This window comes from Lepisma saccharinum, chromosome 26 (assembly GCF_977018435.1).
Source record: "Lepisma saccharinum chromosome 26, izLepSacc3.1, whole genome shotgun sequence".
Lineage (NCBI taxonomy): Eukaryota > Metazoa > Arthropoda > Insecta > Zygentoma > Lepismatidae > Lepisma > Lepisma saccharinum.
Window position 1 is genome coordinate 38799923 of NC_139254.1, and position 72089 is coordinate 38872011.

The window sequence follows — 72089 nt, forward strand, 5'->3', positions numbered from 1 at the left end:
AACATTTCTGGTCATTATTTTTTATATTGACCACGGCTGTTTTGTTTTTGATATTGGCAGGTAATGGCAGATATGTAGATCCTTGTAATGGGCTGAATTCAGAAATATTAACATATAACTTGTGTGGAGATCCGCATAGGCTACATCCAGACTCTTTTGCTGCAAATTCAGAGTGTTTAATATTCAATTGATCTCTCAAACTGCTTATTATTTTGTCTGAATTTGCATTTGAATATACCGGTACAGTTTCTGTTATGTGGGGCTGTGTAAATTTTGTGCCATTTGGCTTCTTAAATTGTGTAAACAATTTGAGAGACAGCTTATAAGAGCCATTTTGTGCATTTAGAATTGCCTGCACATCTGGATTTATACTATTCAAAAAAATCTTAATGTCACATCTTGGCTCTGATACAAAACGGTGATCCCTTAATTGGCCATTAAAACTGCTATGGATGGGTTCATAGCATGGCTGCTTTGCCGGTCTAGCATTAACAGGTGTTTCATGCTTCCTTTTCAGACCAGATGTAGATGGTTGTGGGGGCAATGTTGATGACTGTACAGAACAAGAACCCACATATCTATTGAAATATGCCTTGCTAAATATTTTATTGCATTTAGGACATATTTTAGTGGGAGTTCTGAATTTGCCTGGGTTACAATTCTTTTGGTGTCTGGCCAAATTGGTGCTGGATATATTCTTATTACACTGATTGCAATATTTTTGATTTGGCATTTTTGTTGTTGGTTTATTATATAAGATTTCCTGGGGTTCAATTCCAAATTTTGTATTTAATATATATATATATATATATTGTTCAGCTGTGTGCTTTGTTTATTTCTTGTGTATATTTAATATGTTAATATTATTAAGTTTTATTCTCAGTTTATTATATAAAATATTTTGGGTTTTAAACCAAAACTCTATGCTTATTATGACAGGTTGTAAAGCTAATAGCCTACAAGTGGAAAAAGAGAATAAATATTGATCTACACTGACCTTCCGCAAATGCCAGCACAGACATTCATGTCCTAGAACGGCAATGACCTAGCGCTGAGTGTTATGTATTGATTTTTGTATAACAGGCTGGGACTGATATAAGCCTGACCCTAAATAAGAGTGGATTACAACAAACAAGCTGGATGCAACAAATATCAGATTTTTTATACAAAATATAAGCTCTTTTGTTCAATATACCAGAAATATATTTAATATTAATAATATATTAAACCAAACAGGCCTGTAAGTATGAGAAGCACTGTAACAACACATCTATACTCCTCAGCCATTCTCACAATACTGGCCGAGGAGTAATGCAAAATCACTTTATATACCCTAAGCACGGATTAAAACATCTGAAACAATAAAGCAATCAGAATATAACACATCATCACATTATGTCATAATTAACCAATTAGAAAACAATATTTGCCTAATAATTTGCTTCATAATATTAGATAATAATTTGTTGCACAGCATGATGTAATAGCTCTTGCATCATAATTTGTTGCATAATATTGGATAATAATTTGTTGCACAGCATGATGCAATGGAAATAAACCAGAAGTAACTATGTGTGGGTATGAGTGTGGGTGGGTGAGAGTGGCATTTTGCCTTAGTTTTTAAGTGTATCCAAAACAAAATCAAAAAGGGGCATATTTTTAACAAGCTTATGGACAACAATCTGGCTGATGCAACTTTTGTAAATATGGGCAAATTAATCTGAGGGGGCTCATCATTTGTACACTACAATTCAAGATTCTTGGGATTTTGTCAGAATAACACACTATAAACAATAAAATCATATGGGTACTTGACATAATTTTAAGTGTGGGCAAATCAATCTGAGGGGGCTCATCATTTGTACACTAGGATTCAAAATTCTTGGAATTATGAGCATATCACACTTGAAGAATTGGGGAATAAGGGCATCTTGGCATAATTTTAAGTGTAGGCAAATCGGGCTGTTTAATCAAATGAGCTCATCATTTGTACGCTATAAGTGTGCTGGTTGTATATACTTTTATACTACTCATATTATTATTACAAGTTTATTATAAGCAACGTTTATTACTAGTATTTTTACAATTTTCTTAATTTGTTACTGTAATTGTCAACGCAAGAAACCTATTACTTATGACCATGAGTTTACATACGAATTAGCCTTAATTGAGCTTAAAAATGATCCACCTCCTGTGGAATAGCTTTTTAATGATGTTACATCACTTGTTGAAATGGTACCGTTAAATGTTATTTACCGCCAATACCTCCATCCCTTCCTCAATCCCGTATTATTCAGCAAAGTGTAAAAGAAGAAGTTCAAGATCCGTCCCGAAATATTTTAGCTATCAAAGACGACGATTTAGATTTGCCTAAAAATATTGTATCTGTCAAAGATAAAGTTCAGAATTTTGCCGTAAGCAATGGTCAAAATTTTGTTCAAAACAGCCACAAAGTTGAAAGTGAATGGAGTAATTTGCCCTGTGTACAGCCACTTGCAAGAGTTAAAGATATATATGAAAGTCACCAACTGTAAAAGTTGAAAATGCTTCGAGTTTTACTCAAAAAGCCGAAAGTAAGCCAAATTCTCAGGTTCCCGAACCTGTTGTATCTTTTACTGATCATATTTTTTATGACTACATGTTTGCTTAAGAATGTTATTATATACATACATTACGTATAATTTTTTTTAAGTTAGAATCCATTTTAGGAGTCCTATTGTATTTTATGTAAAGTTCATTACTCCTTAATTTTGCTTGCACCTTCCCAAGTCGTCGTTATTATGCGATCACGGAAGTGTTCTAGTTTTGCAGCCACGCGTTGACAGTGCGACAATTTTCCTTTTCCCCGCCTCCTTACGACCTCATTTCAAAGTCCTTGACTTTCTTTAGACTCATCCAGCTCTTTCTAAACTTTGTTCGTAGTAATTTAAAGTTCTATCAACATTAACGCGTCACGCAGCGCCTCAGCGAATCCTAGCGCTCTATTTCTTTCTTACTTCCCTCCTTCCGTCGTATTTTTAGCGTCCAAGCGGGAGAATTTTCTTTTTACTCGATGCGATATGTAAATGCAATATTTTATTTCATTTTGTTTTTACTTTCACTTTATTTATTTCTTTGCCATCTACAGAGATACAATTTTCAAATTACAGATGTATTGATACAATAAAATCAATGTAAATATGAATATAAATGGAAATAAATATCATACTTACATATTACGAGGATATAACTACAACATAAATATATTTACACAAAGTATTGAAAACTGGACACATGAGGGAACTCGAACACACTAGGGAATCTGGACAAAAAAGAGGACCAGAAGATAGCCATCCTGCTATTCATCGGAAACATCTCCGGAATTACAAGCCGTATTCTTAGTAATCGCAAAATCAAGACCATCCATAAACCACCTTCGAAAATTAGGAATCTACTACGCAATCCCAAGGAGAATTTAGATCTTAAAACACATGAAGGTTACTGAATTGCTGGCACCTGTGGGAAAACATATATTGAATATACATACAAGAGAATTAAACAACGCTGTAGAGAAAATCAGAGTTACATCAAAAATTTCCAGCCGGAGAAGTCAAGACACTAGCTGAACATTCTATCAACAAAGGCGACATAATAGATTTTTAACAACACAGAAAGTATCTCTAAATCATCAAACTATTGGGACAGAATTATCAAACAAGCAATAGACATATGGGTTAAAGCAGAATCTGAATCCAGACACTGCTCAAATTGGATCCACTCTGGCTAGCGATAGTCAGCCGGCGGCAGGAACATAGCAGACACGGCTACGATTGGTCCTCCATCAACACCGGAAACTGGCACATGCACATAATATATACGGGGTTGACGCTTATCTCTACGCAAGACAATAAACCAGTTTGTATGATGTCCTATATCCTGTAGCTAGTTACCTGCTAGTGCATGCCTGCATGAATGGAGGTCGGCTCAATGTGGCCACGTCAAGCTAAACCTTGATTTGAATCTCAGAGGAGGGATAGCCCCTGGCTGCAACCAAACCCGGCCGCCTCAATCACCGTTACGAGGCAAAGATGAGACACTAGGCGAGGTTAAAAGCTAGAGAGGGGTAGTTGCCGGTTGACTCAGGTCGGGCATCACTCACCCACGCGAGCTACTTTGGGGGCGGGGTTTTTCCTTCCTTTCTTTTTTCCGCTGCATACTTAGCCTAATTTACGTATTTCTCAATCTCCCGAACCATGCAGGTATTTGTAATCTAAGAAATCATTCAAAATTGCAACGTAACTCCAGCGTAAAATTCATCCAGCAGTGCTGTGATGATATTCTTCATTTTACCATGATGTTCTCGTAGATTTACCATATTGGATGAAACTAAATATAACTATATTGAAACCATTATAGGAGTACTGTCTTTCTTATTTCCCGTTTAATGAGTACACTTATGTCCGTAACTTCTGCTTTCTGAGGAATTGCGATCGACAAGTAAGTAAGTAATTGCTTGCCTTCTTCTGTGGTATGTTGTTATGGATATAAATAGTACAACTTGCTGGTTAATAATACACAACATTACAAAACCCCTCGAAACTGATTTCATAAATATTGACACCGCTTTCGGTTGCAACCTTATATTATGACATGGTTATACTATTAACATTAATGTATATTAAATATACCGTTTGCGACAGATCTTGTAATACACCTTCCAAAAATTATACGCCTTCTTAACTTTTTAAGGAACTTCCATCTTCGAGATTTTTGAAAAACTCTTAATTTTCCTTTATCAGCAGTCTCATTCTACATCTCATGATTTTCTAAAAAAAATCTATGCTTTAATATGAATCTAGTAAATTCCAGCCATTATATTACTTTAAAAAAAATATTACCAATAAGTATCACTCACCTTGGCCATCTGTCATACGTACTATCTACTATATGTCTGAGACCATGCATTGTTGTGTTTTTGAGAAATTCATGAATTGTTGGGATGACTGTATTACATGAGGTTAAATAAAATATGCGAGCCTGAATAATCTTTCTACGGAATCTGGAAAGAAAACACATGTGTATTTTTGTTGTAAAAGTAAAAATCATAAGTAACTTCCGTTATTTTCTTTAAGACTTATTTTACTATTTATTTCAATTTTATCGATTTCATGATTTTTGTCAACATGAGCTTATTAGAAATTAAAATGAAAGCAAGAATATAGGAAAACAAATTAAATATTTTACAAAGATTTCGAATATTTAAGAAACGTATTTGACAGTATTGTGGTTGGAATTTTCTCATATGGGCAAAATTCACTAAAAAATGTTACATCTCTCTTTTTACATGTCTAGCCACTAGAACAATTCATCTCGAGATAGTAACATACCTTCCTGGGACACATTCACAGCAGCATTTCGATTCTACACAGCAAGGTGAGATAAGTGTTCCTGTATCATCAACGATAATGCTACAATGTTGCAAAGAGTGACGAAGGAACTATGAAGCCGTTAATTACTACTTGAATCACAAAAAATCAACGAAAACCTCCAAATGTACTTAAACCAAGAAAGCGTTCCATGGAAAAATTCAACTTCGTTTAATCATTCGGTGGTGACTAAAAAGGCACTATTATATAATAGATTTTCGTATGGTTGTTAAAATTGCTGTACTGACATACTACTATAAACGCTTCTGTGCTACATTAAAGTTTGCTTAAACTCTCATCATGTTACATCCTTACCAGACTCTCGTGAAGGATATAGCTACCTCAGAACCGTCCAATAACTCACCCAGACTAAACTACTTCCAACGAAAATAGACTTTCCAGATGTAAACGAGTTCAATAGTTTCAAGAAAGGATATGAAGAATAGCTACGCCCTATGAAATAGCGACATTTGTCAACCATGCCACCTACAAGCTGGCATACTTGTGCTCCTGAAGACAACGTACCCTCATCATCCTGGAAAATATGTGTTACGGAATTGTTCATATGAAGATCAATTTAATTCGTGTGGCTGCACTTCGCACCAAGGTGAAATATACCGTAACACTCTCAGCAAAATTGTATCTTCTCCAGAGGGGAAGATTAATTGAACTTTCATCATTTATATGGATTTTGCGCATTCCAACGTGAGGAAGTTGGGAGAGCAATTCTTTAACATTATGTGTGATTCGCATTCACCTCTCCATTTCTTTTTGCTTGAATTACTCTGAGATCTTCTACTTAGTGAGAGCACAGGTGAAATTAGGTGTGCGAAGTGTGCAACGTGAAACTTAATTTGTATTACCATATTTCAAATATTTCACTGGAAAGATATAATATTCAAGTGCTCAATTTATTATAAGGGTAATACTAAAAACACAGAATACTATGCTGTGAATGTGATTTCTTGAGAATCAGGCCTATTCTTCAGGTAATTATGTCCAATAATTAACCAAGAAAAACTACATTGATATTCACTACCCAATCTTCTTGCACGAAAGGTTTATGAGAATATCCCTAAAATATTGGCTGCACTGAATCTTCTCCGGACCTAATGGGAGAACTGAAAATGTAATTTCTTACCTTGTACAGAAGGTTTACTATTGAAAGGTGGGAGTATAGCTTGTTTATTGCTTTCAATATGTCAGTATTCCAATTTAGATATTGCATGAACTGAGAGAGACTGAAGAAAACTTCATTAAAAGTTATTCACAAGGAGAGAAATTACTTGTAGACAATGAAGAAGAATTCTAAAAGTGTCAATACACACACAAACACACAAGCAGCAAACACATGGTAAATCTGCAATCTGCAAAATCTGGAAAGGTATCTCTCATTCGCTGGGACAATTAGTAAATGTATGTGACAGACTGGTTTGGAACTATTACATTTCAAAATCTGATTGACAATTGTGGTAAATAGGCAGAAAGTATTTCCAAGGACTGCATTAGAGACAGCAGAAAATATTTACCAACTCTTTACCCAAACATACAGAAATCGTGTGTAATCTTACCAACACTGCCAGTTTCAACTGAAACGCTCGAGAGAATGTTCTCAAAACTAAACAAGTTGGAATCATGGTTTCTAAATCCAACAGGACATATAAACGACTAGCACGCTGTCAATTGTAGTACGTAGGCACATTAAAATCAATGCCGATATTGTAATTTTTCATTTTGTATCAAGGAGGAAAATGCTAACTACAGATTTGTAAATCTTACTGATAGAGGAGGTAAATATAGCTTTTAAAAAGTACGTTTCTGTTCATTTCATGTTAAGAAGTTATAATTTAATTTTTTTTCCCTTCAGTGGCAGATTGTAGATTGGAATTTGATAGCCTGATCATACCAAAAGATGAACCCTCCTCCGCCTTACATGACATTATTTACTCCCGTGCTTCTGGTTTGTATTCACAGCATTCTTGTTCATAATGTATGTGAGATTATATTTTTCGTATTGCATGCAAGTAGAGGGAAAAAGATATAGCTGAGACGACCAGGCGAGTCGATCCCTATTAGGTTGTGTATTTTTGTATCGTTTTACGGTGTGTGTTAACCTCAGTAGCAGTGTTGCCAACTTGGCAGCCATCGAATCGATCCCCCAGGTCACGTGACCGGAAGTGGACGAGCAAATCGGACGAGTCGTTTCCTTTTACGCTCTTATTTTTTACAGTTTTCTTGCGCATGCGTGTACGCTCGAAGCCTTTCATGAGCCTCTGCATTCCATTCCCCTGCCGGTCCCGGCACTACATTCGTGTTACTGCCTTCATGTTTCTTTCCCCTTTACAGTAAAGGGGGTTGCATACCTTTGTGGCCGTTTCCACAACACAAAAAGTGCGAGAAAAGTAACATTGAAGATTGTCCTCTACCGAGGCTCAGGAGCCCTTTTCACCATCCGGCTCTTTTCTTGCATTATTAATAGTGAAAGTGATAACTGAATGCACACAAAAAAAGGATTTTGATATTGTTTGCTTTGCAGGAAATGCTTTACTGCGTTATCCATAAGCTAAATTTGTGAGGCGAGCTTTGCCCTTCAGGGTTGTGGATTATTGCACTGCAACATGCCGTGGTGATTTAAATGTATTACATCCTCTCGTTCGGCCCATTTTTAGTATCTTAGTATCTTGACCAAAATAAATAAAAAATAATGCTGGTCGAGTGTGTTTACTAACCCTGCTGATTTTTTCACAAAACGACAGTTGGATTTGGTAACTCCTCTGTGTTTGCATATGTTACCACAGAAAGGTGAAAAACTGCAAAAGGATCAATACCATCATCCCGTGACGCCACGCGAGCAAGCGAGGGGCGCCACCAAGTGCGGGAAGATAGAAACACAAAACAGCAGCTGGATCAATAACTCCATCTGTGATTGACTCCATTCTTTGGATTTCGCCATTGACAAAGTAAGCTCGGAGTACTGCTGTTTGTATCTCCAAAAGTACGAAGATGTACGTACATGTGCGAGCTTGTGTAGTATTAGCCAGTTAAACTGCCTGTGAGTCAACTCAATTTGTTGTTGCAATACTTCGGGTAAGTTCATCAGTTATGTTAAACTTTGAACTTTTTTGTTTCATTATACCTAACTTACTAAAAGTGACAACAACAAAATCCCTGATAAGGAGAGAGGATATGTGGGCAAAGAATGGGGAAAAATAAAAGAATGGGGGAAGGATTAGGGGTTAGGAAAACATACTTTTCTTCATATTTTGTTACTTCTTGTTTTAGATGATGCATTGCGAGTTCCTGAAAAAAGGAAGGGAAGGAGGGAAATGCTAAAATAACAGACATTAGTGATAAAACCATATTTTCTGGGGCTTTTAAGATGAATAATTGCATGCTCGATTCCAAGTATGTTCAATTTCATATCCCTTTGAAAGGGGAGGGGTTGGAATGCGGCGAAATGAAAACATAATTTTAAAAAGAAATAATATAAGAAAGCCAAATCCATGACTTTTTTGGTTGTCGACAAAAGTGTTGACATTTGAACTTCTTCGGCGAGAACGAGATGGGGAGAGGTTGAAATATTAAAAATAATCCATAAGTAGTACAAGAAGGCAGATTCTGTATCTTACTTAGTAGTCTGCCGTGCTAGTCGGAGCAAAAGATAAGCGAGATATACCGGTGTGGGTCGAAGGACGTAATGTCTCAGACACTGGCATAGTGCAGCTTTGATTGCCTAGGTGGCAGCATCTTACACAACATCCCCCTTCTTTATTTAAACTAGGTTTGTTTGCATATGCTACATAAATCTTACATCTTATTACAAAACATTTTAAACGAAGTTACTGACACTTAATTCAAATTGAAGATAAGTAATATTTCAACCAAAACATGAAAATTGTACATTTAACACCTTCATCTATAACCACCATACTCATTAACAAATGAAAAAATAATATCTTAACCTACGTAATCTTTCATCCATCCTGGAGGATTTATTTCCCTGTGAGGATGCATATACACCAAACTCTCAGCCTCTAACTTATTTTCTTTATTATTATCTCGTCCTGATGTAGTTGGAGTTACTCTGGGCTGAGCCCTTTCAGGAAATGTAATATCATCTCTGTTCATTACCTGAGGAGCGGGGATGAAAAGCCATCTGTTTCGACGATAAGTACCTGTATTCGTTTGTGTTAAGTATGATTTAGGATATTTCAACTGAGGTTTAACTGTAACATGTTGTTTAATATCCTTCACCCAGATCTTCTCACCTGCCTTTAAGTCTCTTAAATGTCTAACTCTGTGCCTTTTGTTGTAATTGTCAGCTTGTTTGTTTTTTAAATTCTTATTCTTGTACAAAATTTAGCTACGATTCAACATTTTAGATAGTGATTTTACAGGTAACATCTGTAAATCTGATCTTAATTTCCAAATCAGGAATAATTCTGCAGGAGAATAAACATTCGCCAATGAAGTATTTCTATAGGCAATCAAACCTTTATATATGTCATCATTCTTCATTAACAAATGTTTAGCAAGTTTAACAATAGCTTCTACTTGTACTTGAGACTGACTGACTATAATATAGCGAACCTGTCTGGTGAATATAGTTATACTCCTTAGCAAAACAGCAAAATTTGTACTGAAACTGCAGTCCATTATCCGATTTACTTACATTACAAACACCATATCTCGCAAATATTTGCTTCATTTTTGTGATTATCACATCTTCGGTCATTTGTTTCAACGCAAATATCTCAAAAACTTTGAATAGTAATCTGTGACAATAAGGTACAATACACCTTCATATTTAAACAAATCTACTCCCACCTGTTGCCATGATCCATCAGGTAAACTTTCCATTAAAAATTGTTCTTTACAGTTACCTCTCATTTCAATACATTGAGAGCAGTATTTCAATAAAGCATCAAGTTGTGAACTAAGTCCCATCCACCATACTGACATCTGGGCTCGACGTCTACATTTCGCTATACCCTGATGACCTTGATGTATAAATGTTAAAACCTCCTCTTGCAGCAAACCTGGTATTAGAATACGAGATCCTTTTAACAAGATATCAAGTATTATTGAGAAATCTAATTTATAGTGATAGTAAGGTAACAGTTCAACTGCAATTTTACTTTTCTCAGGCCAACCATTCAAATTATAGTACTTAAGTGTCTTGCATATGTTATCATTTACTTGGCACTGTTTAATCTTGTCTAAGTAATAATCTTTCAGAGGACAGTGTTGAATAACAAAATTTACAAAAGCATGCACTTCTTCACCTAATTCCTCTCTCTACCAGCTAACAATAGGATTTCTGGACAGGAAATCTACTAATATAAGTTCACGGCATGGTACATAAGTAACTGTATAGTCATACCTATATTCTGTAGGTGTTAATTTTCTAGAAACATAAGCAACGATTTCTGTTTTTGTACCTTTCATTTGAAATAAAACAGTACCTATGCCATATGAAGATTAATCTGCACTAACAATGCACTGTTTACTAGAAATCAAAATATGCTAATGTTGGGATTGTAGTTAGAGTTTGCTGTAGCATTTTGTAACTACATTCTTGTTCCACATCCCAAGTAAATTCTACCCCATTTTAAGCAAACCAGTTAAAATTACCAAAATATCAGATTTATTTGGAATACATTTTCCTGCATAGTTAACCATACACAATAATGTTTGAAGCTCTGATTTGCAAGTAGGCCTTTTCTTGTTTACAATAGATTTTACCCTCTCCGGATCTATATCTCATACAGGATATGACCCAAATACTTAACTTTAATTACACCAAAAATTCTTTTGCTTTTGTTAATACCTTCTGCTTTCAATTTATTTAAGACTCTTTTAAGACCTTCATCATGTTCTTCTATAGTACTCCCAAAGCAAAATATGTCATCTACATGAAAAATTACATATTTTCACCTTGCAATAACATGGAAATTTATGTTGTGAAACACTCCGGAGCACAGGAAATCCCAAATGGCTTACGCAAAAATTTTAATCTTCAAAATGGACAGACAAAGGTAGTTAACACTAACTTTTTTAATTTAATTTTACTTGATAAGACGAATTATTTAAATTAATTTTACTGAAATACTTTGCTCCTTTTAATTGTGCAAGAGTTTTTCTAATTTTGGCATAGGTAAATGTGGCGTTAACACCCACTCATTTAACTTTGTATAATCACAACATAGAGTAACCTCATTAATTTTAGGCACACACATAATAGGACTAACCCAGTCTCTTATTATTTCTACTGGTTCAATTATTTTCAGTTTTTTTTTGGAACGGTTAATCTCTACTTCTAATTTTGTCAACATTGGTATGGGTAATACTCTTGGTAAAACTTGTATATATGGTTTTGCATTAGGTTTCATAGCAATATAAAATGTTTTCTTAAATTCCCCAAAGATTTGAAACAATTTACAATATTCTGATGAATTAATATCAACTATTGTGAAAGGTCGTTGGTCTTTTTGCAGATTATGTACAACCTTGGTGACAATGAAGTTCGGCCAGAAAGGAATACTTGATTAAATGCACAGAGGCATAGGCGGTGGAATGGGTGACCCGCAGAAGTTACGCATGTGTGTAACAGGAGGCGTGTGAGCAGGCAAGAATCGTGATCCCAGCATGTTGCACCCAAGGTCACGTAAAGAACGAAAACGGGGAACAATACGCGTGACATTGAACTTCGACCAGGCATCAGACCCATACGGGAAATACCAGATAGTGGCGCATTCGACGGAAGCATGACGTCACTGACACGATAAGGGAGTCCACCGTATATAAGCGCGTGTTGTGCACCAAGGAACCGCAGTGCATCATCACCATGGCCAGGGACAAATCTATTGACAAGACCGTGAGGAGAAGAGTGGTGCAGTTACAACGGGATGGACTCAGTGAACGGGAAATAGGGCGCCAACTGAACTTACCCAAGTCAACCGTTCACTGCATCATCAAACACCACCAAAATACGGGTACTTCAGAGCCAGGTAAGGCCCCCCGGTCGAAAACGCCTGCTGAGCGTGCGTGACGTACGGATATTAGGCGCTATATCCAGACCAACAATCATGTTTCTGTGGCCGAATTACGACTGTGGACTCGAGAACTCTTTCACATTGAAGTGTCAACTAGAACCATTCGCCGTTACCTACAGCGATGCGGTTACCGAGTGTAGAAGGCGAAACGTAAACCCTTCCTTTCCATGTTGAACAAAGGCAATCGACTACGGTGGGCACGAATGTACCGGGGATGGATATTTCGGCAGTGGAACAGGGTTTTGTGGACGGACGAATCCATTTTCAATGTTGTGTACGGGAAAATACGGAAAACAGTCATTTGTCGGAAGGAGGTAGAGAATGAAGCAAGATGTTATGCACGTCGGGTACAGAAACCTGCGTCAGTGATGGTATGGGGATGCATGACGGCATCTGGGGTTGGCTCACTACCCGTCTGTGAGGGCATTGTGAATGCACACGCCTATACACTCATACTGGAGCGGCATCTTTCCACAGTGCGAAGGCACCTGTTCCACAGGGACGTCTCATCTTACAACACGACAATTCCAGGCCTCATACAGCACGGCTGACAAGAGAATGGTTGACTTGCCATCACGTGCGAACTCTGATATGGCCACCATCGAGTCCCGACCTCTCGCCCATTGAGAATGTGTGGCGTGTTCTTAAGCGACGTGTGCAACAGAGGTGACCCACGACAGTGGCTGCTCTTATCGCCTGCCTGCAGGAGGAATGGCACCGCATCGATGTGGAATACCTTGAACGACTCGTCCGCAGCATGCCCCGATGCATTGCCACAGTTATTCGCCGACGGGGCGGCGTCACACAATGGTAAACAGGATCCCCTCTAACAGTGGTCGAACTTCAATGTGACGTGTAGATGGACGAAAAAGATTTTTTTGGTGTGGACACCATACATTGCTCCGTTGCAACTGAAATTTATGTTTTTCTTTTTTCCATGTAGCCTGCTGAATAAAATGTGTTCAGCATATGCATGTGTTCTCCTTCTTTCACAACGCACTCCTATATTTGTGAATGGTCGTACTTCATTGTCACTAAGGTTGTACATTTAGCATTTCTAAAGCAGTGACTGCATTTCGACCAAGCAATAGTTTTTGCATCCCTTCTACTACATATACCATTTTACAAAATTCCTTGCATTTAAAGCATAATGTAAAATTCGTAGTACCTAACACCTTTAACTGTGTACCATCGGGTCCTTTCAGGCCCGATTGACTTGAATTTAAATTACTCAACATGTTTGGAAATAACGTTCTATCAGGTACACACACACAATCAGTACCTGTATCTATCAAAAAAATTAACTATATTGCCAAGTTCCTTAATGAAAATTGAACGATACCAAGTAAATTCTTAATTAGAATGAGATGTTTTAATATTTCCTATCAAATTATCTTCCACACTCGATTGTTCGTTAGGGTTTTGTTCACTCACATTACCAAATTCAAAATGATTGATTGTTTTCGTGTTTTTCTTCTTACAAATTCGAACAATATGTCCTAATTTTTTACAGTGCCTGCACGCCACTGTTCTAGCTGAGCAATCCTTAATTTTGGGTGGTATATTCCTCCACAGAAGGGACAATAGTTCGATTTTTCTAAGTTTGTGTTGTCGTTACTCCGAGCTGGTGGTCGAGAATTACTTCCTCTGTTCGTTGCAGTCTGGTCTCGGTTGTACTACATAGTGTAGAACTTCCCGGTCGTCTGTTCGCGTCGTCTGTTTACTTGTTGTACCTGTCCTTGGTAGGCAATTTCACGTGAATTCTTCCGTTGTTGTTCGTATTGCTAAACATAATTAACTGCCTCAGCAAGCCTCAGCAAGCCTCAGCAAGACACGTTTATCAGCTACGCCGACAATGATCCTGTCCCGAATCATATCGTCCCTGAGATTACCAAACTCGCAATGTTCAGCCAGTCTATGCAGATCCGTGATAAACACATCAGCTGGTTCCCTCACATTTTGCACTCTTGTATTAAACTTTTATCGTTCAAAACTTACATTACGATATAGCAGAAACACAGAATCGAACTTGTTTATCAAGTCACTCACTGAACGTGCTTCCGGGAAACGCAACAAGTATTCCTCACTTTGTGAACCCATTACGTATAGAAGTAGGTTGATTTTTTCGTCCTTAGTTTTGTTAACCAAGCTCCAAACACTTAGATATCGTTCGAACCTTTTTCTCAATAATCGCCACAGTTCTAGTCGAAGAAAGTCAAATTGTTCAGGAGAATTCACATTCACTAACGAATGCAAAACGTTGCCGTTACCGACAAATCACCACTATTAGGAATGTTTAAGACTCGCGTACCTTGTTTTTTGTTCTCAAAAAAGCCTAGTGGAGCCACTATATCGGGATCCCATGTTCGCTAGTCAACTCTTCAGTTCGACCAAATGTGGATCCCACCTCTGTCACCATTTAGTGTTTGAAATGCTAGCCGGAGCAAGAGATAAGCGAGGAATACCGATCTGGGTCGGAGGACGTACTATTCCAGGCACTGGCATAGTGCAGCTTGGATTGCCTAGGTGGCAGCACCTTACAAAACACTTATTACGAGCTCAGACTATTTCGTTTCAAAAGGCAAACAAATCATCATTTTCTATACAAACACTCATAGTCTTTCATATATAAATATATATATGCATCCAATATTAATGTCGAATCCATAGTTTGTTTGGTATCTAAGATGAATATTGACACCATTGATGCTGTTTATATTCAATTTTAGTCCTACAGTCAGGAGGATGGGAAAATGTATGAAATGTAAAAATAATATCCTCAATGCACATAGAGACATTTATTTCCAGCTTCTTTGTTTAGATAGCAGAGTAAAAATTTACTGTTATATGATTTATAAAAAAATCTTATTAGTCTGTCTTTCATTACTAGATATTATGCAAGAAAAGAATCACAATGACTATAGGATTTTGTGCCGGGGAGAATGTAGGGTTTTCCATGTACAGTTTGTAGCACATTTCGATGTCTTTGGGTAGCGTTGCATTCTCGGCAAATACAGTTTTTTTGATTTCAGGATGTGTAAAATCGACCAATTCCATACCTCTGACTTTCGGTTGGTTGCCGATGTCGGTTACCGTCATGGTTGGATAGTGTAGAACTCGTGGTAGTAACCAGTACGAAACCTTGAGAGCGATGTTTTCTCGAGTTTGAGCAATTTCCTCTTGGATGTTTTTTATGTGCTTGGATTTGAGTATTCGGTTCACGGTTCGCTTGACATCCTTCAATTCCTCCGATGTTGGTAAATTGGCCGCGGTATATTGCAGTGTGGCTAAGGCATTCTTCACGGCTTCGAACTCTGTGGCGTCGGCCACGGTACTCGGGGCATCCTGGAGTCGCGTCATGTCATCCTGCGTGGACGTCGATTGCTGCAGGATTTGCAACTTGCTCTGTATGTCATCGATCAGATTTGTGGAAGTGGATGTAGTGCTGCCTCCTAGAGGAAGAAGAAACAAGCTACTGTTGCGAGACAAGAGTCTGTGCAAACAGGACCTGGAATGGTGAACGTAGTTTCGTTATAATGTAAAGTATTACTTTGTTTGTGAGTTTGTGTAATAAATGCAGTTAATCTTGTTAACATATGTGTTAGTAGACCCAAATGGAGAGTTCAACGCCCGAAAGTGAGGCTCGGTGAGGCTCGAAAAAACTTCAAAAACTCACTTTCTCTCCCCGTTCCGCGCCTTATTTATTGCGCTGATGATGTTTCACAGCGAAGAAAACAGCACCAAAACCTCAAAAAAAACAAAAACAAAAAAAAACACATCTTCTCTCCACGTTCCGCGCCTCATTTATTACGCTGACACAGCGTGATGAGTAAATGTACTTTTTCATCCTTGAAGGATGAATGCATCTTATCGTAATTTTCCAAGTCCCGGTCAAATGTTTATATATATATCGTGACCTTTGTAAACCTCTCTCTCGGGAACGATGTGCCACACACACACACACGAGCGTGCGTGCCTGTATTGTGTGACGCAAGCAAACAAACAAAATAATATTTTTTTCTTTTTTTAAGGATCCTCTGGCCCCTATATAACCTCGCCAGGGGTGCGTGGTGCCCAACCAAAAAAAAAAAAGTAAAAGGTTCTCTAACGGCTGCGGTTATAGATAACCACACCTCTGTAGAGTTTCACGTGTTTTTTTTTTCTCAAACTTCTCGACAGAAAAGTAACCAGAGAAGCACAAGCTGGGGATTCTTCGAAACGAACGACCCTCCAACGTTTTCCCCTACGGCCTTCGAACGTAGAATTGATTGACGTGAGGGCGAATCTCTTCCGGAATGTTTTTCAATTCGTACATCTGACCGTACATGCTATTCATCATCAATTTAGCCGTGTTCTGTTTGGCGTCCATTTCGAGCAGTTTGCCCGGCGGTAAAGTCTTATTATTTTTATATTCTTTGATTTTTTTACGCAAAGCCATAATCTTGCGTATACACGTGGCGTTGAGCGTGTCCCGTGAGAAATACACGTGAAGATCAGCTTCCGTGCAGCCGGTTGGATTCGTAACGCCGTGATAAACATCAACTTCCGTGCCGGGCGGAACGGACGTTCCGGCGTGGAAAGCGCGCCATTCCAAGTTCACGTTGAAAGGGGAGAGGCCAGCTGCCACCATGACGCTCGGGTAGAGAGACGTAAAATCCAGTACCAAAATAATCTCGTCCTCCGTTCTGTTTTTGAGCGCCACGTTCATGTGAGGGTTACGGTGTACGTAACCCCGGACCAGCTTGTGGTGGTACTCGAGATGCTGCCGTGGGAAACACAAACATCGCTTGTTCTGCAACGCTTCGCTGAAATAGTAATGAGAGAGATGCAAGTTGAGTTGATGTCCTCGAACCTGGTCCGCTCGCAACACGCTCTGGCAGCACGTTGAGACGATCGTTTGCACCAGTCCGTTTTTTAGAAATACGTCCCTCACAAGCATCGAATCCTGTAAGTTGTACTGCAACAGATCGTCTATCTTGTTTTTTCTCGTAGAGCGTCTGCACGGTTTCACCCTCGGGCATCATCTTCTCTCCCAGGTTGAAGTACAACGAAACGTACTTCAGCGTGTACGAGGAGAGGTTCCCGAAAAGGTAACGCACCACTTCGATGCCGTCCAATTCGAGTTGATGGTGGTCGGCCTCGGTGTTCGGCTGCACCCATCGCTCGCACAATTCAGGTCGCCCTAAACTCAAGAGGCCTAGTGAGTTGCCAATACTGACACGACCTAGTTTTGCTTATATTGTCATCGCAACCGGATGCGACGACGGGTGGGGGAGAGATGATTTTCGTTCTGTGGTGTGGATGTAGGTCAGATCAAACACAGTACTGTGAAAGTTTCTGTAGAGAAGAGTAACATTTTTTGCAACTGTACGCGATTATACAACCGTTTTGTGTGTGTTAAATTGCTAGCAGCTTTTTGTAGGTAAGTTTTGTTTCTTGTTATTTCTCTTGCATGTGTGTGTTAATAATAATAATTGCGAGTGGCGTTAGTGAACAGGAAGTGGTGTTTTGATTAAGCATCAAAATTTACGTTAAACAAAAAATATGAGCATGCATAACGTGCGCTTGAAAAAAAAACTATTCTTCATCGCGAATAACATAAAAGCGAGGTAACAATCGGAGGGACGATGATAGTAGGTGGAATGCTTCGTCCTGGACACGTCCTTTGACCTACTTTTGAAATGACTTACGACATTTTCCTGTAAGGCTGTCTCCCCTTACGATGTTTTCCTGTAAGGCGGCGATTCCTTTGACCTACTTTGAAATGACTTACGACATTTTCCTGTAAGGCTGTCTCCCCTTACGATGTTTTCCTGTAAGGCGGCGATTCCTTTGACCTACTTTTGAAATGACTTACGACATTTTCCTATAAGGCTGTCTCCCCTTACGATGTTTTCCTGTAAGGCGGCGATTTTACGATTTACGACGTTTTACGCGCTAAACTAACCTACAATGAGAGAAAAATGGACAGAAAAAGCTCTGGCATCACTTTTTAAGCTATTTTTTTTACCTTGTGCAAATTTTGCTCTTATGCTACCTCCCCCTTTGACCTACTTTTGAAATGACTTACGACATTTTCCTATAAGGGTGTCTCCTTACACTGTAAGGTCCCCCTCAGTGTAATCTACTACGACCTGCTAATAGGCTTCTGCTCTGCTGGACGCATCCTTTGACCTACTTTTGAAATGACTTACGACATTTTCCTATAAGGCTGTCTCCCCTTACGATGTTTTCCTGTAAGGGGGCGATTTTACGATTTACGACGTTTTACACACTAAACTAACCTACAATGAGAGAAAAATGGACAGAAAAAGCTCTGGCATCACTTTTTAAGCTATTTTTTTATCTCCTGCAAATCTTGCTCTTATGCTACCTCCCCTTTTGACCTACTTTTGAAATGACTTACGACATTTTCCTATAAGGCTGCTGTAAGGTCCCCCTCAGTGTAATCTACTACGACCTGCTAATAGGCTTCTGCTCTCAGCGAAATCCGTTTTTTTACGCACTAAACTAACCTACAATGAGAGAAAAATGGACAGAAGAAAAGCTCTGGCATCACTTTTTAAGCTATTTTTTTATCTCCTGCAAATTTTTGCTCTCGCCCTTTGACCTATTTTTGAAATGACTTACGACATTTTCCTATAAGGCTGCTGTCTCCTCTTACTGTAAGATCCCTCAGTGTAATCTAGCACGACCTTGCTCTCAGCGTAATCTGCCAGGATGTTTTTTTTTATTTTTTTAAAACTCTCAGGTGTGATCTTCTACGATGTGTGTGTGTGATAATCAAAATTTATTTTTGTTAAGGAAATCCCTGGCCCCTGCTACGACCTAACAGGGGACCTCTCCTATGATGTTTTGGGCTCCTGTTACGATATTTTTCTGTAAATTGCTCCTCATGATGTAAAAAATTGGTATTGTAGCAGTATTTGAAATCGAGTGTGCTGCGTGAAGGGGGAACAATCTCTTCATGTTCACTGAACAATAGGAGAGCGGAAGAGTAGTTCCGGGCTTTTCATCGAAATCGTGGGGTGCGATGAAAAGCCCGGAAGAGTACTTCCGGGCTTTTCATCGAAAGCGTGGCGCGCGATGATGTTCAGTTCACACAATGGGATTGAGGGACTATTTTGTGATGCGGATTACGCCACTTTACTCAACATATCACTCCTCGAATCCTCTTATAATCCGAAGATGTGCCATGGAAACTTCCATATCATCTAGAGCGACTGTTCTTGCGAGTTGATTCTTGAAACTAACCAAAACAGACGTTAAGGGATTGTGGATGGGATTCCCATGAAACAAGCCAAACAGCCCTTAACGTATTGTTGAAGGAAAATATACTCGCAGAACACAAAGTATAGAAAGTTTTTTTGTTCCTGTTGAGTGTGTGTTCCAGAGAAAAGTAAGTACCTTGCATGATATGTTTTCTTATTGGTGTTCTGTTCTGCGAGTTGATTCTTGAAACGAGCCAAACAGACGTGAAAGGGATTGTGGATGCGACTCGCATGAAAGAAACCAAACAGCCCTTAACGTATTGTGGAAGAAAATACACTCGCAGAACACAAAATATAAAAGTTTTTATTTCTTCTCTCTCTCTTTTTTTTTCTCTCCTCTCTCTCTCTCTTTGTTGCCAGATAAAAAGTTTGTATCTTGCATGTTCCTGCGAGTTGATTCTTGAAACTAACCAAAACAGACGTGAAAGGGATTGTGGATGCGACTCGCATGAAACAAGCCAAACAGCCCTTAACGTATTGTTGAAGAAAATACAGTCGCAGAACTACACATACATTTTAGCATGCATTTTTTTTGTTTGTGTACCGTTTGTTGATAGGAAAAAATGTGTGTGCGGGACACATTATTAGGCCATTTTTTATTGCGTTTGATATCAAGTGGAAAGTGTGGTTCGGATTTTAACTGTTTTAACTTTTTATGCTCAGAAAAAAAAATCAGCTCAAAGGCTATGACTATGATTGCAGGGGCTGTCTGCTGTGTCTTGAGTTGCTATTTTAAGTCCACTTTATGCACAGTGAGGCTAATCGGGAGTGGACCTACAGTTTAAAGTGGGATCCGAACCAATATGTGCCTCCACCGGGTATCGAACCCGGGACCCACCGATTACAAAAATGACGCTATTACTGCGCCATGGGGGAGGCCCTGTCTGCTGTGTTTTTCTTGGCTAATGACCGGTTGCGTGGTGCTAACCACATCACATATGCGAGTTGTTCTGAATCCAAAAGGCGAGAGAGTTAGGGGAGATCCGTGAAGGCACTAGACCAAAAAGTTACATTGTTGTAGGTCCCACAGGAGCCGAGAAAATCAATGTCTTGGAAAACGTCTTAAGACAATTATCTTAATCTTTAAGAAAGTCGACTTCCGGTCTGTCAAGATGTTACTTCCGGTCTATCAAGAAAATTTTCTTAAGATAATTGTCTTAAGACGTTTTCCAAGACATTGATTTTCTCGGCTCCTAATTGAGCTAGGGTGATGATTGTGGGTTTGTTGGATAGGTTTTGATGATAACTACTCAACTACAAGCAAGCGCCCCCTCAAGTTTTTTTTTTTTTTTTTTTACGAAATTCTAGTTTTGTTACTGAATCCTATTGGAGTGCTTTGGACGTTTTTAGATTAAAAATTTTGTAATTTGGATTGTAGAAAAGCCATTCTTGCTCGACGAAGGCGATATTTTGAAACTGCTCTGTGACCCTCTCGTTCTTCACGTCGTACGCGAAAGACTTCTCTGCAATCAGGATGACACTGCATAGGGTATCCTCGGGCAAGGCATCGTGGAACTCGCAGACGACCTTGATGTTGGTGCGATCGTTGACCACGACCTGCTTTCTCTTAGATGTGTTAATGACAGTCATGGGTCTCTGTGCTTTGAATTCGCTGGGCGTGTAGTACATATCCACGCTTCCCTCGGTCACGCGTTTGTAAGCCGAGAACGCTTCGTAAAGTTTGAGATAATCGTCTTTGGTCATGTCGAGGTTGTAATTCTCGCGCGGGAACACTTCGTTCCTCCCGTTCTTGAGATAAACGTTCTTGATCTTGCAGTCGTCGAACTTGCTGGAATCTTTTTCCTGATTCTTATCGCGCCCGGTCTGAAAGAGCACCACGACGAAATCTGGCATGTCGAACTGTATGTTGTTGAACTGCGTCGTCACGTCGAATTCCATGTGACTTCCCGACGCCAATTTCTGCACGCACTGGTAACCGTGAAAGTGAATCGGCACCTGCGGACTTTTCAAGATCTCCGCTTTGTACTTGAGGGCGTAAATCGTTTCGTATTCCACCACCGGCATTCTCAATTCCATGCTCCGGATGACGCATTTCGCTGCTTCGGGTAAAGTGTTGGCTATCGGCGTGGTGCCGTCCGGACCCAAAGTAGCGTATCGCATCAGTGCGTCGTTGTCGTTGGCCGCTCTTCGAAACGTGATCCTCAGTCCTCCCTTCCACATGATCTCCTTGTAGTCCGAGAAGAATCCCGGCAGCAGACGCATGGGAAAGAGCACTGTGTGACTTGTCGTCGATATTTTGGTTCCCGCTTCGAATCCTCCCGCCTGATAGTACGCCGCATCCGTTTTGGATAATTTCAACGTTCCCACTGCCGTCGACGTGATGCCTGGATAATCTATTCTGTCGATGACGGTGTTGTGTTTCCTCACCTCCACCTGCGAGAACAGGTGAGGCACGAAGTTGTCCACGAGTATCAAGTTTGCTGCTGCGGGAAACGTGTCTCCGCTTTCCTTCTTCACCACGTCGAATTGAAGGTAGAGGTCCGCTCTGTGAGGATGAACGAACCCGTCGCCTACGTCCACGTCGTATTCGATCTCCCTGTTCGCTTCGTTCAGATTGGCGAACGTGCGACGGTTGGGGGGGAAAGATTGCAATTCGTAACTTTCGATTTACTCCATTTTACATGTATGGTTATTTATTATACGTTGATCTCCACAATGGCCGTCGTAGTGGCACCTGCGAAATCCACCACGTCTTCTTTCTCGTTCGTCACCACCAACTCTATGTCGTCTATGCGGTTGCGACATACTGGAAAATAAATCGGCGAAGAGGGCGTGTAGATGATTGGTTCCATGAACTCGGAACTTGGTTTGAAATTGACTATGATTCCCGTCTGCTTGTGACTTCCTAATAATCCGTCCGTAGATTTCGTGATCATGCCTTCCGCCACGTTGCAGTGTACGTCCAGAGTCTCTATGGCCAAGAATTTATGAATGTTGGTTGTTACGTGCTTGATGCCAGCTTCGAGTTTTGGGTGGTTGTTCTCGAAACCTAAAAGTTCTCCCATGGTGCCCAGGTCCACGGTCTCCGTCGCGGATAGGATTTCCACTCTGTGCGTGACCGAATTTTGAGAAAGGTATGTGCCTTTGGGTAATTGAGCTTGCAAAGTGGAAAGATTGTATTGTCCTGGCGTGACGACGATGTGTTCGCTTCCGACGCTAATTTTGTTGTTGTGCTGCGTGACGTTAGGTATGAGGTACATGCTGTAGAATGCACGCAGAGCCACGGATTTAGGATAGACGATGTCGTCGTGCAGCGTGAGTTTCAAGATTGAAGATTCGCTCGTGAGATGGAACACGCCCATCCTAGTGATGCTGTTTGAGGTTCCACAATGCTTTCTGGAAATCCTCGATCGTAGGGTTATTTATTTTAGAGAGAAACGCGAGTGCGGAGAGGCAGAGATGACCGCAGTTCACGTCTCCGGAATTTTGAATGCGTTCGTCGTTGTAGTATATAGAGGTTTTGTTTGTTTTCAGATAATGAATTAAATTTGTAGGTGGAACACCTCCGAAAGAATCGAAAACGAATGCTTTATCATTATTTTTGTGGTAACATATCCAATGCGTGCCTGGATTTTCTTGACCGTCCAAGTTGACTACTCCGCATTCTCTTCTTTTAACGCTTGAAGGTAACGAGTCGGACATGAAAACTCCTCTGAAGTGTTTGATTTGTAATGGTTCGATCAGAGATTCAATGTCTCGGTTGGTGAGTGCTGTTGTTTCTTTTTTTTAAACTTCTTCATCACGCCCTTCCCCCCTTTCTTCTCCATGGCCAGGTTGTGACGTTTCTGTTCTTCCAATTCCGCCTTGTTCTTCTTCGAATCGATGACGGTTTTCGCGATGGCGGCACTTCCGCCAGCCAAACTTCCAACGGCCCCCAATGCTGCTAGGATGGCCGGGATGCTGAATATGAAACCTCCGATCTTTTGCTGTTTCCGCGAACGCTGCAAGCGTCTCAATTGAGGTTTGCTGAGAAGTAATTTCATTCCGTGTCCTTTCGACAAGCAAGAACGTTTCTTCTCGCGTTGTTTCTTGGTGAGTAACCCATCGAGGGCACCTAGATTTTTAAGATTGGAGTATGTAATCTGGTACACGACACCCTTGGGCTTCATGTTGATGCTCTATGTGTTATTTTCACGGTATGTTATTTATATATATATTCTGAGATTTTTTCTTGTGTAGTTTTTTTACGGTATGTTATTTATATATAAATGTTCTGAGATTTTTCTTGTGTAGTTTTTTTACGGTATGTTATTTATATATAAATGTTCTGAGATTTTTTTTCACGGCCTCGCAGTCGTTACACAAATTCTATTACGTGCTTCATTTTTTTGCCAAGAAGTTCCTTTGTCCCCTTGTACACGATTCGAGTTTTGTTCTCGATTAAAATAGATAGCTTCTCGTCGGATAACATGTTAGCGTATCGATCTGGTAAAAATAGACTGTACTGTGCGTTGAGCAACAGGCGTACCTTGGGACCATACTGGGTAGAAACGATTGAACCGGAAGTTATCGTGTAAGGTTTGTCGACTTCCAATTCCTGAATTTTTACATACTCGACTGACAAATTTAGCATTTGTTTTAATGCTTGGAGATCACTCATTTTTTCAGTTGTCATATCGAAGAGAAAAATTTCAAAGTGTTAGAGAGAAATTTAATTGTTTTTTTCACGATGTGTGTTATTTATATATACCGAAGATTATTTTTTTTACGATGTGTGTTATTTATATATCAAGTTTTTTTTTGACACGTATATATATTATTATTTTTTTAACAGAGGAAGAAAGTCCGTGCTTCGGAAAACGCGATGATGTGCGTAATGATATCTTCCGTCTCCTGCTTAGACTTGCGCCAATCTACTGTGTACCGTCTTCTTCCCTGCCTTGCCTCGTGCAATTCATCTAACCTATTGTTTAATTTTTCCCCCTGCAGCCGAAAGCAGAATGTTGAGATCACCGCATCTCAGGCCGCTGATCTCCCGAAGATGGTCCTTGAGAACCATTTCACAAGGGATACGAAATTCCGGCGTCGTTCTTGCTATGATTACAAGTTTCCCTACATCCTCACAATCTCCGTTTACTACGTGTTTAAATATTTTACATAGTAGCACGGGCGGCAAATTAGTTATACGAGACATGTTGTTATTATTATTATTTTTTACTCTATGTTATTTATATACCCCACCCCAATTTTTGTTTCGTGTTCATGGCGATGGTGGTACCCAGTGCGGCAACCCGTTCACCCAGAGATGCGTCTCTGCTGACGAACCTTTCGAAAGCTGCGTGCTATAACTTTCTGTCTGCTTCGTGACGTGCATCCAGATCCGTCTGCGTGGTGTTGTAGGCGATGTCGTGATCTTTGCATGCGGCGTCCAACAGATTCACACCCTTGTCTCCTCTCTCCAATCTTTTCTCGAGTTTGGTACCCGGTCCGCAGTACTGGTAGCCAGGTAAATGCATCTCGAAAGGTAACTTGTTGATGATGTCGTTCACGACTCCTTTTCCTTCGGCTACGTTCCAGAATCTCGGAGGCAGCGTGTTGATGATTTTGATCAGGTAACCTATGCCCTTGTCGTCGTTCACGATGAAGTTGGAAAGTTTCGTACTGATCATGTCCACGATGCCAACCTTCTCGTTGTAGAAATTACGGTTGCCTGCATTCTCTTCGCCGGCTATCACCAACAATCGGTCCACGAGCTTCCTAACGTCGTTCACCCAAACGAATTCTTTGGGTAACGTGTTGTAGCGTTTGACGCCGCTGAGTGTTTTGACCTGGTTCCAAATCGGTTTGATGAGATTCCTGTACTTCTCGCCGCTGCTCGATTTCACCCTATTCTGCGAGGCATCGTTGTTTTGGTACAAGGCGTCCGTCATGATCAACTTTTACTTGTAACTCTGGTAATCTTCGTCGGTGTAATCTTTCGGCTGCTTTTTGGCAACGAGTTCCCACAGTCCCACCGTACCCGGATACCTGGTCCAACTATCCTTCTCGCCTAAATTAACTTTAATGTCGTTGCCTTCGAAGGTCACCTTCGATTTCCCAATCTTCCACACCACACCACCGCCTTCATTGGTTTCCATGCTGGGATACAATCCGAACACTTCATCCTTGTCGAATTTCCCCGTGCTCAGGTAGTCTCGTGCCAAAGGTCCCAACTCGATCTTATCCGAAGACGACGACGTGCTACCTATGGCTCGACGTCGTGCCGGTGCTTAATTCAGTTCGAACGGCGTCGAAGGAATGCTCGAAATGGGCGTGGGTACGGCGTAACTTTTAGCTGCGAGCGGTACGAGTTCGTTCATCAAATTTTTATTTTGTTCCGTGACGCTTTTAATTTCTTTACCTAGACCGCTGATGGCGTCGATCACAGGTTGATCTTGACGTTTCTTCTCTTCGTAGAATCCGCGATTCTCGGATTTCCAACCTTTGAAGCGTTTCGCGAGGTAATCGCGAAGCTTGAGATTTTCGTCTTCGATTTTTCGTTTCGTCATAACGTTATTTTATACACGTCGTTTCTCACAACGTTGCAACGTTTAGAAAGTCGTTGATTTTGTTTCTGTATTTTCCGTCGTTGGGTTTCCTCGTCATGTCGATCGTCGCGAATCCGAAATCGTCACCGTTCCAGCAACTAGAGCAGCAGCATTCCGAAAATTGATTGTAGTTCATGTCTCCGCCTACGTAGTCATCGTACGCGTGCTTGAGGTTGGTGTGATCTTGACGAAACAAACATATGAAATTAGCATTGTCGCGTACTAACTGTTTTGGAATTTTGGAAAACGTTTGAGCTAAGTAGAAGCAATCCATTCCTTTGTGACGACCTTGCGTGAAAAAGTTGCGAATTTCATTTTGATTTTCCAGGATGGCGTCGTCGAACACAACGACTGAATTTTCACGACAATCGTCGAGTGGTTTTATTTCCGAGGGGAACGTTGCAATGTCCAGACCATCGTACAGTTTCATCAGTTGCTGGTATTTGGATTGCTCCAAACTTTTCGAGAACACGTACAGGTGCCTGTTCTTCCAATCTAACCATTTCGGTGCGAGAAGAAAATTGTCCACGAGCAGTGTCGTTTTCCCACACCCCGAAGGACCTACGATCAGACAGCGGATGCTGTCGGGAAGCAACTCACCGTTCTTTTTCTTCGTTTGACTTTCCGGATCCGGTAGACGCTTCACCACGTTCCACGTACTCACAAGATCACTTCGTTCGCGTCGATCCAACTCTTTTCCGGAAGTCCCAGCCATTTGACAAACAGTTTGTCACCTTTCCTACGCAATACTTTCTCGATGAGGTACGTGTCGAGGTGTTTCGTTTTAGAGAGTTCCTCTTCGTAAAATCTTCCTTTCAAAATCTCGCCGCTACTATCTTTTATTATATACGTGTGTCGGTTTCCGGGTAAAACTCGAACCACCGTAAAGAGTTCCGTGCTCCAATTTTTTGTGAATCCCTTCTCGTAGGTGCGTTTGAATTTGCTGATCCTCCCCTGGTCTCCAATTTTGTATTTAGCTTTTTTTGTCGTGGGTGTGTACTTTGGACAGTAAACGGTAGAAATTAAACGCTGCTCGTCAGACTTGGTAACGTCAACTGGCTTCATGCCTATCGTTCTGTGTACCGTATCATTATAGGTGTCGACGAGTTCCGGCAGGATGTCGACCCATTTGTAATTTCCCCGAAGCGTGAATCGTTTCCACATGTGTGTTTTCAAGGTTCGATTAAATCTTTCCACGATGCTGGCTTTGATGTGACTGAAGGTCGAATAATGTCGAATGTCATGTTTTTGAATAAACTTTTGGAATACTGCGTTGTAAAATTCTTTACCGTTGTCCGTGTGCAGAAATCGAGGTCGTCTGCCGCCGCTTTCGCGAAAAATTAATTTGAATGCTTCCGTGACGCACGACCCCGTTTTCGCCTTCAAAGGTAGAGCCCATGCGAATTTCGAAAATGTGTCTATGACAGTGAGGAGGTACTTGTTGCCCTTGTTCCATTTATGTACGTTTTTCAAATTGCCGCTACTCATCTCCACGAGATCGCTTTGCCAGAGGTCGTCGATGCCCTTGGTTACCACAGCCAAACGTTCGCAGTTGCGGCGTGCAGGTTTATGCAATTCTTCGACGATGGCTTGCCTAGACATTTTTTTTTTAGAGATTACGTTTGAAGAGAAGCACCAGCGTGATGGGATTCAAAGAGGGTGGCACCTCGCTCGTGTTTTGAATGATCAGCTTATCGCCGGCACTCACGTCGAAAACGGTAAGATCTTCGTCTTCGTGTATTTCATATATGTTGCGCGTTTCGTTCCAACGTGCCAGAGGAATGTTTCCTGCTTTCTATACACCACGATTCGATATTAAGGTCATGGTGGAAACGCTAGCTTTACTGCCGTGAGACCAGTACGAAAATTCGTTTATCTGAATTGTGCCATCGAGGAGAAACTTGTAGTACGGATGATAAGGATGTAACATGTACAGTTTGTTACCTTCGACGAACGTGGAGATTCTCTGTTGATTGGGTACGCTGTTGATTTCGATGGCTTGCAAGGTGAACAATTTGGCGAATTTAGTGTCGACGCCGAGCAGATTACTGTGAACGTGTCCGAGTTTATTTTCGATGGGCAGCAAATGCTCGACTATGGTATCCGTTACGGTAGAAAATGACGGTTTGATTTTCACTTCCACGTTCAACTGCTTGTAGTTTTCGTTGAGTTCTTGCAACTTGGCACCGAAAGAGGCCAGCGTCGATTCCTGCGTGGATTCCAACACTCCAACTTGATCTCTGACGTTGACGACAATGTTCTGAAGGTTCTCGACTTGATTCAATTTCGAGCTCTTCTCGGTAAGATCGTTCACGATGCTTCGCATCTCTGTAAACTGCGTGTGAAGGTCGGCGACGCTCTGCGAAGTGGGCAGCGTCGACACCAGCGAACTAATTTCATGTCGAATCTGTTCCACGTTCGCCGTTTCCGTTTCCAGTCGCTTCAGCATACGTGATATGTTTCTTTTCAAAGCGTGCAATTCTTTGGAGGTTGGGAGATTGGCCACCCTACTCTCGAGATCGCTCAATGAAGTTTTGATGTCGCTCGAATCGGATAGTGCCGTCACCGCCGTTTTCAATTTTTCCAAATCTTCGCTCGAAGGCACGCTCGTCCGTAACGATTCCAAGTCACCCTGTATGTTGTCGAGTACGTGATGAAAATGAGCAAAATTGGATTCGACGTTCAAATTTTCTAAATATTCGATCTTCTGCTGAACCGTGCTCAACGTGTCTTGAATGCTCGTCAACGCTCTTGCTTCAGCGTGAATATTATTAATTTCTTCGTTGATCAACTCCAGAGACGCCTGAAGCGTAGCGATGGTGGTTTTAATGTGTTCGAAATCTCGATACGCCTCCAATTGAATTTTTATGTTCGCTACGCTCTTACCGATGACCTGCAGTTCGTCTGACGATGGTAGGTTCGTCATGGTATCTTCCAAAGTCTGCAACTTGGATTTAATTTCTTCCAACGTGCCGGTGAATTCTTCTTGTAATTTGGAAACGACGACATGCAAGCGTTCTACATCAATATCTTTCACGACGGTTTGAAGTTCAGAGAAATTCTTTTCTATTGCGGAAGTTCGTTCTTCGATTTCGAGTTTCAATTTTTCCAAATCTTCATTTTTCGATTGAAATTGCTGTAATTTGGCCAAATCATTTTGAAGCGAATCCACGCTCAACTGTATATTTTGAACGTTGTCGTAAGAAGGTACGTCGACATAATTTTTTATCAGCGTCTTCAGTTCGGAATCGATTTTCAGAATGGGGTCGAGACATTGCGTTTGGAGCGTAGCGATTTCCGACTCTAAACTTTTGTTTAAGGTCTCCTGCAAAGCAATCAAATCGCTCCTCAACTTTTAACTCGAACGTCCAACATGAGAATCTCTTCTGCATCGTCTACACGCTTGGTGTTGCCGAAAATGTCGTTAGGCATTTTTGGTTAACGGTTATTTATAATAGGATAGACGATTCGTAATTCTACGAAGAGAGGAACGAGTTTGTCATAATCTCCGAGGAGTTCCACGTATAGACAATCTCCTGCTGAAACATCGTACGCCATGTCAGAAAGCATCTTGTCGTGCTTGATTCGAAAAATATTCTTGCCGATAGAAATTTTGATTTCCCCTTCGTTTTCCGGATTCACGGTTATCCGAAGTTTCCCGTCGATCGGAATTTCGTAGAAATGTAAATTGTTATTAAAAACATAAAAAATCTTGCCCACATCATCATCCAATTTCGTCCATATGCTGTTAAGGTGAACGATCAGTAGACCGTTGAGTTTAGTTAACACGGAAGGTAGATCTGTCGTCGTGCGGTGTACAGTCTCCATGTTGGTTTGCTTTCGAAAACCAAAGAGATTCATGTTGGTTATTTAAGAAAAATTTGAGATCGTATCTAATATAAACAACACCACAAATAGTAACTTCATCTTTGGTAGATCATTTATACTTGGGGGTCTAATATAAATAACACCTCAAATAGCAACTTCATCTATGGTAGATTATTTATGCTTGGAGGTCTAATATAAATAACACCACAAAAAATGTGCAATTTTTAGTAACTTCATCTTTTTTTTCTTAGCAAAAAATGGAGAAGAAGGAAGCGAAACGTGCATGCGACCAATGTGGGAAATATATATCCATTTCTAACATGAGTAGACATCGGAAGAATGTGCATGGGGAAGGATCAAGTAAGAGAGAGCTCGATGTTGACGATCAAGCGCCACGAAAGAAGCAGAAGAGTGCCGGCGAAAGTATTCGAAATATTTTAACCGAGGAGACTTTCCGATCTGAAGAAACATCTGATCTAAACAACTTTTTTCGCTCGGTCAAAAGCAAGTTAATTTCGTCTATCACCGAAGCTTTGTCGCAATGCTCGTTGAAAATCCACCTCATCGTTTCCGTCATTTACGAAAACATGAAAAAAGAGCGAGAAACTTTCCATCATTACACTGGTGTAAAGAGCCTCCACGCCGCTGACGTCGATGAGGTGGATGCCATTTGCAACCAGATGTTTGACGCTTTGTTGAACAAGCACGATACTTTCCAAAAACGTGGATCGGGTTGGACACTTTGCTGTTCGCCTCACACTTTAACTTTGAAGGTGGCACGATACAACCCGTTGGGAGCATCCAGCTACATAAATTTGCCTCCGGAAATAGCCAGTAAGAAAGCCGTCATCAACATTCAAAATGAAGATAACAGATGCTTTTTGTGGTGCGTCATTGCCGATCATCACCCAGCCAATAATCATAAGCATCGTTTATACCACTACAACAAGCCAGAATATCTCTCAGAATTTGAAAAACCTATGGCTGGCATTAATTACCCTGTAAATCTACGAGACATTAGTAAATTTGAGACACAGTACAAGACAGATAAAAACGAAAGTATAGCAGTACACATATTCGGATTAGACAAAAACAACACCATCTACGTTCTCAGACATAGCAACATTAAAAGTAATCGTGTCATCAGATTACTCCTGATCGAAGATGATGATAATTATCATTATTGTCTAATTCAGAATCTTCCAAAATTAACAAGAAGTCAAATTACCACAGATCACCATAAAATTCGAGTATGCGACAGATGCCTGAGTATATTCTACGGTCGAGGAAAAAAGAACGCTGATGAAGAACTCCGAGATCATCATAAAATGTGTAGTAAACATCCGGCTACGGCTATCAAAGTGCCCTCTCGAGACATGACATTTTCCAACTACAAGGCATTACTCTGGCATCCCGTGGTGATATGCGCCGACTTTGAAAGTTTCCAACTTCCAATCGCCATATGCGAACCGAATCCCAGCGTATCGAGCACTACCGAAATTCTACATCACGAAGCCTGCGCTTTTGGATTGATGGTCAACAACACAGGCAATGTTATTTTACATCGTGGCAATGATGCTCCACAAAAATTCGTTCAAACCTTGAAACAGATGGCCATACAATTCGCTCCTCTACTAAGAGAAGACAAAGATATGGAGTCTCTTACCCAGGAAGAGAAGGAAGCATACGACCTTGCCTCTCAGTGTGGTGTGTGCGAAAGTAACTTCACCTTCGAAAATATCAAAATTCGCCACCATAATCATCACACGGGAAAATATGTGGCCCCCGTGTGTAACAACTGTAATCTTCAAATCAAAAAACCAAATTTTATTCCTGTATTCATTCACAATTTGGAGGGCTACGACGCCAAAATCTTCATAAAGGAGATGGGATGCGACGCTCAACCCATTAGCGTCATAGCTCGCACCAACGAGAAATTCATTTCATTCAGCAAGAAGGTGGACGTTGGAAATGGCAATCACGTAGAAATTCGCTTCTTGGACTCCTACAACTTTCTGTCTTCGAGTTTGGCGACACTCGCGTCTCAACTCACCGACGATGATTTGGTCGCCACCAGGAAATGTTTCGGCGACCAACATTTAGCACTGTTAAGACGCAAGGGTGTTTACCCCTACGAATACATGACGGATGCTTCCAAATTCTCAGAAACATCGTTACCACCGAGAGAAGCATTCTACAGTCGTCTTAGCGACACCTGTTGCACCGAAGAGGACTACCATCATGCTCAGCTCGTCTGGTCTACATTATCTTGTCAAACCATGGCCGACTATCACGATCTGTATCTGAAACTGGATGTTACGCTATTGAGCGACCGTTTTCATCTCCATCGCTCGAGAGGAATGGCAGCATATGGTTTGGACCCCGCTTTCAGCTACACCACACCGGGTTATTCTAAGCAGGCGATGTTAAAATCCACGAAGGTGGAGATAGAACTCATCAAAGACGTCAATCAACTTTTGTTTGTCGAAGAAGCAAAACGTGGTGGAATCGTCCAGTGTCCCCTTCGATACGTCAAGGCAAACAATCCATATGTCGCCGATTTCGATGCGGGGAAACCGACAAACTTCTTGGCATACTGGGACATGAACAACCTGTATGGTTATGCCATGTCCGAGCCTCTGCCCATCGGAGAATACGAATGGATGAGCGAGCAGGTACTTCAAGATTGTTTGGAGTGGAGCGAAGATCATGAAAATGGATGTTTCCTGAAAGTAGATTTGCAATATCCTGCATCGCTTCATCGAGAACACCATGGATTTGCGATGGCACCTGTGATGGAATCGGCTCCGGAGAAGAAGCTGATGCTCACCTTCAAGAGCAAAGAGAATTACGTGGTGCATTATCGTCTCCTACAATTCTACCTCCAGCATAGATTGGTTTTGAAGCACGTGCACTCGGGATTGAAGTTTAGACAGACCAGGTGGCTAGCACCCTATATCGACGGCAACACTCAACGTCGAGCATCAGCTTCTTCTTCCGCAGACAAAGACCTATACAAACTAATGAATAACAGCATCTACGGCAAGAGCATGGAAGATGCGAGGAAAAGAAAAAATATCAACTTGGTCTCCAACCCGAAGAAAATAAACAAGCTCGTCGCTCAGCCCACGTACAAGAACTTCACGATACTGAGCGACACGTTGGTATTGATCGAACGTGCTCTCCGCCACACAACATTCGACAAACCAATCGCCGTGGGAGTCGCGATCCTCGAGTTGTCGAAGCTGGCCATGTACAAGTTTCACTACGACATCATGAAACCACGCTATGGAGAGGCGATCGAGGTGGCGTACACCGACACGGACAGCTTCGTGTACAACATCCGCACCGATGATCTATACGAAGATCTGAAAAACATGAGCCAGCATTTCGACTTCTCGAACTATCCAAAAGATCACGCTCTCTTCGACGACAGCCAGAAAATGACGATCGGGAAGATGAAGGATGAAGTCAACGGCCGCATCATCACAGAGTTTGCGGGTCTTCGAGCGAAAATGTATGCCATCAAAGTTCAGGATGAGACCGAAATAAAGAAGGCAAAAGGGGTGGGGCGTTCGAGCACAAACAAACTAACCGTAGAAGATTACAAGTCGTGCTTGTTCATCAAAAAAATCAAACGCATGACCGAACATCGGATCACGAGCACCATCGACCAGTTGCATACATCCACGATCAAAAAAGTGGCGCTTGATCCCCACGACACCAAATTGAGGCTACTAGACTGCAACATCCACACCCGAGAATGGGGATACCATGACGAGGAAGAAATCTGCTCGCACCATTAGACTTTCGCATCAAAAAAGTACGTATTATTTCTTGCACCACTTTTTATTTTTTTTTAAAAAAATCATTCACACTAATTTTTGCATTCACACTCTTTTTTTTGTATTTTTCTATCATATTATGTACACTATTTGACTATATTTTTTTATTTTTTTTTCAGATGCTGCACCCCCACGGAAACTTTTTTAGTTCTTACACATTCCATTCTTAACCAAAATTTTTTCTTCTCTTCAATCATAAAACACACACATTACACACGGAGGTCCTCTGTAGGGAGTCATGGGGGGGTTTAAAAAAAAAACCATGAAACTCTACAGAGGCATGGCTTTGTTAGCCGTGGCCATTAGAACTGTGTTGGGCACCACGCACCCCTGGCGGGATATTTTCTTTTTTTGGGGGCCAGGGATTTCCTTAACAAAAATAAATTTTGATTATCACACACACACATCGTAGAAGATCACACCTGAGAGTTTTAAAAAATAAAAAAACATCCTGGCAGATTACGCTGAGAGCAAGGTCGTGCTAGATTACACTGAGGGATCTTACAGTAAGAGGAGACAGCAGCCTTATAGGAAAATGTCGTAAGTCATTTCAAAAGTAGGTCAAAGGGCGAGAGCAAAAATTTGCAGGAGATAAAAAAATAGCTTAAAAAGTGATGCCAGAGCTTTTCTTCTGTCCATTTTTCTCTCATTGTAGTTTAGTTTAGTGCGTAAAAAAACGGATTACGCTGAGAGCAGAAGCCTATTAGCAGGTCGTAGTAGATTACACTGAGGGGGACCTTACAGCAGCCTTATAGGAAAATGTCGTAAGTCATTTCAAAAGTAGGTCAAAAGGGGAGGTAGCATAAGAGCAAGATTTGCAGGAGATAAAAAAATAGCTTAAAAAGTGATGCCAGAGCTTTTTCTGTCCATTTTTCTCTCATTGTAGGTTAGTTTAGTGCGTAAAACGTCGTAAATCGTAAAATCGCCCCCTTACAGGAAAACGTCGTAAGGGGAGACAGCCTTATAGGAAAATGTCGTAAGTCATTTCAAAAGTAGGTCAAAGGATGCGTCCAGCAGAGCAGAAGCCTATTAGCAGGTCGTAGTAGATTACACTGAGAGGGACCTTACAGTGTAAGGAGACACCCTTATAGGAAAATGTCGTAAGTCATTTCAAAAGTAGGTCAAAGGGGGAGGTAGCATAAGAGCAAAATTTGCACCAGGTAAAAAAAATAGCTTAAAAAGTGATGCCAGAGCTTTTTCTGTCCATTTTTCTCTCATTGTAGGTTAGTTTAGCGCGTAAAACGTCGTAAATCGTAAAATCGCCGCCTTACAGGAAAACATCGTAAGGGGAGACAGCCTTATAGGAAAATGTCGTAAGTCATTTCAAAAGTAGGTCAAAGGAATCGCCGCCTTACAGGAAAACATCGTAAGGGGAGGCAGCCTTACAGGAAAATGTCGTAAGTCATTTCAAAAGTAGGTCAAAGGACGTGTCCAGGACGAAGCATTCCACCTACTGATGATTATGATCATGTTAGTTTACTCATGGTGGATGGTATTGACGCGTGTACTCTGGGTTGGATTTGTTTTGTTTTAAGTCTGCTTTATGCACAGTAAGGCTAATCGAAACTGGACCTACAGTGGGATCCGCCGGGTATCGAACTTGGAGTTTAAAATTATACAAGTGTACAGGGGAAACTTTATCTTTTTGAATTTGTTGATACTCTGGGTTGGATTTGTTGTTTTAAGTCTACTTTATGCACAGTAAGGCTAATCGAAACTGGACCTACAGTGGGATTCGAATTATACATGTACACAGAGGGAAACTTTATATTTTTGTCTGTGAAGGTTCTAAGGTTTTGTGAACATGTTGGAAAAGCACTAGTATATACATAGAGCAAAGTTACAATGTTCTACGTCCCATAGGAGTCCTATTGGAAACATAATGATTAGTGCTTAAACAAGAACATTTTCATAGTTTCATACCTCTACTAGATTGGTAGAAAAAATATACTAGTAGGCAATAAAATCTGAAGAAGATTCGTGTGTAGCAAAAATAAGCTAAATAGAATTACACATGCATACAATATTTATTGTGCTTTTTCTATCTACAATCATATTTTTTTTATATATATTTTTTTTAATTTTTTTATAGGGTTGATTAAAGCACATATTTGAGGAAGACAACACCACCCATATATAAATAAACCCCTCAAACTAACGCTAATTAGAATTAGCTTACAAAATTTTTCTCATAAGGCATATTTTTGTTTTGTAAACACTCTACCACCAATAGATCACATATAAATAAACATACCCCGAAAAAGAAAAAAATGCGCTCCATGAAAAGTTGCCCTGTGTGCAAAAGAACCATATCAAGCAAAAATTTTGCAAGACATTGTCGCACCTGCGTGCCAGACAAGCATTTGGCTGCCACCGAACTATGTTCCGGATGCAATAAACACATCACAATTGCGTATGCCAAGAAGCATAAGCTTACTTGTCTAAGCGAAAGTACATCTGGGGCTCAGCCTTCGACCTCCACCAAGAGAAAGGCAGAAGCAGCCCCCATCAATGCACCACCCACCAAACGCGTCAAGCCTGCGATGAAAGCAGACCAGTCTGCTTTCGGAGGAATATTAGAAGATTATGTCCGATTGTCGGACGGCTCTTGCGATGTTCGTAGCTTTTTAGAGGAGAAGCGAGCAGAGATAGTTTCTATTCTTAGTAATGCACTGGCTACGCACTCCTCCACTAAATTCTACGGTACGCTATGTTGCACATACAAGAAACCGACCGATGAAAGATACACTTTCTTTCATGCAACGAAAGCAAAAACGCTGCATCTGGCGGATGGTGACAGCATTGGGGAAATTTACGACAAGTTTACCGAAGAGCTGCTTGTTAAACAGGAGGAGCACGAGGCCACAGGCTCGGGCGGTTCGCTGTGCGGAGAACCCCATAAATTGTGTGTTACTTTTAGTCAGTTTGCACCAATGTCCGGGTCAAGTTACGTCCCTCTACCACCAGATGTTGCAGCAAAGAAGGCTGTTCTGAATATTCCGAACAAGGATAACAAGTGCTTCGTATGGTCGGTGCTGGCAGCAATGCACCCCGTCGACTGGAAAAATCATCCGCATCGTGTTGGCCACTACGAGCAGTACGAGTCGGAGTTGGAGGATGCAATGGTGGGAATCGACTACCCGGTGGCGCTTTCGGATGTTGGCAAGTTTGAGGCACGTGCTCGCAACTTGCAATTAGCCATAAACGTTTACGGTCTCACCGAAAACAAAAATGAGGTCCACCCCATCCGGGTGAGCAACGTGAGCAACAACAACGAGGCACGAGAAATCAACCTCTTGCTCATCAAGAACGAGACACAACACCACTACACCCTTATTCGCTCGCTCTCCCGGTTGGTGTCGAATCAGAAAAGCAAGCATCATGGTAGCATAGAAGTTTGTCGAAGGTGTCTGATCACTTTTGACAACCGACAACAAAAACACCAGAGCTTACAAGGAGAAAACATCGCTGCCGAGAAGCTCGCTCGTCACATGCGTTACTGCAGTACCAACAGACCTGCACGAACTATTCTACCCAATCCTGGTGCGACAGAAAAATTTAGCATGCACAGCGCCATGGTAAAGCATCCTGCCATCATTGTAGCTGACTTCGAAGCCTTCCTCGAACCCCTCTCCACCTGCTATCCCGATCCCGAAGTTTCTTCCACCACCCCTTTCCAACTCCACGAGGCCTCTAGTTACGCCTACGTTGTGGTGCGGCGAGACCAACATGTTGCCCCCGAGCCGTATGTCTATCGCGGTCCCGACCCGGTCAAGCACTTCTTGCAGAGGATGGTAGAGGAGGCCCAAAAAATAGGAAAAATGTTGCTGTCCCCCAAGCGCATGCGACGACTTTCTCCTAATAATAAACGTAGGCACGAGGAGGCAACCAACTGCCCTGTTTGCAACTTGGTCTTCACCGACGATAACAGTAAAGTGCACCACCACGACCATTATGGTACTGGTAGCTACATCGGTCCGTGGTGCAACACGTGCAACTTAAAAGCTAGGGACCCGCGCTTTATTCCCATCTTCTTTCACAACGGCTCCGGATACGATTTTCATCACTTGGTACCCCATCTCGGCTACGATGATAGTCGTATCAGGGTCTTAGCACAGAACGAGGAGCGCTACACTAGCGTGAGTAAGTGGGTGTCTATCCCCGAATTGGAAGCAACTATCGAGCTACGGTTTCTTGACTCGCTGCGTTTCCTCCATGCAAGCCTTGATGCTCTTGCAGGCAAGCTTAGGGACGAGCAGCTGACTATCACTGCAGCTAGTTTTCCAAACTTGGATGTTGGGCTCATCAGACGTAAGGGGGTCTACCCCTACGAGTACGTCACGGACCCCGACAAGTTCAAGGAAACGTCGCTCCCTCCACATAATAAATTCTACAGTCGGCTGAGAGGCTCTAACATAACAGATGAGGAATACCAGCACGCCCAGTCCATGTAGAAAGAGTTACGTTGTCGAAATTTTGGGGATTATCACGACGCATATTTAAAGCTTGACGTGACGCTTCTCGCGGACGTTTTGCAGGCGTTTCGCGCAACAGCAATAAACATCTACCACCTAGACCCTGCCTACTTCTACAGCCTCCCCGGACTGGCATGGTCGGCCATGCTGCTCATGACCAGGATTAAACTCCAGCTTCTTAATGATGTGGAAAAGTTACTTTTTTTGGAACGAGGCATCCGAGGCGGTATGGTCCAAGTGACGCAACGCTATGCACGTGCTAACAATCAATACATGGCCACCGGTTACGATCCCTCTACAACAACAAGCTACATCCTCCACACAGATGTAAACAACCTGTATGGATTTTCCATGATGCAGAAACTTCCGTACAAGGGATTCGAGTGGGTTAATCCTTCGCATTTCGACATAAAAAATTTCGAAGATAGAACATACGGATTTTTTGCCGAGGTGGACATTAAATTCCCCGAGAAGCTCCATGATGTATTCAGCGAGTTACCACCTGCTCCAGAATTTAAGCGTTTACCTAACTCGAATCAACCCAAGCTCATCATGGATGTTGAGCCCAAAGAGAGGTATGTGGTACATTACCTAAATCTTGCTTGGTTGATGAGGCAAGGTGTTACAATTGGTAAAATTCATCGCATCCTCAAGTTCGAGCACAGTAACTGGTTAGTACCCTACATCAAAGCCAATACCGAACACCGCATCGCTGCAACCTCGGAGCTTGACAAAAACTTCTTCAAGCTGATGAACAATGCTGTGTTCGGTAAAACGATGGAGAACGTAAGAAATCGCGTGGACGTTAGGCTGGTTACCAATGCGAAGCGATGTCGTAAGCTGATTGCAAGCCCGTTGTTTAAATCAAGGACTATTTTTAATGAGCAATTGGCTCTGGTCCACATGGATAAACCTGTGGTGCACCTAAACAAGCCAATTTATGTTGGTGCCACGATTCTGGACTTGAGCAAATTGCATATGTTTCAGACACATTATGGTACACTGTGCAAACATTATGATCGTGTCATTTCTCTTTTATATACAGATACGGACAGCTTGGTCTACCATGTTCGCACAGTTGATGCATATAAGGATATAGCGTCGATTCCAGCTCTCATCGAGCTTTTCGACACATCAGGCTATCCCCAGCCGAACCAGTACGGCATCCTGCCCCGAAACAAGAAGGTGCCCGGTAAACTCAAGGACGAGAAGGACGGAGATGTTATTCTTGAGTTTGCTGGACTTCGGGCCAAAGCCTATGCAATTCGGGCCGAGGGGTCTGTCACCAAGAAGGCCAAGGGTGTAGGTAGGCAGGTTGTACAAAAGCATCTCGCATTCGAAGATTATGTTGAATGCCTGAAAACTCGCTCACCTGTTCTACGAAAAGAGTATCGAATCCAGAGCGTCAACCATAAATTGACAACCAACATTGTCAGGAAGATTGCTTTGGATGCGCACGATGATAAGAGGTGCATCCTGAAGTGCGGAATTCACACACTGCCGTGGGGGCACTATCGCTTAGCAGAAAGCAAAACCTGCAACATATGCCCATCTTCAACAGAAGATTCATAAAAACAAAACAAAAAAAAAATATAAAAAAAATCATTTTGTTAGTCATTACAAAAAAAAAACAACAACAAAAAAAACACTTTGACTGTCATTACAAAAAACTTTGACCGTATCCTTAAATAACCAGCATGCCTATGAACTTGTTCGGATACAGAAAGCAAACCATCATGGAAACTGCACCACCAAATTCCAATAACCTCTTACCTTCCGTGTTATCTAAACTCAATGGTCTACTAATTGTACTTCTCAACAGCATTTGGACGAAAGTGAATGACGATGTGGGCAAGATGTTTTACGTCTTCAATAACAATTTACATTTCTACGAAATTCCGATCGACGGGAAACTTCAAATCACCGTGAATCCGGAGAACGAAGGACGAAATATTAAAATATCTACCGGCAAAAACATTTTTCGAATGAAGCACGACAAGGTACTTTCTAACATGGCGTACGATGTTTCTGCAGGAGATTATCTTTACGTGGAACTCCTAGGAGATTACGACAAACTCGTTCATCTCTTCGTAGAATTACGAATCGTCTATCCTATTATAAATAACCGTTAACCAAAAATGCCTAACGACATTTTCGGCAACACCAAGCGTGTAGACCACGCAGAAGAGATTCTCATGCTGGACGTTCGAGTTAAGAAGCTGAGGAGCGATTTGATTGCTTTGCAGGAGACCTTAAACAAAAGTTTAGAGTCGGAGATCGCTACGCTCCAAACGCAATGTCTCGACCCCATTCTGAAAATCGATTCCGAACTGAAGACGCTGATAAAAAATTATGTCGACGTACCTTCTTACGACAACGTTCAAAATATACAGTTGAGCGTGGATTCGCTTCAAAATGATTTGGCCAAATTACAGCAATTTCAATCGAAATATTTGGAAAAATTGAAACTCGAAATCGAAGAACGAACTTCCGCAATCGAAAAGAATTTCTCCGAACTTCAAACCGTGGTGAACGATATTGATGTAGAACGCTTGCACGTCGTCGTTTCCAAATTAAAAGAAGAATTCACCGGCACGTTGGAAGAAATTAAATCCAAGTTGCAGACTTTGGATGATACAATGACGAACCTACCATCGTCAGACGAACTGCAGGTCATCGGTAAAAGTGTCGCGAACATAAAAATTCAATTGGAGGCGTATCAAGATTTCGAACACATTCAAACCACCATCGCTACCCTTCAGGCGTCTCTGGAGTTGATCAACGAAGAAATTAAAAATATTCACGCTGAAGCAAGAGCGTTGACGAGCATACAAGACACGTTAAGCACGGTTCAGCATAAAATCGAATATTTAGAAAATTTGAACGTCGAATCTAATCTTGCTCATTTTCATCACGTACTGGACAACATACAGGGTGACTTGGAATTGTTACGGACGAGCGTGCCTTCGAGCGAAGATTTGGAAAAATTGAAAACGGCGGTGACGGCACTATCCGATTCGAGCAACGACAAAAGTTCGTTGAGCGATCTCGAGAGTAGGGTGGCCAATCTCCCCACCTCCAAAGAATTGCACGCTTTGAAAAGGAACATATCACGTATGCTGAAACGACTGGAAACTGAAACGGCGAACGTGGAACAGATTCGAGATGAAATTAGTTCGCTGGTGTCGACGCTGCCCACTTCGCAGAGCGTCGCCGACCTTCACACGCAGCTTACAGAGATGCGAAGCATCGTGAACGATCTTACCGAGAAGAGTTCGAAATTGAATCAAGTCGAGAACCTTCAGAACATCGTGGTCAACGTCAGAGATCAAGTAGGAGTGCTGGAATCCACGCAGGAATCGACGCTGGCCTCTTTCGGTGCCAAGTTGCAAGAACTCAACGAAAACTACAAGCAGTTGAACGTGGAAGTGAAAATCAAACCGTCGTTTTCTACAGTAACGGATACCATAGTCGAGCATTTGCTGCCCATCGAAAATAAACTCGGACACGTTCACAGTAATCTGCTCGGCGTCGACACTAAATTCGCCAAATTGTTCACCTTGCAAGCCATCGAAATCAACAGCGTTCCCAATCAGCAGAGAATCTCCACGTTCGTCGAAGGTAACAAACTGTACATGTTTGCTCCTTATCATCCGTACTACAAGTTTATCCTCGATGGCACGATTCAGATAAACGAATTTTCGTACTGGTCTCACGGCAGAAAAGCTAGCGTTCCCACCATGACCTTGATATCGAAACGTGGTGTCCAGAAAGCAGGAAACATTCCTCTGGCACGTTGGAACGAAACGTGCAACATATATGAAATACACGAAGACGAAGACCTTACCGTTTTCGACGTGAGTGCCGGCGATAAACTGATCGTTCAAAACACGAGCGAAGTGCCACCCTCTTTGAATCCCATCACGCTCGTGCTTCTCTTCAGACGTAATCTCTAAAAAAAATGTCTAGGCAAGCCATCGTCGAAGAATTGCATAAACCTGCACGCCGCAACTACGAACGTTTGGCGGTGGTAACCAAGGGCATCGACGACCTCTGGGAAAGCGACCTCGTCGAGATGAGTAGCGGAAAGTTAAAAAACGTACATAAATTGAACAAGGGCAACAAGTACCTCCTCACCGTCATAGACACATTTTCGAAATTCGCGTGGGCTCTACCTTTGAAGGCGAAAACGGGAACTTGCGTCACGGAAGCATTCAAGACAATTTTTCGCGAAAGCGGCGGCAGACGACCACGGTTTTTGCAAACAGACAACGGTAAAGAATTTTACAACGCTTTATTCCAAAAGTTAATTCAAAAACATGACATTCGACATTATTCGACCTTCAGTCACATCAAAGCCAGCATCGTGGAAAGATTTAATCGAACCTTGAAAACACACATGTGGAAACGATTCACGCTTCGGGGAAATTACAAATGGATCGACATCCTGCCGGAACTCGTCGATACCTATAATGATACGGTACACAGAACGATAGGCATGAAGCCAGCTGACGTTACCAAGTCTGACGAGCAGCGTTTAATTTCTACAGTTTACTGTCCAAAGTACAATCCCACGACAAAAAAAGCTAAATTCAAAGTTGGAGACCAGGTGAGGATCAGCAAATTCAAACGCACCTTCGAGAAGGGATTCACAAAAAATTGGAGCACGGAACTTTTTACGGTGGTTCGAGTTTTACCCGGAAACCGAGACACGTATATAATAAAAGATAGTAGCGGCGAGATTTTGAAAGTAAGATTTTACGAAGAGGAACTCTCTAAAACGAAACACCCCGACAACGTACCTCATCGAGAAAGTATTGCGTAGGAAAGGTGACAAACTGTTTGTCAAATGGCTGGGACTTCCGGAAAAGAGTTGGATCGACGCGAACGAGGTAATCTTGTGAGTACGTGGAACGTGGTGAAGCGTCTACCGGATTCGGAAAGTCAAACTAGAAAAAAAAAGAATGGCGAGTTGCTCCTCGACAGCATCCGCTGTCTGATCGTAGGTCCTTCGGGATGTGGGAAAACGACACTGCTCGTGGACAATTTTCTCCTCGCACCCAATTGGTTAGATTGGAAGAACAGGCACCTGTACGTGTTCTCGAAAAGTTTGGAGCAATCCAAATACCAGCAACTGATGAAACTGTACGATGGTCTGGACATTGCAACGTTCGCTTCGGAAATAAAACCACTCGACGATTGTCGTGAAAATTCAGTCGTTGTGTTCGACGACGTCATCCTGGAAAATCAAAATGAAATTCGCAACTTTTTCACGCAAGGTCGTCACAAAGGAATGGATTGCTTCTACCTAGCTCAAACGATTTCCAAAATTCCAAAACAGTTACTACGCGACAACGCTAATTTCATATGTTTGTTTCGTCAAGATCACACCAACCTCAAGCACGCGTACGATGACTACGTAGGCGGAGACATGAACTACAATCAATTTTCGGAACGCTGCTCTTCTTGCTGGAACAGTGACGATTTCGGATTCGCGACGATCGACATGACGAGGAAACCCAACGACGGAAAATACAGAAACAAAATAAACCACTTTCTAAACGTTGCAACGTTGTGAGAAACGACGTGTATAAAATAACGTTATGACGAAACGAAAAATCGAAGACGAAAATCTTAAGCTTCGCGATTACCTCGCGAAGAGATTCAAAGGTTGGAAATCCGAGAATCGCGGATCCTACGAAGAGAAGAAACGTCAAGATCAACCCGTGATCGATGCCATCAGCGGTCTAGGTAAAGAAATTAAAAGTGTCACGGAACAAAATAAAAATTTGATCAACGAACTCGTGCCACTCGCTGCAAAAAGTTACGCTCTACCCACGCCCATTTCGAGCATTCCTTCGACGCCGTTCGAACTGAAGGATGTACGGGCACGACGTCGAGCCATAGGCAGCACGTCGTCGTCTTCGGATAAGATCGAGTTGAGACCTTTGGCACGAGACTACCTGAGCACGGGGAAATTCGACAAGGATGAAGTGTTCGGATTGTATCCCAGCATGGAGAGCAACGAAGGCGGCGGTGTGGTTTGGAAGATTGGAAAATCGAAGGTGACCTTCGAAGGCAACGACATTAAAGTCAATTTAGGCGAGATGGATAGTTGGACCAGGTATCCGGGTACGGTGGGACTGTGGGAACTCGTTGCCAAAAAGCAGCCGAAAGATTACACCGACGAAGATTACCAGAGTTACAAGGAAATTCTGATCATGACGGATGCCATGTACCAGAACAACGACGCCTCGCAGAATAGGGTGAAATCGAGCAGCGGCGAGAAGTACAGGAATCTCATCAAACCGATTTGGAACGAAGTCAAAACACTCAGCGGCGTCAAACGCTACAACACGTTACCCAAAGAATTCGTTTGGGTGGACGACGTTAGGAAACTCGTGGACCGATTGTTGGTGATAGCCGGCGAAGAGAATGCAGGCAATCGTAATTTCTACAACGAGAAGGTTGGCATCGTGGACATGATCAGCACCAAACCTTCCAACTTCATCGTGAACGACGACAAGGGCATAGTTTACCTGATCAAAATCATCAACACGCTGCCTCCGAGATTCTGGAACGTGGCCGAAGGAAAGGGACTCGTGAACGACATCATCAACAAGTTACCTTTCGAGATGCATCTACCTGGCTACCAGTACTGCGGACCGGGTACCAAACTCGAGAAAAGATTGGAGAGAGGAGACAAGGGTGTGAATCCGTTGGACGCCGCACGCAAAGATCACGACATCGCCTACAACACCACGCAGACGGATCTGGACGCACGTCACGAAGCAGACAGAAAGTTAGAGCACGCAGCTTTCGAAAGTTTCATCAGCAGAGACGCATCGTTGGGTGAACGGGTCGCCGCACTGGGTACCACCATCGCCATGAACACGAAACAAAAATTGGGGTGGGGTATATAAATAACATAGATTAAAAAAAAAACATGTCTCGTATAACCAACTTGCCGCCCGAGCTGCTATCTAAAATATTCAAACATGCAGTAAACGGAGATTGTGAGGATGTACATAAACTTGTAATCATAGCAAGAACGACGCCGGAATTTCGCATCCCTTGTGAAATGGTTCTCAAGGACCATCTTCGGGAGATCAGCGGCCTGAGGTGCGGTGATCTCGACACTCTTCTTTCGGCCGCAGCCAAAAAATTAAACGAAAGGATGGACACGGACGATTGGTGCAAGTCTGAACAGAAGGCGGCAGATATTGTAACGCACATCATCTCGTTTTCCGAAGCACAAGCTTTCTTCCTCTTACACACACTGTGAAAAAAGAAATAATAATATACACGTCAAAAAAATGTAGGTGTCAAAAAAAATATGACAAAAAAATATACGTCAAAAAAATTTATATGTCCAAAAAAATTGCCATGGAAAAAAATTTTTATCATCAAAAAAATTTTATCGTAAAAAAAAAAGTTGACGTGGCATCGTCAGAAAAAAAAATTGTCTCATCAAAATAAGTTGACGTGGACATCGTCAGAAAAAAAAGTTGCCTTATCGTAAAAAAATTTTATCGTCAAAAAAAATTTGTCGTCAAAAAAAAAGTTGACGTGGACATCGTCAGAAAAAATTGCCTTATCGTAAAAAAATTTTATCGTCAAAAAAATTCTCTTCAAAAAAAAAAAGTTGACGTGGAAAAATTATCATCGTGAGAAAAAGTTGCCTTGCCTTATCGTAAAAAATTTTATCGTCAAAAAAAAAATTGTGGTCAAAAAAAAGTTGACGTGGAAAAATTATCATCGTCAAAAAAAAAATTGCCTTAACGTACGTGTCAAAAAAATATACGAGACAAAAAAATGTACGTGTCAAAAAAAAGTTGACGTGGAAAATTATCATCGTCAGAAAAAAAAGTTGCCTTAACGTACGTGTCAAAAAATGTACAAGACAAAAAAATGTACGTGCCAAAAAAATGTACAAGTCAAAACAAAAAAAGCTTGATATATAAATAACACACATCGTGAAAAAAAAATCTACGACATCTCAAAAAAAAAATTCTTCGGTATATATAAATAACACACATTGTGAAAAATTAAAATTCTCTAACACCCTGAAATTTCTCTCTTCGATATGACGACTGAAAAAATGAGTGATCTCCAAGCATTAAAACAAATGCTAAATTTGTCAGTCGAATATGTAAAAATTCAGGAATTGGAAGTCGGCAAACCTTACACGATAACTTCCGGTTCAATCGTTTCTACGCAGTATGGTCCCAAGGTGCGTCTGTTGATCAACAGACAATACAGTCTATTTTTACCAGATCGATACGCTAACATGTTATCCGACGAGAAGCTAGCTATTTTAATCGAGAACAAAACTCGAATCGTGTACAAGGGGACAAAGGAACTTCTTGGTAAGAAAACGAAGCACGTAATAGAATTTGTTTAATCACAGACACCCCAAACCCTCCGGAAAATATATATATATAAATAACATACCATGAAAAATATGTCAACTTGTATAACTCAACTTCCTCCCGAAGTGTTGCACAAAATATTTACGTTCACGTTCGACGGGGATGTAACAAAACTCATAGACTTGTGTAAAGTAACGCCAGAATTTCGTTCACCGTGCAAAATGATTTTCATGGATCACCTCCGAGAAATAAGCGGAATGAAAAAATGTTCCGATCCCCAGAGACTCAAACAAAAAAATTGACGATAAATTAGACGAGCTGAAGGGGAAAAGAAGATTTACCGTAGACTGGTACGCGTCGAACATTGAAACTGACGATCTTGTAAAACACATGATAGCATTAGGCGAAGCAAAAATTTTTTTTCTTTCCCAGAATACATATATATAAATAACACATCGCCACAGTTTGTTTTGAGTGAGACGATAGTAGTAGACCCAAATGGAGAATTCAACGCCCGAAAATGGAGCTCGGTGGAGCTCGCCTTAATGGATTTCTCTCGTAAGGCATGAGCTCCATTTTCAGGCAGTGTTGCCAGCTGCTTACTCGAAAAAATCACCAAGGTTTTTTTTTGGGTCTAACGTGGCCTAAAGCAAGGAGCTGGCAATCTTGCTTGAGGCTCGCCTTAATAGATTGTTTTTGTAAGGCATGAGCTCTATTTTCTCGCAGTGTTGCTAATATTTTACTCGAAAAAATCACCAAGGTTTTTTTGGGTCTAACCTAGCCTAAAATAAAAAACCAACAATCTTGCTTGAGGCTTGTTTTACAGTGCATAAAGCAAGAAGCTGGCAACCTTGCTTGAGGCTTGGAGAGAGAGAGAGAGGGAAGAGTTAAACAACCGACAGCTGCCAACACCCACCCTAACCTAACCTAACCTAACCTAACCTAACCTAACCTACTCTAACCTAACCTAACCTAACCTAACCTACTCTAACCTAACCTAACCTACTCTAACCTAACCTACTCTAACCTAACCTAACCTAACCTAACCTAACCTAACCTAGCCTAAAATAAAAAACCAACAATCTTGCTTGAGGCTTGTTTTACAGTGCATAAAGCAAGAAGCTGGCAACCTTGCTTGAGGCTTGGAGAGAGAGAGAGAGGGAAGAGTTAAACAACCGACAGCTGCCAACACCCACCCTAACCTAACCTAACCTAACCGAACCTAACCTAACCTACTCTAACCTAACCTAACCTAACCTACTCTAACCTAACCTAACCTACTCTAACCTAACCTACTCTAACCTAACCTAACCTAACCTAACCTAACCTAACCTAAAGCAAGGAGCTGGCAACCTTGCTTGAGGCTTGCCTTACAGTGCATAAAGCAATTTGCCAACCTACTGGTATTTTTGCCATGGCTTTTTACAAAAAAAAGAGAGAGAGAGGGGAGAGTTAAACAACCGACAGCCCACCTACAGATTTTTTTGTCTAACCTAACCTAAAGCAAGAAGCTGGCAACTTTGCTTGAGGCTTGCGTTACAGTGCATAAAGCAATTTGCCAACCTACATATACTAAACAAGAAGATAGGTTAGGTTAGGTTAGGTTAGGTTAGGTTAGGTTAGGTTAGGTTAGGCAACAAACATATATACTGCCGTAAAAGAGAGGGAGATGGATGGATGGATGGATGGTAATATAGTATGCGTGTGCGTGTGTGCGTATAATATGTAGCATTATTAACTAGAGTGTGTTGGCAATTTACTTACAACTAAAAAAAAATAGAGATGCCAAACGTTGCTGTAAGATAAAGAGAGAGAGATTTATGGCTGGCAACAGTGGTGAGCGATGTCCTCTCTCTCTTCTGTGCAAATATGACATTATGATGTTACTGTAGTTTTTGACGAGGATTACGAGTTAACTAAAAAACCTGCAACTAGAGAGAGTTGCCAGCACATACACGCTATTGTAAGAGAGATGGATGACTGGGAGGGGGGCAGCATTTCTGGCATTTCAGCAGGTCTGGCAACCGTTGAGAAATAGTGACGTCAGTTAACAGCATTGGTAGCAGTGATGCGATGCGATGCATTAACTTGTGAATTTTCGAACTCGTAAAATGATGTGGCTGAAATATAGGGGGAAGAATGGCTATTCACAGTGGCGGATGTACTTCCTGTTTTTTCAAAAGCTAACAATAATGATGGAATTTCATGCTGACGTATTTATTTCGTTCAAAAATTCGTGTTCAGGACAGATAATGCTATGTAATTTTCACATCAGCTCAGCCAACTGTTGAGAAATAATGACGTCAGGTAACAGCATTGGTGGGGGTGACGTGATGAATTTACGAAAATAGGAAAAATGACAGTGCTAAAAATTGAAGTATAGAACTATTTTCTAGAGCATACACATGATGCTTAGGTTACAACAGCTGTTAACATCAGGTCTGACAACTGTTGAGAAATAGTGACGTCAGTTAACAGCATTGGTAGCAGTGATGCGATGCGATGTATTAACTTGTGAATTTTCGAACTCGTAAAATGATGTGGCAGAAATGTAGGGGGAGAATGTTCTAGACTGGATTTCTACTAGTCCACGTTGTTAACCTACATATTACTCCTCGACTAATAAACTAGAAGCTCGAGGGGCATCAGGTCTTATTTTTTATTGTGAGCTGCAAGAAGAACATTGTGATTGTGATTGAAATTAACTAACGTGAGTAAATTTGTTTGTTAGCTTGCATGAGTTGGTTTTGTGTTATATAAATAGGGTAGTGTTGCTTCAGTGAGTTGATTCTGTAATAACCAAACAAATGTAAAGAAATTGTAGATAAAAAGTAAACAATTCTTAAGCATATTGTGGAAGGAATATATACTCGCAAAGCACGCAAAAAGAAGAGAGATAGAGTATACGAGTTTTAAGTGTGTTGCACGTATCCCCCTTCTTTTTTTTCTTGTTTTTTTTTATATATATATTTATTACATATTACTATATACACCAAGCATATGCAAAATAGCAATATGCAGGGGTGTAAGAGAACGATTTTCTGGTAAGACGCCTAACAGTTAACCTCACTTCCACGTAGTGCACTCTGGACTGTAGAGTAACGAGGCTCTGGCGTCTGGCAGACCAGTATAATTTTGCGTGTGTTAGCCTGTTTTTTTTGTGCTTTTGATATTTAGTGGGGGTACATAGTGTTTCGAATTTTATTATTATTTAGTTTTATACACAGAAAAGATATTAAACATAAAATTAAATAAAATAATATCTAATTATGTTTTTTATCACAACAAGCATTCACAAAAAATAACAATAATGTGGTTTAAAGTTTTTTTAACGTAATTGCTACGTAAACAAAATGGCCGACTTGCAATGAGTGTGTCAAAGTTTTTTAAGCCTAATTGCTACGTAAACAAAATGGCCGACTTGCAATCACCGTGTCAAATATGAATAAATTGAGAGATGGAAAGAGAAGTTAAATATGCTTAAATAAAGTGCTCCTCTGTGCATAGCACCATACCATAAAAGCATATAGGAAAACTGCCATGTTTAATGCATGAAACTTAAATATACATATAAAATTAAATATTTGGTGCTGACCACATCACACATTGCTGATTTTGCATTGTACTTTCCTATATTCACATATGTACAGTAAAACTAATCGGGACTAGGCCCACAGTTTTTTTTTAAATAGGATCCGAACCACTATGTATTTTTATCGGGTTCGAACCTAGGACTTCTTGATTACAAGGCAACAACACAACCACCGCATTTTCGAGCCCTAGTGAATATGTAGGAAAAAAAACAACGGTATATACATAATCCAAAATTGCGTGGTTCTAGGCCCCATAGGAACCAAGAAAATCAATGTCTTGGAAAAACATCTTAAGATATTTGTCTTAATCTTTAAGAAAGTCGACTTCCGGTCTGTCAAGATGTTACTTCCGGTCTGTCAAGAAAATTTTCTTAAGATATTTGTCTTAAGACGTTTTCCAAGACATTGATTTTCTCGGCTCCTAAATAAGCTAGGATGATGATTTTAGGTTTGTTGGATAGGATTCGACGAGAACTATACGTCTAGCAAATAAAATCGATTCCACCCCCTCAAGTTTCGAAAATATAGACAATTTTTTTATTTTTTGAGAAACTTGATTTGCTGGCTTAGTTTTTACCCTATTTCGAAAATTTTAATGATATTTGATAAAAAAAATTGAATATACTCTACAACCTATTGGAAACATAATGATTAGTGCTTACTGTTTTCGAGTTATTTTAAATTTAAATTTCAAGATGTAATTTCTAAGTTGTTTTGTAACTCGTAAACTAGGGGTCGTAGAAAACCCATTCTTGTTTTATCTGCTATTGCCCGACAAATACTATAAACACAAATAATGTTTATTGTTTGATTTAAAAAAATCGAAAATAACTTTGTTTTCTGAAAATAACTTTGTTTTCTGAAAATAAAAAAATGTGTGTATGGAAAAAAAAATACGATTGTGCAATTTTTTATGATGTATGTTTGCATGTAAAAATAAGTATACCTGAAAGTTTTAGAATTTCAAAATAGCTATATATATTAGCCGAAACAATAGAATATATATAAACAAGTACATTTTCATAGTTTCATACCTCCACTAGATTGGTAGAAAAATATACTAATGGGCAATAAAATCTGAAGAAGATTCGTGTCTAGCAAAAATAAACTAAATAGAATTACACATGCATACAATATTTATTGTGTTTTTTCTATCTACAATCATATTTTTCTTATATATTTTTTTAAATTTTTTTACAGGGTTTATTAAAGCGCATATTTGAGGAAAACAAAATTTTTCTCGTAAGGCATTTTTTTGTAAACACTCTACCACCAACAGATCGCATATAAATAAACATACCCCCCCAAAAAAAATGCGCTCCATGAAAAGTTGCCCTGTGTGCAAAATAAGCATATCAAGCGCACATTTTGCAAGACATTGTCGCACCTGCGTGCCAGGCAAGCATTTGGCTGCCACTGAACTATGTTCCGGGTGCAATAAACAGTTCACAATTGCGTATGTCAAGAAGCATAAGCTTACTTGTCTAAGCAAAAATACATCTGGGGCCCAGCCTTCGACCTCCACCAAGAGAAAAGCAGAAGCAGCCCCCATCAATGCACCACCTACCAAACGCGTCAAGCCTGCGACGAAAGCAGACCGGTCTGCTTTTGGAGGAATATTAGAAGATTATGTCCGATTGTCGGACGGCTCTTGCGATGTTCGTAGCTTTTTAGAGGAGAAGCGAGCAGAGATAGTTTCTATTCTTAGTAATGCACTGGCTACGCACTCCTCCACTAAATTCTACGGTACGCTATGTTGCACATACAAGAAACCGACCGATGAAAGATACACTTTCTTTCATGCAACAAAAGCAAAAACGATGCATCTGGCGGATGGTGACAGCATTGGGGAAATTTACGACAAGTTTACCGAGGAGCTGCTTGTTAAACAGGAGGAGCACGAGGCCACAGGCTCGGGCGGTTCGCTGTGCGGAGAACCCCATAAATTGTGTGTTACTTTTAGTCAGTTTGCACCAATGTCCGGGTCTAGTTACGTCCCTCTACCACCAGATGTTGCAGCAAAGAAGGCTGTTCTGAATATTCAGAACAAGGATAACAAGTGCTTCGTATGGTCGGTGCTGGCAGCAATGCACCCCGTCGACTGGAAAAATCATCCGTATCGTGTTGGCCACTACGAGCAGTACGAGTCGGAGTTGGAGGATGCAATGGTGGGAATCGACTACCCGGTGGCGCTTTCGGATGTTGGCAAGTTTGAGGCACGTGCTCGCAACTTGCAATTAGCCATAAACGTTTACGGTCTCACCGAGAACAAAAATGAGGTCCACCCCATCCGGGTGAGCAACGTGAGCAACAACAACGAGGCACGAGAAATCAACCTCTTGCTCATCAAGAACGAGACGCAACACCACTACACCCTTATTCGCTCGCTCTCCCGGTTGGTGTCGAATCAGAAAAGCAAGCATCATGGTAGCATAGAAGTTTGTCGAAGGTGTCTGATCACTTTTGACAACCGACAACAAAAACACCAGAGCTTACAAGGAGAAAACATCGCTGCCGAGAAGCTCGCTCTTCACATGCGTTACTGCAGTACCAACAAACCTGCACGAACTATTCTACCCAATCCTGATGCGACAGAAAAATTTAGCATGCACAGCGCCATGGCAAAGCATCCTGCCATCACTGTAGCAGACTTCGAAGCCTTCCTCGAACCTCTCTCCACCTGCTATCCCGATCCCGAAGTTTCTTCCACCACCCCTTACCAACTCCACGAGGCCTCAAGTTACGCCTACGTTGTGGTACGGCGAGACCAACGTGTTGCCCCCGAGCCGTATGTCTATCGCGGTCCCGACCCGGTCAAGCACTTCTTGCAGAGGATGGTAGAGGAGGCCCAAAAAATAGGAAAGGTGTTGCTGTCCCCTAAGCGCATGCGACGACTTTCTCCTAAGAATAAGCGTAGGCACGAGGAGGCAACCAACTGCCCTGTTTGCAACTTGGCCTTCACCGACGATAACAGTAAAGTGCACCACCACGACCATTATGGTACTGGTAGCTACATCGGTCCGTGGTGCAACACGTGCAACTTAAAAGCTAGGGACCCGCGCTTTATTCCCATCTTCTTTCACAACGGCTCGGGATACGATTTTCATCACTTGGTACCCCATCTCGGCTACGATGATAGTCGTATCAGGGTCTTAGCACAGAACGAGGAGCGCTATATTAGCGTGAGTAAGTGGGTGTCTATCCCCGAATTGGAAGCAACTATCGAGCTTCGGTTTCTTGACTCGCTGCGTTTCCTCCATGCAAGCCTTGATGCTCTTGCAGGCAAGCTTAGGGACGAGCAGCTGACTATCACTGCAGCTAGTTTTCCAAACTTGGATGTTGGGCTCATCAGACGTAAGGGGGTCTACCCATACGAGTACGTAACGGACCCCGACAAGTTCGAGGAAACATCGCTTCCTCCACAGGATAAATTCTACAGTCGTCTGAGAGGCTCTAACATAACAAATGAGGAATACCAGCACGCCCAGTCCATGTGGCAAGAGTTACGTTGTCGAAATTTTGGGGATTATCACGACGCATATTTAAAGCTTGACGTGACGCTTCTCGCGGACGTTTTGCAGGCGTTTCGCGCGACAGCAATAAACATCTACCACCTAGACCCTGCCTACTTCTACAGCCTCCCCGGACTAGCATGGTCGGCCATGCTGCTCATGACCAGGATTAAACTCCAGCTTCTTAATGATGTGGAAAGGTTACTTTTTTTGGAACGAGGCATCCGAGGCGGTATGGTCCTGGTGACGCAACGCTATGCACGTGCTAACAATCAATACATGGCCACCGGTTACGATCCCTCTACAACAACAAGCTACATCCTCCACACAGATGTAAACAACCTGTATGGATTTTCCATGATGCAGAAACTTCCGTACAAGGGATTCGAGTGGGTTAATCCTTCGGATTTCGACATGAAAAATTTCGAAGATAGCACATACGGATTTTTTGCCGAGGTGGACATTAAATTCCCCGAGAAGCTCCATGATGTATTCAGCGAGTTACCACCTGCTCCAGAATTTAAGCGTTTACCTAACTCGAATCAACCCAAGCTCATCATGGATGTTGAGCCCAAAGAGAGGTATGTGCTACATTACCTGAATCTTGCTTGGTTGATGAGGCAGGGTGTTACAATTGTTAAAATTCATCGCATCCTCAGGTTCGAGCACAGTAACTGGTTAGTACCCTACATCAAAGCCAATACCGAACACCGCATCTCTGCAACCTCGGAGCTTGACAAAAACTTCTTCAAGCTGATGAACAATGCTGTGTTCGGTAAAACGATGGAGAACGTGAGAAATCGCGTGGACGTTAGGCTGGTTACCAATGCGAAGCGATGTCGTAAGCTGATTGCAAGCCCGTTGTTTAAATCAAGGACCATTTATAATGAGCAGTTGGCTCTGGTCCACATGGATAAACCTGAGGTGCACCTAAACAAGCCAATTTATGTTGGTGCCACGATTCTGGACTTGAGCAAGTTGCATATGTTTGAGACACATTATGGTACAATGTGCAAACATTATGATCGTGACATTTCTCTTTTATATACAGATACTGACAGCTTGGTCTACCATGTTCGCACAGTTGATGCATATAAGGATATAGCGTCGATTCCACCTTTCATCGAGCTTTTCGACACATCAGGCTATCCCCAACCGAACCAGTACGGCATCCTGCCCCGAAACAAAAAAATGCCTGGTAAACTCAAGGACGAGAAGGACGGGGATGTTATTTTTGAGTTTGCTGGACTTCGGGCCAAAGCCTATGCAATTCGGGCCGAGGGGTCTGTCACCAAGAAGGCCAAGGGTGTAGGTAGGCAGGTTGTACAAAAGCATCTCGCATTCGAGGATTATGTTGAATGCCTGAAAACTCGCTCACCTGTTCTACGAAAAGAGTATCGAATCCAGAGCGTCAACCATAAATTGACAACCAACATTGTCAGGAAGATTGCTTTGGATGCGCACGATGATAAGAGGTGCATCCTGAAGTGCGGAATTCACACACTGCCGTGGGGGCACTATCGCATAGCAGAAAGCAAAACCTGCAACATATGTCCATCTTCAACAGAAGATTCATAAAAAACAAAACAAAACAAAAAAAATCATTTTGTTAGTCATTACAAAAAAAACTTTGTCTGTTAATACAAAAAAAACTTTGACCGTATTCTTAAATAACCAGCATGCCTATGAATTTGTTCGGTTTCAAAAAACAGATCATTATGGAAACCATACCAGATTATGAAGTCTTACCTTCCGTGTTACCTAAACTCAACGGTCTGTTGATCATTCACCTCAACAGCATTTGGACGAAACTGAATGACGATGTGGGCAAGATGTTTTATGTTTTTAATAACAATTTACATTTCTATGAAATTCCGATCGACGGGAAACTTCAAATCACCGTGAATCCGGAAAACGCAGGCGAAATCAAAATTTCTACCGGCAAGAACATTTTTCGAATCAAGCACGACAAGATGCTTTCTAACATTACGTACGATGTGTCTGCAGGAGATTACCTGTACGTGGAACTCCTCGGAGATTACGACAAACTTATTCCTCTCTTCGTAGAATTACGAATCGTCTATCCTATTATAAATAACCGTTAACCAAAAATGCCTAACGACATTTTCGGCAACACCAAGCGTGTAGACCACGCAGAAGAGATTCTCATGTTGGACATTTGAGTTAAGAAGTTGAGGACCGATTTGATTGCTTTGCAGGAGACCTTAAACAAAAGTTTAGAGTCGGAAATCGCTACGCTCCAAACGCAATGTCTCGACCCCATTCTGAAAATCGATTCCGAACTAAAAACACTTATAAAAAATTATGTCGACGTACCTTCTTACGACAGCGTTCAAAATATACAGTTGAGCGTGGATTCGCTTCAAAATGATTTGGCCAAATTACAGCAATTTCAATCGAAAAATGAAGATTTGGAAAAATTGAAACTCGAAATCGAAGAACGAACTTCCGCAATAGAAAAGAATTTCTCTGAACTTCAAACCGTCGTGAACGATATAGATGCAGAACGCTTGCATGTCGCCGTTTCCAAATTACAAGAAGAATTCACCAGCACGTTGGAAGAAATTAAATCCAAGTTGCAGACTTTGGAAGATACCATGACGAACCTACCATCGTCGGACGAACTGCAGGTCATCGGTAAAAGCGTCGCGAACATAAAAATTCAATTGGAGGCCTATCAAGATTTCGAACACATTCAAACCACCATCGCCACGCTTCAGGCGTCCTTGGAATTGATCAACGAAGAAATTAAAAATATTCACGCTGAAGCGAGAGCGTTGACGAGCATTCAAGACACGTTGAGCACGGTTCAGCAGAAGATCGAATATTTAGAAAATTTAAACGTCGAATCCAATCTCGCTCATTTTCATCACGTACTCGACAACATACAGGGTGACTTGGAATCGTTACGGACAAGCGTACCTTCGAGCGAAGATTTGGAAAAATTGAAAACGGCGGTGACGGCACTATCCGAATCGAGCGACATCAAAAGTTCATTGAGCGATCTCGAGAGTAAAGTGGCCAATCTCCCCACCTCCAAAGAATTGCACGTTTTGAAAAGAAACATATCTCGAATGCTGAAACGACTGGAAACGGAAACGGCGAACGTGGAACAGATTCGAGACGAAATTAGTTCGCTGGTGTCGACGCTGCCCACTTCGCAGAGCGTAGCCGACCTTCACACGCAGCTTACAGAGATGCGAAGCATCGTGAACGATCTTACCGAGAAGAGCTCGAAATTGAATCAAGTCGAGAACCTTCAGAACATCGTCGTCAACATCAGAGATCAAGTCGGAGTGCTGGAATCCACGCAGGAATCGACGCTGGCCTCATTCGGTGCCAAGTTGCAAGAACTCAATGAAAACTACAAGCAGTTGAACGTGGAAGTGAAAATCAAACCGTCGTTTTCTACCGTAACGGATACCATAGTCGAGCATTTGCTGCCCATCGAAAATAAACTCGGACAAGTTCACAGCAACCTCGTTAGCGTCGATACTAAATTCGCTAAACTGCATTCTCTGCAAGCCATCGAAATCAACAGCGTTTCCAATCAACAGAGAATCTCCACGTTCGTCGAAGGTAACAAACTGTACATGTTGCATCCTTATCATCCGTACTACAAGTTTCTCCTCGATGGCACGATTCAGATAAACGAATTTTCGTACTGGTCTCACGGTAGAAAAGCTAGCGTTCCCACCATGACCTTGATATCGAATCGTGGTGTCCAGAAAGCAGGAAATATTCCTCTGGCACGTTGGAACGAAACGCGCAACATATATGAAATACACGAAGACGAAGATCTCACCGTTTTCGACGTGAGTGCCGGCGATAAGCTGATCATTCAAAACACGAGCGAAGTGCCACCCTCTTTAAATCCCATCACGCTTGTGCTTCTCTTGAAACGTAATCTCTAAGAAAAAATGTCTAGGCAAGCCATCGTCGAAGAATTGCATAAACCTGCACGCCGCAACTACGAACGTTTGGCTGTGGTAACCAAGGGCATCGACGACCTCTGGAAAAGTGACCTCGTGGAGATGAGTAGCGGCAATTTGAAAAACGTGCATAAATTGAACAAGGGCAACAAGTACCTTCTCACTGTCATAGACACGTTTTCGAAATTCGCATGGGCTCTACCTTTGAAGGCGAAAACGGGAACATGCGTCACGGAAGCATTCAAATTAATTTTTCGCGAAAGCGGTGGCAGACGACCACGGTTTCTGCAAACGGACAACGTTAAAGAAATTTACAACGCCGTATTCCAAAAGTTTATTCAAAAACACAAGATTCGACATTATTCGAGCTTCAGTCACATCAAAGCCAGCATCGTGGAAAGATTCAATCGAACCTTGAAAACACACATGTGGAAACGATTCACGCTTCGGGGAAATTACAAATGGGTCGACGTCCTGCCGGAACTCGTCGACACCTATAATGATACGGTACACAGTACGATAGGCATGAAGCCAGCCGACGTTACCAAGTCCGACGAGCAGCGTTTAATTTCTACCGTTTACTGTCCAAAGTACACACCCACGACAAAAAAAGCTAAATACAAAATTGGAGACCAGGTGAGGATCAGCAAATTCAAACGCACCTTCGAGAAGGGATTCACAAAAAATTGGAGCACGGAACTTTTTACGGTGGTTCGAGTTTTACCTGGAAACCGACACACGTATATAATAAAAGATAGTGGCGGCGAGATTTTGAAAGGAAGATTTTACGAAGAGGAACTCTCTAAAACGAAACACCCCGACACGTACCTCATCGAGAAAGTATTGCGTAGGAAAGGTGACAAACTGTTTGTCAAATGGCTGGGACTTCCGGAAAAGAGTTGGATCGACGCGAACGAAGTGATCTTGTGAGTACGTGGAACGTGGTGAAGCGTCTACCGGATCCGGAAAGTCAAACGAAGAAAAAGAACGGCGAGTTGCTTCCCGACAGCATCCGCTGTCTGATCGTAGGTCCATCGGGGTGTGGGAAAACGACACTGCTCGTGGACAATTTTCTCCTCGCACCGAATTGGTTAGATTGGAAGAACAGGCACCTGTACGTGTTCTCGAAAAGTTTGGAGCAATCCAAATACCAGCAACTGATGAAACTGTACGATGGTCTGGACATTGCAACGTTCGCCTCGGAAATAAAACCGCTCGACGATTGTCGTGAAAATTCAGTCGTTGTGTTCGACGACGCCATCCTGGAAAATCAAAATGAAATTCGCAACTTTTTCACGCAAGGTCGTCACAAAGGAATGGATTGTTTTTACCTAGCTCAAACGTTTTCCAAAATTCCAAAACAGTTAGTGCGCGACAACGCTAATTTCATATGTTTGTTTCGTCAAGATCACACCAACCTCAAGCATGCGTACGATGACTACGTAGGCGGAGACATGAACTACAATCAATTTTCGGAATGCTGCTGCTCTACTTGCTGGAACGGTGACGATTTCGGATTCGCGACGATCGACATGACGAGAAAACCCAACGATGGAAAATACAGAAACAAAATCAACGACTTTCTAAACGTTGCAACGTTGTGAGAAACGACGTATATAAATATCGTCATGACGAAACGAAAAATCGAAGACGAAAATCTCAAGCTTCGCGATTACCTCGCGAAACGCTTCAAAGGTTGGAAATCCGAGAATCGCGGATTCTACGAAGAGAAGAAACGTCAGGATCAACCTGTGATCGATGCCATCAGCAGTCTAGGTAAAGAAATTAAAAGTGTCACGGAACAAAATAAAAATTTGATTAATGAACTCGTACCGCTCGCAGCTAAAAGTTACGCCGTACCCACGCCTATTTCGAGCATTCCTTCGACGCCGTTCGAACTGAAGGATGCACCGGCACGACGTCGAGCCATAGGCAGCACGTCTTCGGATAAAATCGAGTTGGGGCCTTTGGCACGAGACTACCTGAGCACGGGGAAATTCGACAAGGATGAAGTGTTCGGATTGTATCCCAGCATGGAAACCAGCGAAGGCGGCGGTGTGGTGTGGAAGATTGGGAAATCGAAGGTGACCTTCGAAGGCAACGACATTAAAGTCAATTTAGGCGACAAGGATAGTTGGAACAGGTATCCGGGTACGGTGGGACTGTGGGAACTCGTCGCCAAAAAGCAGCCGATAGATTACACCGACGAAGATTACCAAAGTTACAAGGAAATTCTGATCATGACGGATGCCTTGTACCAGAACAACGACGCCTCGCAGAATAGGGTGAAATCGAGCAGCGGCGAGAAGTACAGGAATCTCATCAAACCGATTTGGAACCAGGTCAAAACGGGCAGCGGCGTCAAACGCTACAACACGTTACCCAAAGAATTCGTTTGGGTGGACGACGTTAGGAAACTCGTGGACCGATTGTTGGTGATAGCCGGCGAAGAGAATGCAGGTAACCGTAATTTCTACAACGAGAAGGTTGGCATCGTGGACATGATCAGCACGAAACTTTCCAACTTCATCGTGAACGACGACAAGGGCATAGGTTACCTCATCAAAATCATCAACACGCTGCCTCCGAAATTTTGGAACGTGGCCGAAGGAAAGGGACTCGTGAACGACATCATCAACAAGTTACCTTTCGAGATGCATCTACCTGGCTACCAGTACTGCGGACCGGGTACCAAACTCGAGAAAAGATTGGAGAGAGGAGACAAGGGTGTGAATCCGTTGGATGCCGCATGCAAAGATCACGACATCGCCTACAACACCACGCAGACGGATCTGGACGCACGTCACGAAGCAGACAGAAAGTTAGAGCATGCAGCTTTCGAAAGGTTCGTGAGCAGAGACGCATCGCTGGGTGAACGGGTCGCCGCACTGGGTACCACCATCGCCATGAACACGAAATAAAAATTGGGGTGGGGTATATAAATAACATACCGTAAAAAAAAACTTGATATATAAATAACACACATCGTAAAAAAAATAATCTTCGGTATATATAAATAACACACATCGTGAAAAAAAAAGCAATTAAATTTCTCTCTAACACTCTGACAACTGGAAAAATGAGCGATCTCCAAGCATTAAAACAAATGCTAAATTTGTCAGTCGAGTATGTAAAAATTCAGGAATTGGAAGTCGACAAACCTTACACGATAACTTCCGGTTCAATCGTTTCTACCCAGTATGGTCCCAAGGTACGCCTGTTGCTCAACGCACAATACAGTCTATTTTTACCAGATCGATACGCTAACATGTTATCCGACGAGAAGCTATCTATTTTAATCGAGAACAAAACTCGAATCGTGTACAAGGGGACAAAGGAACTTCTTGGCAAGAAAACGAAGCACGTAATAGAATTTGTGTAACGACTGCGAGGCCGTGAAAAAAAATCTCAGAACATTTATATATAAATAACATACCGTAAAAAAACTACACAAGAAAAAATCTCAGAATATATATATAAATAACATACCGTGAAAATAACACATAGAGCATCAACATGAAGCCCAAGGGTGTCGTGTACCAGATACCATACTCCAATCTTAAAAATCTAGGTGCCCTCGATGGGTTACTCACCAAGAAACAACGCGAGAAGAAACGTTCTTGCTTGTCGAAAGGACACGGAATGAAATTACTTCTCAGCACACCTCAATTGAGACGCTTGCAACGTTCGCGGAAACAGCAAAAGGTCGGAGGTTTCATATTCAGCATCCCGGCCATCCTGGCAGCATTGGGGGCCGTTGGAAGTTTAGCCGGCGGTAGCGCCGCCATCGCGAAAACCGTCATCGACTCGAAGAAGAACAAGGCCGAGTTGGAAGAACAGAAACGTCACAACCTGGCCATGGAGAAGAAAGGGAAGGGCGTGATGAGAAAGTTTAAAAAAAAGAAACAGAAGCACTCACCAACCGAGACATTGAATCTCTGATCGAACCGTTACAAATCAAACACTTCAGAGGAGTTTTCATGTCCGACTCGTTACCTTCAAGCGTCAAAAGAAGAGAATGCGGAGTAGTCAACTTGGACGGTCAAGAAAATCCAGGCACGCATTGGATATGTTCCCACAAAAACGACAATGATAAAGCATTCGTTTTCGATTCTTTCGGAGGTGTTCCACCTACAAATTTAATTCATTATCTGAAAACGAACAAAACCTCCATATACTACAACGACGAACGCATTCAAGATTTCGGAGACGTGAACTGCGGCCATCTCTGCCTTTCTGTACTCACGTTTCTCTCTAAAATAAATAACCCTACGATCGAGGATTTCCAGAAAGCATTGTGGAACCTCAAACAGCATCACTAGGATGGGCGTGTTCCATCTCACGAGCGAATCTTCAATCTTAAAACTCACGCTGCACGACGACATCGTCTATCCTAATTCCGTGGCTCTGCGTGCATTCTACAGCATGTACCTCATACCCAACGTTACGCAGCACAACAACAAAATTAGCGTCGGAAGCGAACACATCGTCGTCACGCCAGGACAATACAATCTTTCCACTTTGCAAGCTCAATTACCCAAAGGCACATACCTTTCTCAAAATTCGGTCACGCACAGAGTGGAAATCCTATCCGCTACGGAGACCGTGGACCTGGGCACCATGGGAGAACTTTTAGGTTTCGAGAACGACACCAAACTCGAAGCTGGCATCAAGCACGTGGCAACCAACATTCCTAAATTCTTGGCTATAGAGACTCTGAACGTACACTGTAACGTGGCCGAAGGTATGATCACGAAATCTTCGGACGGATTGTTAGGAAGTCACAAGCAGACGGGAATCATAGCCACTTTCAAACCAAGTTCCGAGTTCATGGAACCGATCATCTACACACCCTCTTCGCCGATCTATTTTCCAGTATGTCGCAACCGCATAGACGACATAGAGTTGGTGGTGATGAACGAGAAAGGAGACGTGGTGGATTTCGCAGGTGCCACTACGACGGCCATCGTGGAGATCAACGTATAATAAATAACCATACATGCAAAATGGAGCAAATCGAAAGTTACGAATTGCAATCTTTCCCTCCCAACCGTCGCACGTTCGCCAATCTGAACGAAGCGAACAGGGAGATCGAATACGACGTGGACGTAGGCGACGGGTTCGTTCATCCTCACAGAGCGGACCTCTACCTTCAATTCGACGTGGTGAAGAAAGAAAGCGGAGACGCGTTTCCCGCAGCAGCAAACTTGATACTCGTGGACAACTTCGTGCCTCACCTGTTCTCGCAGGTGGAGGTGAGGAAACACAACACCGTCATCGACAGAATAGATTATCCAGGCATCACGTCGACGGCAGTGGGAACTTTGAAATTATCCAAAACGGACGCAGCCTACTACCAGGCCGGGGGATTCGAAGCCGGGACCAAAATATCGACGAGAAGTCACACGGTGCTCTTTCCCATGCGTCTGCTGCCTGGTTTCTTCTCGGACTACAAGGAGATCATGTGGAAGGGAGGACTGAGGGTCACGTTTCGAAGAGCGGCCAACGACAACGACGCACTGATGCGATACGCTACTTTGGGTCCGGACGGCACCACGCCGATAGCCAACACTTTACCCGAAGCAGCCAAGTGCGTCATCCAAAGCATGGAATTGAGAATGCCGGTGGTGGAATACGAAACGAACTACGCCCTCAAGTACAAAGCGGAGATCTTGAAAAGTCCGCAGGTGCTGATTCACTTTCACGGTTACCAGTGCGTGCAGAAGATGGCGTCGGGAAGTCACATGGAATTCGACGTGACGACGCAGTTCAACAACATACAGTTCGACATGCCAGATTTCGTCGTGGTGCTTTTTCAGACCGGGAGGGACAAGAATCAGGAAAAAGATTCCAGCAAGTTCGACGACTGCAAGATCAAGAACGTTTATCTGAAGAATGGACGCAACGAAGTGTTCCCGCGCGAGAATTACAACCTCGACGTGACCAAAAACGATTACCTCAAACTTTACGAAGCGTTCTCGGCTTACAAACGCGTGACCGAGGGAAGCGTGGACATGTACTACACGCCCAGCGAGTTCAAAGCACGGAGACCCATGACCGTCATCAACACATCTAAGAGAAAGAAGGTTGTGGTCAACGATCGAACCAACATCAAGGTCGTCTGCGAGTTCCACGATGCCTTGCCCGAGGATACCCTATGCAGTGTCATCCTGATTGCAGAGAAGTCCTTCGCCTACGACGTGAAGAACGAGAGGGTCACAGAGCAGTTTTAACAAGTTTTTAACATCTATTTTCTTGCACAAAAAGGAATTTTTAGTAATAGCACAATCAGTTACAATGGCACAATACGAATTTCACTAGTTCAGATCAGTTACAATGTCAATTTCATCAGTTATCAGTTACAATATCTTTTTTTCATCACTATAGCACGAGACAATCAGAAAATTTGCACAAAAAAAATATTTTGTTATTTTTTTTTACACGAGAAAATTAAAAATAAAATTATTTTTTTTTATCGTTTCAGATGCTGTCGAACATAAAAAAAACACATATACACACACTAGAAAAAAAAAGCATGCAACTTTATTTTGTAACACACACACACACACATATTCTCCATCTTCATCAAGAAAATATTATAATAAACATAATTTTTTTATCTATCTCTCACAATAAAACTCTATATCCAAAAAAAATTACATCAAAATAACACTAGAGTCGTTAGTACACGTTGCATGCAATTACGGAGGTCCTCTGTAGAGTTTCATGGAAGTTTGAGAGAAAAAAAAAAAACACGTGAAACTCTATAGAGGTGTGGTAATCTATAACCGCAGCCGTTAGAACTTTTTTTTTTGGTTGGGCACCACGCACCCCTGGCGAGGTTATATAGGGGCCAGGGAATCCTAAAAAAAAAAACAATTATTATTTATTTGTTTGTTTGCTTGCGTCACACAATACGGAAATAATGAGAGGTACATCGTCGTTTCCCCCGAGAGAGAGGTAGGTTTACAAAGGTCACGATATATAAACATTTTTTGCTCCCCGGGACTTGGAAAATTACGATAAGGTGCACTCATCCTTCAAAAGGGTGAGAGGGTGAGAGAGTGAATTTCACTCATCACGGCTTTTCTGCGCCGTGAAACTTCGTTAGCGCAATCAATGAGGCGCGGAACGTGGAGAGAAGGTGAGTTTTTCAGGTTTTTGTGGTCGTTTGGTCAAGAAATCAGAGTTGGCCTCAAATGCACATTTTGACTACTACTTGTGTTTCCATCGCACAACATTATGGCGCAGTCGGTATAAAAGAACTTTACTCTTCATGGATTGCAGGATTTGCAAGAACCTTACATTTCCGTAAGTTTATTCTGTTCGGACTGACTGTCCTCATTCGTAGAACAAACTGTTGGAACAATCATATATTTGTCGGTTTGATGCAATTTGTCATAACACGGTAAGGATTACTGTCCACATTGTTTAAGTCTTACAAAAATAGTGTGATGTAAATATATATATCAAGATTCCTTCTAACGTAGAGCCAAGTTATAATCATGAAACGTACAAAGGCTTTGTCACGTTCATAGATACATTGTGATCCGATGCAGATCAAGTATAATTATAAGTGAAAATTCACTTTTCATAGTTGTTAGGTTAAACGTTTGGATTTACAGTCATAAATATGTATACAAACATGACATTTAACGCTTTCGACGAAGATTCAGAGGACATTGAAGATTTACTCTTACGTTTCGAACAGTTGTGTATCATTCAAAAGTTCAGTGATGATCAGAGAGTTCCTATACTCATCGCCTTTATAGGTGCAAAGGCATTTAAAGTCTTGAAAAATGTAGTCGCACCAGACCTTGTACAGAATCTGTCGTATTCTGGTCTAAAAGATAGTCTTTTGTCACACTACAAACCTGTAACTAATAAGTTTGTTGAACGATATAAGTTTCGACGTTGTGTGCAAGAGGCAGGTGAAACCGTTTCTGCTTATTTCATAAGGCTGAAGCAACAAGCCATAAAATGTAACTACGGCAATTATCTGGACGAAGCTATAGTTGAACAGATAGTATTGGGCATACGATCTGAAGTTACTAGAAGAAAGTTACTTTCATACAGTCACTAACCTTTCAGCGATGTCAGGAACTGACATTACAAAATGAAATGTTAGAGAAAGAAACCCGATTGTTAATACGATCAGAAAGTGTAAAGCAAGAGTCAGCGGTTTCACGCACCCCAACCCAATTTGCAAAAAGAACAGTGCAAGGGGACAAACATACAAAATAACATACTTATAGTTCGTCTAATCCAACGATTCACGGAATGAAATATACTGATTACAGCTGTCCTAACTGTACATACAAACATGATTCTAAAGACAACTGTCCAGCCAAGGATTCTGTTTGTTCATTCTGTAGGAAACGTGGTCACTGGCAAAAGCGGTGTAGGAAGAGAGAGAAGCTTAAACAGAAGCCCAATAGTAGTAATAACGTAGGACAAACTACTAAACACACAAATTTACAGATGTCAACATCTCAAAGTTCACTTGATGAGCAAACAACATGGTTACCTAGTGTCGTCTCATACAGTTGTGACTCACACATCATCGGGTCACCTACGTCCAATTACCCTTTATCGAAGAATCCAATGTTAAAGGATTTACTTATTAACGGCAAGTTTATTCAATGTGAGCTCGATACAGGATCTGCCGTGACTCTATTCCAAGCAGATTCATTCAGGAATTGGTTCCCAACGACACATATTATCCATTCCTGTATAAAATTATATGGCGTAGGGAAACATGCTCTTTCAGTGCAAGGACAAGCTGAACTGGAACTAACACACTCAGGATCGACTTACTCACTTCCTGTTATTTTGTGCAAGGAACATCTAAATTATCCACTCATCGGTCGTATCTGGTTAGATATCGTTACTCCGGATTGGAGAACGCTACTGTTACGCTCAGAGTCGGCAAGTTCTATGGTAGGGATATCTACAGAGATTGAGCAACTTCAACACTCGCAGTCGAATTCAGACCCAGTCATTTCTTCTAATACTGGTGTAGTCGTAATGAAGCCGATGTCGAACACCATACACGTGCCGTTAAGTGAAGATGCTGCACATACATCTGATAGCGGATTGTCTTCTATCAAGGAAAGATCAGTTGAAGAGGAAACTGGTCGATCCTCAAGTCCGAAAGTCAAGAAAGGTTCAGGTAATAGGTGGCCAGAAGCTAGATCCGTAGGACAGAGACTCCACGTAGACCATTTCTTCTTGGCTGGGAGGAAGTTTCTGTTGCTTGTGGATGCTTACAGTCACTGGGTAGATGTCTGGCCAGTATCTTCCTTAGATACACCGGAGACTATACGCTGTATTCTTCAGTCATGCTCGACTCTCGGAATTCCACAAACAATAGTTTCGGATAATGGTCCGGCATTTATCAGCCTAAAGTTCCGTTCCTTTTGCCAGCAGTTCGGAATCGAACACATCACAATACCGCCGTACCACAGTCCTAGCAACGGGCTTGCAGAGAGGTACGTACGCACGGTGAAGACTGGCATGTTGAAGGTGTTGCATGAACATCCACATCTGACTTCTTTACAGTTCGATGCAAAGTTAGCGGAGTACCTGCTGTTTTTGAGGAATTCCCGGTTGGGAGAGGAACGTAGTCTTCCTGCAGCCTCAGTCCTCACCTTCATTCCAAGAACATGGTGGAACTGTATACGTGGTGATCATAATAGAGATGACGAGAGGACAGAAGCTCCTCCTTTCTTGAAACCTAGGAGCAACCACAGCAAACCATACAGGACATTTTCACCTACCGAAACCATATGGGTTCAATCACCGAAGCACTTGTCACCTAACTTCAACGAGACAGATATTGTAGAAAGGTTGGGTGGAACTCACCTATACAAAGTGCGCTTTACCGATGGAACTCAAAGAGTGGTACATTCACGTTGGATTCGTCACAGGACACACAGACAACAAAACCATCCAGAAACCTGGGATGATGATAGTCCACCCGGACCAGAAGGCGCGGCGGAGAATCGAAATTCAGATTCCAAAATTACCCCACCTCAACCAGACGTTGATGTCCATCAACCCCAAGATGCTGACGCTGCTCCACGACCAACATCCACTCCTCATGTGCCTAGAAGATCGACCAGGATTAAGGTACCCCCTGACAGATACGGGTAGCCTTGTTAATTTTTTTTTGTAACTCTGGGAGGAATGTAGTGCTGCCTCCTAGAGGAAGAAGAAACAAGCTACTGTTGCGAGACAAGAGTCTGTGCAAACAGGACCTGGAATTGTGAACGTAGTTTCGTTATAATGTAAAGTATTACTTTGTTTGTGAGTTTGTGTAATAAATGCAGTTAATCTTGTTAACATATGTGTTTCCATCGCACAACAGTGGGAAAGTTCAGTTTTGATGTTCAGGCTTTCTAGCCTGGCAATCTGCTGCTGTACTATGCTTACGGTTTTGGTGATATCAGACAACTTCGATTCCAACGCTTCCTGAATATTTGCGAGGTCGGTTTTCATGGTTGCCAAAGTATCCTTAGTGTATGCCACGGTGCCTTGGATCTTCCCAAAATCCTCGTATGTTTCGAGCTGGAGTTTTATGTTGGTCACTGACTTCCCTATGACTTTGGGTTCCTCGGACGACGGAAGGTTGTTGATTGACTCTTCGACGATTTGCAGTTTTCCCTGATGGTTTGCACCGAGTTCTCCAGTTCAGCGGTTGATTCCAGTGAAACAAAACTATCTCTCAAGCTCCCGATTTCCTTTCGTAAGTCCACGCAGGATGACATGACGCGACTCCATGATGCCCCGAGTACCGTGGCCGACGCCACAGAGTTCGAAACCGTGAACCGAATACTCAAATCCGAGGACATAAAAAACATCCAAGAGGAAATTGCTCAAATTCGAGAAAACATCGCTGCCCTGGCCACCAACCAACACATCAATTATCTACATGCTCTGTGTGACGAAATCAAAAACCAAGTACACGATCTCGCAACGCAAAATTCAAAGTTGAGACTCGTAGAAAGCCTGCAGCAGATTATTACTAATGTAAAACTTCAAATCGGGAGTGATGAAAAATCGGCCTTGACGAGTTTCAGTACTCAGCTTCGCGACCTGAACGAGCCGCTTAAGTTAGATGTCAAGATCAAACCGTCGTACCACAACATCATCACCGAGCATCTGGAACACGTGCAGAACAAACTAGACGAACTTCGAACCAATATCAACAAATTGAACACAAACCTCGATAATTAGAAGTTGAATACAGGTATCGAGTTGTACAGCATCCCGAATTGAGAGTTCCCTTCCCTTTTAATCCTCGGAGCAAACCTTACATGCTGAATTCCGTCAAAACCTATAATCAATTTTAGAACAGGGGCAAACTTCAGTTTGTCAAGGTTTCGTACTTGTCGCTACCACGAGCTCTTCACTATCCAACCATGACGGTAAGCGACATCGGCAACCAACTGAAAGTCAGAGGTATGGAAATGTCGATTTTACACATCCTGAGATCAGGGAGATTGTTTTTGCCTAGAATGCAACGCAACACATAAACATAGAAGTCGGCTACAAACTGTACATAGAAAACCCTACATTCTCCCCGGCGCAAATTTCTATTGTCATAATATTTCTTTTCTTGCATAATATATAGTAATGGAAGACAGAATAATAGGATTTTGTTATAAATCAAATAATAGTCAAGTTTTTTACTCTGATATGTAAACAAAGAAGCTGGAAATAAATCTCTCTATGTGCATTGAGGATATTATTTTTATATTTCACCCTTTTCATTTTCGCAACCCCCTTTATTCTAAAGGGGAATCAACAATGGAGGCACTAACAAGAAGGTAGTGCCGGGACCGGCAAAGCGTGGAATTCAGAGGCTTATGAAAGGTTTCGAGGCACACGTACACCCATGCGCTTAAAAACCGTAAAAAAAAATAAGAGCGTAAAATTATTTGGCTCGTACGGATGATCCAGGGTTCTCCTCGACTAGCGGGAATTTTTTAAAGAAAAGTTAGTTTAGATCGTAATAGAGTGTAAAAAATAAAGGCGTAAAAGGGAACGACTAGCCCTATTAGTTCGTTCACTACCGGTCACGTGACCTGAGGGTACTGGGCTCGATTGGACGGTTTGAAAGCCTCAAAAAAGCAGATCTTAGAAGGGAACGACTCGCCCGATTGCTTCGTCCACTTCCGGTCACATATCCTGGAGCTCGATTCAACAGCTTGGAAGCCTAAAAAAGCAGATCGTAGAAGGGAACAACTCTCCCGATTGGTCCGTACACTTCCGGTCACGTGATCTGGGGCTCGATTAGACGGCTGCCAAGTTGGCAACACTGCTACTGAGGTTAACACACACCGTAAAAGCTACCAAAATACACACCGGAATAGGAAACGGCTCGCCCGGGCGAATCAGAGGTGGCAACACTGCTAGTGAGGTTAATTCACACCATAAAATGCTACAACACGTCAGAGGTGGCAACACCGCTAGTGAGGTTAACACACCGTAATAAGCTACAAAAATACACACCGTAATAGGGAACAGCCCGCCCGGGCGAGTCAGAGGTGGTAACACTGCTAGTGAGGTTAACACACACCGTAAAAGCTACAAGGCATCAGAGGTGGTAACACTGCTAGTGGGTTTAACATACACCGTAAAAGACTAAAAATAAAGGCGTAAAAGGGATCGACTCCCCCGGGCGTGTCAGCTCTCTCTTTTTCCCTCTACTAATGCTTTTGTCACGTATTGAGACACAATTTTACTAAGCGTGTGAACCTTAACGGTTCGGGGATCGAACCTGGAGCACTTTAGAGGAATGTAATTCCTACCAATTGGAGATAGCTATAGCCTGTAAGCTCTCACTTAGCTTCATCTGCTAACTGCGGGAGATATCTAAATAAACTTAAATTTACATAACCCTTTAAAGAATGGCAACTCTCTTGTATTTGGGCTATAATTACTTAAAGACTGCAAAGGCAAGGATGGCATTAGGAAAATATATTAACTGTCTCGCTCTTGAAGTGTGGATCGAAGAGTGTCTTAATTAACTCACACTCGCTTGCTCAAATTCGTCTCTGAAATTGTCTCTCAGCTTCGCAGTACTCCACTCCCAAACAAGTTTCTAAAACTATCGTTTACTGTTCATAAGCCAGCCTGAATCTCCTTCAATATCAGACTCACTCTCCTTTCTCCAAAACTCAAAACCCCTTCTCTTACTCCCAAACCACTCTCCTCTTCTCTTCCTTTCCAAACCCCAAGACCAGTGTCCCGAGCAAGATGCAACTTGCATCCCCCCTGATCAAAACTACTCTGTTTTTCTTTCTCATCCCATTTCCTTCTGCAAATACTGGCCAATGCATTTCGCTGAGCTGGCACTGAAATTAATACATTCCTTATATTTCCTGCCAGGGTAACTAGCTAAACGTAACTCCAATGTCAAAAGGAAGAATATGTAACGGCTGGGAGAGTTAGTAAATGTATGTAACAGACTGGTTTTGAACTATTTCATTTCAAAATCTGATTGACAAATATGATTTCTGCTGTAAGAGACAGCAGAAAATGTTTACCAAGTCTTTACCCAATTATACAGAAATCTTGTGTAATCTTAGCTACATTGCAAGTTTCAACTGAAACACCCGAGAGAATGTTCTCAAAATCAAAGAGGTTGGAATCATGGCTTCTTAATTCAAAGGGACGTATAAACGATTAGCAGGTTGTAAATTGTAGTTCGTAGGCACATTAAAATCAACACCAATATTGTAATTTTCCATTTTGTAACAAGGAGGAAAATACTAATTATAGATTTGTAAATCTTATTGAAAGAGGAGGTCGATATAGCTTTCCGAAAGTATGTCTCTGTTCATTTCATGTTAACAAGGTATAAGATCAAAGATATACCAAATATAATACAATTTTTGCCATGAGTGGCAGATTGCAGAATGGAATTTGATAGCCTGATTATACCAAAAGTTGAACCCTCCTCCGCCTTACATGACATTATATACCCCCGTGCTTCTAGTTTGTATTCACAGCAATCTTGTTCAAAATTTATGTTATTTTTTTCTCGTATCTATGTAACATTTGAGAATGCCTTTTTAATTTATTATCTGATTTAATGTAATTCTGGTTATACTGATTATATTTTATGTGCAATATATAACATAAATATGGCTCACCTGTCCTCTGCTTCACTTGGTACTTGCAATATTTTATTCGTATTTCTCACAAGTCTTTTTTTCTTCATGA